The sequence below is a fragment of the Erythrolamprus reginae genome, chromosome 1 (genome assembly GCF_031021105.1).
Source record: "Erythrolamprus reginae isolate rEryReg1 chromosome 1, rEryReg1.hap1, whole genome shotgun sequence".
Taxonomy (NCBI): domain Eukaryota; kingdom Metazoa; phylum Chordata; class Lepidosauria; order Squamata; family Dipsadidae; genus Erythrolamprus; species Erythrolamprus reginae.
Window position 1 is genome coordinate 134232609 of NC_091950.1, and position 72089 is coordinate 134304697.

At 41.8% G+C, this 72089-nt stretch overlaps 1 protein-coding gene across 3 annotated transcripts; it reads left to right on the forward strand.

Moving 5' to 3' along the window:
* Window positions 1-2613: 2613 nt before the first annotated feature.
* On the forward strand, window positions 2614-44125 carry CDHR5 (cadherin related family member 5). 3 transcript variants are annotated; one of them, XM_070765443.1, is made up of 15 exons: window positions 2614-2793; window positions 3805-3992; window positions 12790-12840; window positions 14925-15017; window positions 15911-16006; window positions 18632-18742; window positions 19109-19279; window positions 20386-20476; window positions 22381-22478; window positions 24507-24716; window positions 26897-27013; window positions 32306-32378; window positions 34422-34931; window positions 40820-40953; window positions 42062-44125. In XM_070765443.1, exons 1-15 carry the CDS (start codon window positions 2715-2717, stop codon window positions 42485-42487), a joined length of 2448 nt encoding a protein of 815 aa, XP_070621544.1. In that variant the 5' UTR covers window positions 2614-2714; the 3' UTR covers window positions 42488-44125. The 3 variants fall into 3 exon arrangements, with proteins under 3 accessions (XP_070621544.1, XP_070621553.1, XP_070621563.1); XM_070765452.1 differs by having other exon boundaries at window positions 34422-34919; XM_070765462.1 differs by having other exon boundaries at window positions 34422-34517.
* Window positions 44126-72089: the final 27964 nt, after the last annotated feature.

The window sequence follows — 72089 nt, forward strand, 5'->3', positions numbered from 1 at the left end:
TGCTGGTTTCTTTTTAGTTTTCCTGTTTTTCTTTTTCATAGGGATTGTATTGTGTTGGGCATTTGTGATTGTGTTTTTGAGGGCCTCCCAGGCTTCCTGTGTGGATTTACCCTTTAGAACGTCCTTCCAGGGGATTTTTTCCAGGTTGTCTCTGAGTTTGTTGAAGTCCGCTTTTCTGAAGTCTGGGACTATAGTGGTGTTGGTTTCAGCAGTTAGTGATTGTATTATATTGAATTTTAGAATGATGTGGTCATTCTCACCCAATGTCCCTTCTACTTCAATTCCCTCTATCATTTCTTCCCTGTTTGTTAGTATTAGATCTAGTATTGCAGTCCTTCTGGTTCCTGTTTCCACTTTTTGGGCTAGAAAGTTATCTGCAAGACTTGTGAGAAGTCTATTAGACTTTCCGCTTGGTGCTGAGTTGGTTTTCCAGTTGATGTCAGGGTAGTTAAAAGTCCCCCATTATTGTTGTGTTGTGCTTATTGCATATTTCTGTTAGCTGGCTTGTAAAGAGGTTGTCCATTGTATCAGTTTGGTTTGGTGGCCTGTAGTATACTCCTATTGTAGTGTTGCACTTTTTTCTCTTATGTTAACCAATATGCTAGGGGGTTATCTTCTTCGGTTGAATATAGCTCTGTAAAAGTGTAGTGGTATTTTATGTATAGAGCAACTCCACCTCTTTTCTTGTTTGACCTATTTTTCTTGAAGAGATTGTAACCTCTATCTGTGTGTTCCAGTTGTGTGTTTCATCCCATCAGGTTTCTTTTATTCCAATTAGATCTTATTCACCCTCGTGCATTAGTAATTCCAGTTCATCCTGTTTGTTCCCCAGGCTATTTATAGAAGACCTGATTTGATTTATTCATTTATTTATTCAATTTATTTTTTTTTAATGCTGGCCTTCTCCTTAGACTCAGGGCGGCTTACAACATGTTAGCAATAGCACGTTTTAACAGAGCCAGCCTATTGCCCCCACAATCCGGGTCCTCATTTGACCCACCATGGAAGGATGGAAGGTTGAGTCCACCTTGAGCCAGTGATGAGATTTGAACTGCTGACCTGAAGATCTAACAGTCAGCTTTAGTGGCCTGTGGTACTGCACTCCACCCACTGTGCCACCTCGGCTCATTTTTATGGGAACTAAGGAGGGATGATTTTTAGGTGGGAACAGATGCAATCTGAGTGGGTAGAGTTTGTGGGTGGGGGACAAGAGATGTGAACTTTCGATTGAGTGAAAAACTCAGATCCAGGTTTCCCTGTGTAGGTGTCAGGATGGCTAAATTGGAACTTTGTACTTTGACTTGGACTCTGATTTAGTTCAGATGTTACCTGGACCCTTGGTATTTTCATTGTCAGGATGCTTGCCGTCCAGATATGAATAGAATAGAATAGAATTTTATTGGCCAAGTGTGATTGGATACACAAGGAATTTGTCTTAGTGCATATGCTCTCAACGTACATAACATAAAATATACATTTGTCAAGAATCATGTGGTACAACACTTAATGATTGTCATAGGGGTCAAATAAGCAATGAAGAAGCAATATTAATAAAAATCTTAGGATATACGCAACAAGTTATAGTCATACAGTCAACATGGGAGGAAATGGGTGATAGGAATGATGAGAAAAACTAGTAGAATAGAAGTGCAGATTTAGTAGAAAGTCTGACAGTGTTGAGGGAATTATTTGTTTAGTAGAGTAATGGCGTTCGGGAAAAAACTGTTCTTGTGTCTAGTTGTCTTGGTGTGCAGTGCTCTGTAGCGACGTTTTGAGGGTAGGAGTTGAAACAATTTGTGTCCAGGATGTGAGGGGTCAGTAAATATTTTACCCGCCCTCTTTTTGACTCGTGCAGTATACAGGTCCTCAATGTTGACCCCAGTTAGCCCCAGCCCCAATCCAGATCTGTTAGCCCCGGTATGTAGAAGAGACTGAAGGAAGAAACCCTTAAACTCGCATGTTCAGGGTTGAGACTCTGGAAAAAGTGCAAAGAAGAGCAACTAACATGATTAAGAGCCCAAAGACAAAAACATATGAAGAATGGTTGTGGGAACAGCCAGTCTAGAGAAAATAAGGAGTAGGGTCTGACATGATAGCAGTGTTCCAGTATTTGAAGGCCTGCCACAAAGAAAAGGGGTTCAATTTGTTTTCCAAAGCACCAGAAGGCAAGACAAGAAACAATGGATGGAAACTAACCAAGGAGAGAATCAACCTGGAATTAAGGAGACACTTCCTGACAATTCATCAGTGGAATAGCTTGCCTTCAGAAGTTGGAAGTGCTTGATCACAGGAGGCTTTTAAGAACAGACTGGACAGCTATCTGTTTCAAATGGAATGGAGTCTCCTGCTTGAGCAGGAGGTTAGACTAGAAGATCTCCAAGGTTCCTTTCAGCTCTATTCTGATTGTGATTGTGTAATCGTTGAACTTGGAAGAATTGCCTACTGAGCAGATGGCCAGTGATGGCAGCAATAATCTGCCCTGCAACGCAGGTGAAACTGAGAAATACTTTCAGCAAATGATGGCAGTAAATAAGTCATAAATAAGTGAATCAATAAACTGGGATGCAAAGGTTAAACTACTGTGTCAGTTCACAGTAATTTGCAACATTATTTCCTCCTTGAACAGTGAAAGGAAGATGTATCTTGACAACACATGAAGAAAAGTGGATGGATTGTTTCCCCTGAAATTCTTGAATTTGATTCTTGTCTGCTTGATGGCTTTTCTCAGGCCCTTTTGTTCTTCTGTGCTCTTCCTCTTACTATCCGTAACACAGGTTGAATCCCAGAATGCAGGTAAGTGCTAAGGATGGGCAAAACTTTATCTACAGGATCACATGCTTAAATATGTTGATTGGGAATTACTGACATTAAGCTTTTCCAGCACACACAAAAAATAATTGAGACTGTGCAAATCTGGATATGATATATAATAAGCACAAACATATTATTAATACATGTGCACACTCTGGACTTACTTAAAAGAAATGCCATGAACTCATGTTCATAAGAGTTTACTGTCTTGAAAGAGAGCATAAAAACAGAGCTTTGTTAAGGGAAGAAAATGTTAACTGGTTAGGTTAATAATTTAAACTTTAATAAAAGTTTTCAAGTCTAGACGAAGATTTTAAAACAACACCTTAATTTCAAAGTGGACTATGTTTCATGTTTACTTAATGAGTTATCTAAACAATTAACAAGTTATTAACGAGTTATCTAAACAATTAACTAATTTCATGTAAAATAATTGCATGAAAAAGATGGAAGGAAGCCCACGCTGGTTATTTTCTTAGTTTTAGATTGTCCACGTTGCAAGCTAGTAGATGATTTCAGAAGGAAGTTGACAAGCTAATTGTTTCTTTGACATTATATCAGTTTTGACATGCATGTACTTGGATTTCATGTTGGATAAAATGATTATTAGAAACTATCTTACCAACTTTCCCATTGCAGTGACATTTGGCATAAACTCATCACAAGTGATATTTTATTTTATTTATTTTATTTATTCATTTTTGTCAAGCATATATAAGTAAAAGTATAAACATGTATACATGAGATCTTTTTGAGTACATGGGAATATTGGGGCAGGGTTGGTAGGCATGTTGACACACTTATGAATGCCCCTTACAGACCTCTTAGGAATGGGGTGAGGAATATACTGTATATCCAGTAGATATCAAATTATTTTTGCTGCCATCTCGCTCTAATAGCCCCAATAAAATAGCTATATTCAAAGTGTGGATTCTTATGACTCTATAAATTAATGCTTCTGTCGATATAATCTATTTTCTTCTGTTTTATCAGAATGTTCGGTAAACCACACTTTAGTGGAAATAATGGAGAATAACGATCCAGGGTTGGTGGTGACTGACATTCATACTAATCCTGGCGTTACAGTCACAATTAAACCTTCTACAGAAACAAGTTCTCCCTCTGAATGGTTTGAAATAAAGGACTCACAACTCATCCTGAAAAAGTCTGTGGATTTTGAGGTACTGGAATTGGGGGGCAGAAAGCCTTAAATCCAGCCAGAAATTGATGTCAGGGAAATCTTTCAAACCTAGCCCACTCCAGATGCACTGGATGAATGCAAGCTTGGAGAAAGCTGGTCTAGAATTGGCTGGTCATGATGGGATTGAGGTGTATGTGTATAAAGACTGTGTAACATACAAGTGAATTGACCCTAGGGACACACAGTAAAACTATTCAATAATAAGACATAATTAATATGTAGGTATTAATAAGTACAGTATAGGACATGCTTTGTGCTTATCAGTTGTCCCAGTCCAAAGACCGTAGATAATTGTCAATGTATCTTGGTAAAGTTAGTGGAAAACCTCCAGTGTTTCCTCTTCTCTGTACAGATATACATTCTACCATGTTTAAAGAAAGTGGAGAGGCCCAAGGAAGGCATATGGCAGTCCTGAGCCTCACCTGCCTATAATGCAAAGGTCTTTAAACTTGGCAACTTTAAGACTTGTGGACTTCAACTCCCAGAATTCTTCAGCTGGCTTGTGGATGTGTGGACTTCAACTCCCAGGACCACTTGTGGACTTCATCTTCGAAAATTCTCCAGCTAGCTGGAGAATTCTGGGAGTTGAAGTCCACAAGTCTTAAAGTTGCCATGTTCGGGGACCCCTGCTATAATATGAGAAGACTTCTTCCTTCCTAAGACTTTTCCAATAATTCATATGCAAGGAAATCCCTCCCAACTGAGCTGATTCCACTATTGTAAAGCAGGGGCATTGTGGGATAACCTAATACATTTAGGTGCGGATGGTTAAAAACCTAGAGAGGCTCCATTTTCACACTGTGCTAAATTTGGTTAAGGTTAATTTTGGTTGAGCTTTTGTGACTCCAACCCATATATCGTATTTTGTGAACCTCACGATTTACATTAATTTTGATTGTTTCCTGATTGCTATTTGTACCCTATGACAATCGTTAAGTGTTGTACCTCATGATTCTTGACAAATGTCATATGCACCAAGACAAATTCATTGTGTGTCCAATCACACTTGGCCTATTCTATTCTATTCTATTCTATTCTATATCAATTAATTCTAGTCTACTGAATTAATTCCATAAACATTTTAGTATGCCACCCTGAGTTGGTTGAGAAGAGCGGCCTAGAACTCAAACAAACAAACAAACAAACAAACAAAAAACCGCTCTCTACATGGGGCTACCTTTGAAGAGTGTTCGGAAACATCAGATTGTGCAGAAAGCAGCTGCGAGAGCAATCATGGACTTGCCTAGGTATGCCCATGTTACACCAACACTCCACAATCTGCATTGGTTGCCGATAAGTTTCTGGTCATAAGTCAAAGTGCTGGCATCGGAACAGAATATCTCCGGGACCGCCTTCTGCCGCACGAATCCCAGCAACTAGTTAGGTCCCACAGAGTTGGCCTTCTCCGGGTCCTGTCGACTAAACAATGTCGTCTGGCGGAACCCAGGGGAACAGCCTTCTTTGTGGCGGCCCCGACCCTCTGGAACCAGCTCCCCCCGGAGATTAGGATTGCCCCCACCCTCCTTGCCTTTCGTAAACTGCTTTAAACCCACCTCTGCCGTCAGGCATGGGGGAATTGAGACATCTCCCCCAGGCCTATATAGTTTATGTATGGCATGTTTGTGTGTATGTTTTGCTTTTAAATATTAGATTTGGTACTGTACATTGTTTTTATTATTTCTGTGAGCCGCCCTGAGTCTAAAGAGAGGAGCGGTATACAAATCAAATCAAATCAAATCAAATCAAATCAAATAATAAATAAATAAATAAATAAATAAACAAACAAACAAACAAACAAACAAATAAATAAATAAATAAATAAATAAATAAATAAATACTCTATGAATACAACCTATCAGAAGAAAGGTACCAATACTGGTACTCCTCAACTTACAACAGTTCATTTAGTGACACTTTGAAGTTTTAACAGCTGTGTTACTAATTTAACAACCACAGTGATTCACTTAACGGCTTTAGCAAGAAAGGTCACAAAATGGGGCAAATTCACTTAACAACTGTCTCACTCACTAACAGAAATGTTGGGCTCAATGGTGGTCATAAGTCGAGGACTGCCTGTCCTTCAGGTGAAAGATCTTAAAGGTGTTCACTACCTCTGGTTCTCAATGCTGCCTGAGTTCCAGTGAAAACCGCTTTGCATACCAAAAGTCCCCATGTGCTAGTTAGGTGTAAGTAAGGCCACTGAATTTCCCTAGAAGTAGACTCTATGAAAATTGGAAACTAAGCGGCATGAAAGCTCTTCATCCTCTCTCAGAGTTAAACATTATCTGTTGTATCCTGAAATGGCTACCTTGTAACGCTGTAAATAGTTTGTTCCTCTTTTCCAGCGCTGTCTGAGCCCAAGCAGGAAGTCGCTCCTGATTGGCTCAGACGCGGCCGGCTCTCGCTTTGGCGGGAACCGCAAAAGTATAAAAGAAGCGGCTTCTCCCTGCAGAGCCAGTCGGTACTCGCTGAATCGTCACTTTACCTTGCTGAGCTGTCACTTATTCTCTGAGCTGAATAAAAGTACCGATTGCTCAAACCCTGTCTCTGGGTCTACTTCACTGGCGACGAACGAACGGAAGAACTTCGCGTGCAACATGGACAAAATCCAGATCGGCCAGGCTCCAGAACTTTTCGATGCCGAGAAAATGACTTGGGACGAGTACATGGCCACCTTCGAGATATTCCTCGAGGCGGCGGGAATGCAGGACGCCGGAGCCGATCGCAGACGGGCTATTTTTCTAAACTACTGCGGCGCAGAGATCCGTAGACTTGCCCAAACTCTCACCGAACCAGAACAAGCAAGAGCCACAGCGTGGGACGTCCTTCAACAGAAACTAGCGAGCCATTTTAAACCAACCAGACCAGCCGTGGTTTACCGGCATCAATTTCACATGATGGCTCAGAGAGAAACCGAGTCGATAAGCCAATTCACAACGCGGCTTCGAACGGTACTCGCTCAATGCAAGTTTCAAGATCCGGAAGCTCGCCTCACCGACGCCTTGATTTTCGGCATGAAGAACCACACAGTGAGAAGTAAACTCCTCACCGAAGATGAGCCGACTCTACAAACCGTAATCAAATTAGCGCAAACCGCGGAAGCAGCCGACGCAGCGGCAAGAGAATTAAAAGAGCACGGAAGGCGAGAAACCATTGCCAAGATCGACGCCGAGTCTCCCAGCGCCATGGGAACAGACGTCCGCGGCCAGCTAACTAGCAACGGGGACGACTGCCTCCTCCTGCAAGACCAACCGAGACACCCTAGAGCTACTCATCCAGCCCCCTGCGCGGGCTGCCGGGGAAATCACCAGCGCCATCGATGCCCGTTCCGCGACACCACTTGCCGCCGTTGCAACCGGAGAGGCCACATCGCCATCGCATGCAGGGCAACGGCACCAGAAGAAACTTTTGCCACACAACAATACCAGCGACCCCAAAACCACCCCCCCCAATCGCGAGAAAGGAGACCGTTCCGCAACTCGGGTCAAAGGAATTACCCCACCGCTAACCGAGACTACAATAGAGGTAACTCTCAATATTCCGTGAATAACACGGCAACCAAAAAGGGGGCTAAAATTGTTATCTCGTTGTTGCTAAATAACCAGCCTTGCTCAATGGAGCTAGATACGGGTTCGAGATATACCATCATGCCCTGGGAAAAATTTAAGCTATATATGCCTAATGTGTCTGAGGCTGACCTAATTCAAACCTCTTTGGTGATCAGAGACTTCCAAGGGGGGGTAATCTCGGTCCTGGGAACTGCAAATGTACCTATTGTATTTAAGAATGTCAAATGTACCCTTCCCATGCTTATTGTGACGGGGGCCAAACACTCCCTGCTAGGGCTAGCATGGATGGAACCGTTGGGGATTGAAATTTCGGGTGTGTATAATGTAAACTGTGATATTATGCCTAACTTTGTGAAAGAGTTCCCTGAAGTGTTCAGCCCCACCTTAGGATTGTATAAGGGAACCCCCATATCTTTCTCTATTGACCCCAAGGTCCCACCAGTTAGACTGAAACCTCGCAGGGTTCCCCTCCCGCTTCTCCCCAAGCTAGACTTACAGCTGGACAAACTCATTAGTCAAGGTATCTTGGTCCCTGTGGAACAGGGGCCATGGGAAACTCCCATAGTGACACCCCTGAAGCCAGATGGCTCCTTAAGAGTTTGCGCTGATTACAAATCAACCCTGAATAAGGCACTCCAACACCACCCCTACCCCATTCCGGTTGTGCAACAACTCTTACACTCCCTGGGGGAGGGGAAAAGGTTCGCAAAGATCGACCTGGCGCAGGCTTACCAGCAACTTCCGGTCGATGAACAAACAGCAAACGCTCAAACAATTGTAACGCACAGGGGGGCTTTCAAATGCACGAGGTTACAGTTTGGGGTGAGCATAGCCCCAGGGATATTCCAGAGCATCATGGAACGCCTATTGTCAGGGGTAAATGGGGCCATCCCATATTTTGATGACATCTTAATTGCAGGGGAAAACCAGGAACAAGTGAACAAAAGAATAAGGGAAGTACTTAAGAGGCTACAGGACAAAGGGTTACGAATCAAGCCTGATAAATGTGTCTGGGGAACTAACAGTATTGAATTCCTAGGATATAAAATAGATAAGGAAGGTATCCACCCCACAACTGAGAAGCTGAGAGCAATTAGAGAAGCCCCAGAGCCACGAGATAAGAGTGAGTTGCAAGCATTTTTGGGCCTCCTTAATTTTTATTCCGTTTTTTTAAAGCAGAAGGCAACAGTAGCAGAGCCTCTCCATCGTTTACTCCAGAAGGAAGCCCGCTGGACATGGGGGAAAATTGAACGTGAAGCCTTTGCTCAAATAAAAAATTTACTAACTTCTAAAAGTGTAGTAGTCCAATATAGTGCCTCACTACCCATTAGGCTCACGTGCGACGCTTCGCCGTACGGCATAGGAGGAGTCCTAGCTCACGTTCTACCTAATCAGACAGAGGCCCCAATAGCATTTTTTTCAAGAACCATGACCAGCACGGAGAGAAATTATAGCCAGTTAGACAAGGAGGCTCTGGCATTAGTGGCAGGGGTAAAGAAGTTTCACAATTACATTTTTGGAAGAAATTTTGAGCTAGTCACTGACCACAAACCCCTACTAGGCCTGCTAGCCCCCAACAAGCCCACTCCACCTTTTATGTCTCCAAGACTAATCAGATGGGCCCTTTTCCTCTCTGGGTATCAGTATGAGCTCACCCACAAGGGGGGGAAGGAAATCAATCATGCAGACGGCCTCAGCAGATGCCCCATAGCAGACTTGGTAGAAGACCCTGTTCCAACCACAGACGTGCTAATGATAGAACTCGAGGAAAACCCACTAACCACAGCAAAAGAGGTAGCTGCACACACGCAGCAAGACCAAATCCTGAAACAAGTAGTGAACTGTGTTCTAAAGGGATGGCAAAATGATATTGTTAAACCTGAATTGTGTGATTTTAAGAACAAAAGGCTTGAATTGTCATATGTAAAAGGTTGTTTGCTGTGGGGGGATAGAGTGATCATCCCCAAACGCCTAAGGGAAAAGGTACTCAGAATGTTACACGTGGGCCATCCTGGGATTGTCAGGATGAAGAGCCTAGCAAGGGGGCATTTATGGTGGCCAGGGCTTGATGCTGATATTGAAAGTTGGGTTTCAAAGTGTGACCCGTGCCAAGAGTCTAGGCCCAATCCCCCCAAAACAACTCCGGCTGAGTGGGAACAGCCTGCTGGCCCTTGGTCTAGGATCCACATTGATTTTGCTGGCCCAGTGGGGTCTCAGTATTTCCTAATAGTGGTTGATGCTTTCTCCAAATGGTTGGAAATAATAGCAATGAACAACATAACCACAAGTGCCACTATCAAGGTATTGAGCAGACTGTTTGCATCCCATGGTTGCCCTGATCTATTGGTGTCTGACAATGGACCGCAACTAACAGCCAGGCAATTCGAATTATTCCTAGATGGCCTGGGGGTCAGACATGCCCTCATCTCGCCTTACTCGCCCTGGGCTAACGGGTTGGCAGAACGTTACGTAAGGGTGGCAAAAGAGGCATTGCACAGGTCAGTCCCTGGAGATGTGCAACAGAACTTGGACCAATTCTTATTAACCCAGCACATTACCCCTAACTCGCACACACATGTAAGCCCTGCAGAGTTATTGATGGGGAGAAAGTTGAGGTCACCACTAGACAGGTTAAACCCAAGGTTCTGTTTGAATAATAACCAAATGTGCATAAAACCAGAAAGAGAAATGTATTTGGGTCAAAATGTATATGTAAAATGCTTTGATGGAAATGTAAACTGGATGAAGGGAATTATTGTTAAGCAAAATGCACCCAAGACTTATATTGTTAAACTGGAGGATGGTCGTTTGTGGAAACGACACATAGACCACATTCGGAAACGAACTGAAAACCAATTACAACAACCCGCTGACTCGGACTCTCCCCCCTCAACAGACTTTTATACATTGCCCGAACTAAGAAACACGCAGAGAGACTTATCGGGCCAGGGGGAACCATCCAGCGACGCCGAGCCATCCTCGTCCTCCGAGGCCTTCGTTGGGCCCGCCAGGCCTAGTCCACCGCACCGGGAGAACAGCGGCGAGCCATCCTCCACAGTCAGTGGCGAAGGAGAAAATGGACTGCGCAGGTCAGCGCGAGAGTCTCGAAGGCCTCACCGATTGGACGACTTCGTCACGTGGCTTTCTTGATGGATGGGTCCAACTATGAGGGGAGGGGTGTTGTATCCTGAAATGGCTACCTTGTAACGCTGTAAATAGTTTGTTCCTCTTTTCCAGCGCTGTCTGAGCCCAAGCAGGAAGTCGCTCCTGATTGGCTCAGACGCGGCCGGCTCTCGCTTTGGCGGGAACCGCAAAAGTATAAAAGAAGCGGCTTCTCCCTGCAGAGCCAGTCGGTACTCGCTGAATCGTCACTTTACCTTGCTGAGCTGTCACTTATTCTCTGAGCTGAATAAAAGTACCGATTGCTCAAACCCTGTCTCTGGGTCTACTTCATTATCCACTCTGGATATTGTAAGCCACGATGCTGCCTATTTCTGTACTAGTTCAACCTCTGAGCAGCTGTTTTCAGTGTTCCCAGTGTGCTGGGCGGGCCCAATGGAAATATTTTGTCCTTTCATCAATAGGCCCTGCTTTTCAAAGGTTTCAAATAGGGGCACAGAATAAGGATAGAGATTCCAAGACTGGGAAACCAGAAGTAATTGCTAGATCGACTGCACTTTTCTATGAAAGCGTACAAATCTTTAAAGAACAGTCCAGTAATAGAGAAACCTGAGATATTTTCCTCTCTGCAATAGAGCATTTTTTTGTTTCATTTAACTTTGAAAAGGAAATTCAAATTAAATACAGAAAAAAGAAATAGAGGGTAAGATTAAAAAGTACAAAGAAAGAAAAGAAGAAGAAAGTAAGGCAAAGGAAAAAGAACCCAATATGTAAAAATTGACTTCCTATCTTCATCGTAACAAGTAAAAACACATTTGATAACTCTTCACCCCCATAGGACCGCAAATATCTCTTCTTCCCATAACCTATCCCTTCTATATGCAAAACCATAATTCATCAACTTTGCAGTCCTGCTGTCAGCAAAAAGACTATCAAGGACTACCAAAGTTTTATACATTATATTTTATTTTAACATTCAACTTTATATTATTATTATTATTATTATTATTATTATTATTATTATTATTATTAATTAGATTTTTATGCCGCCCCTCTCCGTAGACTCGGGGCGGCTCACAACAGTGATAAAAACAATACAGGGTAACAAATCTAATAATTAAAATCTAAAATAACAGTTTTACATTACAAAGTCTAAAAAAATTCTTGATTTTTAACAAATGCAAATGTTGTAGGATTTGGCCTCTTCATTTTTTCTTCTTCCCATCACAGAGCCTTCTTCAAAGTTTTAACAAACCTCCTTTGTAAATCTGGTAAAAAATTACCCAGATTATTGTCTTGGTTTACCATTTGTATTTCCCCATTGGTTTTCAAAGCCTTTAATTAGCATTTTTAAAAAATCCAATTAAAAGTTCTTATTAGGGGCGATCTCTTGGCTTGCCATTTGTAGTTCCACTTTAACGTGCATGCACAGAATGCTTTGTGCATGCGCAGAGGGTAAAAGAACCCAAATGGCGGCATCCGGGCAGGTGGGAGGAGCCTTGCACTCACTTCACGACCGGCTCTCAGATGACTGACAAGCACAAGCGAATCGAGACCATTTCAACCCTGCACACATGTCAGGAGTAAGACTGATAATGAACACAAATACATATACAAAGGGCAGTAAAAATAATACTTTGGAAGCTGCTAGTTTGAATGGCAGAGTAGAAATTGGCTTCTTATCCTTTAATCGCTTTAATCTCAAATGCTCAGAATCACCCGTGAATGAACCATCTCCACTCTGAGATATCCAGGTGCATGTTCAATTGTTAAGCAACCTCTCCACTTTGTTGCAGAAACAGCTGGTTCTCCCTAGGAGATAACTTTTACTTATCTTCACAAAAACTAGGGGAGAGAGAGAGATCTGAAACTGCTGGATTTGATGTATGTTTTACAAAACAGGGTGGGAGATATTTTTCCCAAGATCAAGGCCAGCATTTTCCCATTGAAAACTGTGTAGATGTAAAGAATAATGATTCCATCGCAAGGCCCAGCAGAACCACCAGCATTTGCTAGGAATTCTATATCTGAACAATAGCTGTGCTACAAAAAGTTGCTTTAAATTAAAATATTTATTTTTTAATGCAGACTGTAACGACGCTTCAGCTGGAATTGATATGCTGGAAAGCAGATGTGCAAGTGAGTCATATTTCAAAATTTCCTTTGAATCCATTGGAAGAAATGTATTTGCAAAGGATCTTTACTTTTTAATTTATTCATTAATGATATGGATGTAGAAGTAAATAGTGAGGTAGCAAAGTTTGCTGACGACACTAAAGTGAAACTGATTGTCGGGAGCTCCAGAAGGATCTCTCGAAATTGAGTGAGTGGGCAACAAAGTGGCAAATGCATTTTAACCTAAACAAGTGCAAAGTTATGCATATCGTGGCAAAGAACCCCAATTATACCTACCAACTGATGGGGACCAAGCTTTCTGAGACAATTCAAAAAGGGATCTTGGGGTTTTGGTAGACAGCTCAATGAAGATGTCAACCCAGTGCACAGCGGCAGTAAAAAAAAAAAGCAAATTCCATGCTTGGCTTGATTAGGAAGGGAATCGAAAATAAGTCGGTAAGTGTTGTATTACCTCTGTACAAATCGATGGTGAGACCACACTTGGAGTACTGTGTACAGTTCTGGTCACCTCACCTCAAGAAGGATATAATGGAACTGGAAAAGGTGCAAAAAAAGGGCAACTAGTATGATCAAGGAAATGGAGCACCTCCCTTATGAAACCAGGTCGCAACGCAAGTCTTTTCAGCCTTGAAAGATGGCATTTAAGGGGTGACTTGATCGAAGTGTATAAAATCATGCATGGGATAGAAAAGGTGGATAGAGAAAAATTCTTTTCTCTATCACACAATCCTAGGACATAGGGACACTTCCTAAAGCTCATAGGTAAGAAAGTGATGACAAATCCAGAGAAACATTTCTTCACCCAGAGGGTCCTTGGTTTATGGAATTCACTTCCAGAAGAGGTTGTGACAGCTGTCAGCCTTGCTAGCTTCAAGGCAGGATTAGACAGATTCATGGATAACAAGTGTATCGGTGGTTATTGAAACAGATGTCCACCTGCCACCTCTATGCTGGTTGAGGCAGGCAGGATTCCTTTGAGTACCATTTGTTGGGGGTCAGGGGAAAGGGAGGGTTATGCCTTCTCTTTCTGCTCAAGATCCCCATGTACAATTGGTGGGCCACTGTGTGACACAGAATGCTGGACTCGATGGACTTTGGCCTGATTCAGCATGGCTCTTCTTATGTTCTTATATTCTTAAGGTTAATAGTGTTCCTATAGGACAATCTTATAGGGCCACTATCACAGCTATATTGGCTGAGGATTGTTGGAGTTGAAGTCTAGACAAATTGAAGATGGTTTTGTATCAAGAATTTCATGTACAGCAAAACATATCTTACTGTGTCAACAAGTCTATTATAATTTTTTTTCTCTTCAATGACGTTCATCTATGCTTTGTTTTATTGGCACTGGGCTGCTTGAATTTTGTACAGCATTAATGCTGCCTACAAAGAAAAGATCCTCCTCCAGTTTTAGGAAGAATTAGAAATTGTTCAAGGCCATAGCTAATTTAGATGAACTAGGACTCACTTGGATCAGCCTTGATTCCATTGAGTAACAGACGTTTTCAGAGATTCAAGCAGAGGGTTTTTTTAGCCCTAAATGGACAGTGAAACAAGGCATCTCTTCCACCACCAACGCATGATTCTTTTTATTATAATTGCTCATTTTATTAGTCTCTTTCTTTAAGAAAGTGGGGGGATGGATTGTGAAGAAACAGAATTTATTTTTGAGGTATCTAATGATATAATAATATTCATATACATGATACTGGTAATAAGAAAAAAATAAGAAGAAACATTAGATATAATATTCATATGCATGGTACTAGTAAAAACAAAAGAAACATGACGACAAGGGACGGAAGGCACTTATGCATGCCCCTTATATATGCAAGAAATGTAGAAAAAATGATAGTTTGGAGCAGTGTTTCCCAACCTTGGCAACTTGAAGATATCTGGACTTCAACTCCCAGAATTCCCCAGCCAGCATTCGCTGGCTGGAGAATTCTAGGAGTTGAAGTCCAGATATCTTCAAGTTGCCAAGGTTGGGAAACACTGGTTTGGAGAAAGAATGGGTGTTTGCCTTTGTGAGTTCCTTTTGAGCTTGAAATACACTGATAACCATCTTCTGCTTTATTTATCCCTAGATACGAAGTATCATTGTTTTAGTTTTTATTCAAAATGAAAACGATAATGAACCAGTGTTCAAGCAAACTAACATCACCGTGGATGTTCCTGAGGTAAACCATTGTGTTCCTATGCCCACTGAGAATGTAGTAATAAGGAAATAATTATAGTTCCGATGAGCCAATGACATTGAGATAATGATAGTTTTGCGCCAGCAATAAATATCTATGAACTAATGTAGAGATAGATACAAAATTCCACTCACAAAGTTATACTCATCACTGTATAAAGCTTTTTTTTCCTTCCAAGAAAGTTTATTGTATGTGCATTGCTACTAGATATTGGAGCCTCATAGCAAATTAGGGCAATATTTTTTTGGGGGGGGGCATTCAATATACCGTATACATTTATATCCTACATCTTAATCAGTGAATTAGTTGTAACGCAATTCAAATTTATAGGCAGCTGTGATTCTTTCTAAGGATTTTATGCATCTCTTTATTTTAATATGCCTACTTTCTTTTATTTAGCAACATTTCCGAAAGAATGACACATCACAACATTGTATGCTGTTATTCGTAAAATACATACCCTTTGCTGATTAATTTTTGTCTCTGTAAAATATCAGGTTCCATCCCTTTAATAAGTAGTCCTTGACTTACAATAATTCATTTAACAATGGTTCAAAATATTACAATGGCCTCAGCAAAAGTGATTCATATCCTCACACTTATAACCATTGCATCACGTCCACAATCGCATGATCGCAATCAGAGCACTTGGCAACCAGTTTGCATTTATGACTGGTTGCAATGTTCTGCGATCCTGCGATTGCAGTTTGTGAAATCAAACCTAGTTTTGTCCTGAATTCATTGCTCTTTTTTATTTTTCTGGGCTGCATTTTTTTATTTGGGGCTCCTGGGTGTTTAGAGAACGTTGTGTGTATGTATGTGTACTTCTGTGGATCAATTCAATAAACCTCTAAAGAAACATTTTCCCTTTTCAGGATACAAAAGTGAACACCATTGTTGTACCTCTGGCAAACGTGACTGCTACTGATGCTGATCTTGATACAGTGTACTACAGCCTTGAAGGAAGTCCAGTTAGGTTTTTTTTAAAAATTATTTGTTTGTTTGTTTGTCCAATACACAATACATATTGAAGAGAATAGACATGTAGTAATATGTATAAAGAAAAGGATAGAAGAAAAGATATAAAAATAGAGAAGATATATGAAAGGAAGAAAAGATATATGAGATAAAGGAGAGACAATTGGACAAGGGACGAAAGGCACACTGGTGCACTTATGTACGCCCCTTACTGACCTCTTAGGAACCTGGAGGTCAATTGTGGATAGTCTAAGGGAAAAATGTTGGGGGTTAGGGGTTGACACTACTGAGTCCAGTAATGAGTCCCACGCTTCGACAACTTGATTGTTAAAGTCATATTTTTTACAGTCAAGTTTGGAGCGGTTAATATTAAGTGTGAATCTGTTGCGTGCTCTTGTGTTGTTGCGGTTGAAGCTGAAGTAGTCATTGACAGGCAGGACATTGCAGCATATCATCTTCTGGGCAATACTTAGATCGTGTTTTAGGCGTTGTAGTTGTAAGCTTACTAGACCCAGTATTGTTAGTCTATTTTCGTAGGGTATACTGTTTCGAGTGGAGGATATATATATATAGTACATAGTTTATATACTATATATATATAGTTCAACTGAATTCTTGAGATGTAGAATATAAATTCAACTAGACCAAAGGCTAAACCTCTCCATAAGCAGTCTACCAAAGCAGGACACACATTGTTTCTCTCTTTTCTGAAGATTGCCATTTTTTCTGCTTAGACTGGAGAAGTGAAGGATCAGTACCAGGGGTGGATTCAGGGGTGGGCTGCTGCCCGGAAGGGGGGGGGAACGCAGTGGGGTAGCGGAAATGGAGCTCCACCTTAGAGCACCCAATTTGCACTGAAAGATGTTGAAAGAAAATGCAGGGCGTCCTGCATAAGCCCTGCCCACAATGTGGTAGTAAAAATTTTGGTAGCCCTTCACTGGGCGGATTCCTCTTACCTGCTACTACCAGTATGCTGTGCGCACAGCATGGATAGTCTCATGTGCAGGTATGTGCTATGCACACAGACATGTACATTTCCCAGCATGCACAGGAAGAAAAAATGCACCAAAATCGTGAGGGGATGGGCGTGTGTGAGATTTCAGCCATTTTTTGCTCCCGTGCATGCATGGAAGCAAAAAAATCACTGAAATTTCACACACACGGGCATCCCCTCAAAAGATTTTTGCTTCTGCGCATGCACAGGAAGCAAAAAATCCCAAAAATTAAAGAAAAAATGATGGTGGCGCCCAAAGGACTGGCACCAGAGTGGTTGCGCGCAAATTGCACAATCTGGCAGCCGCTACTGGTGTGCAGTGGCCAACTGCACTTCTAGCAACTCAACTCTGAAGTACTGAAAAACTGTCTCATATTAATGGCTCAGTAATGTCATTATCAGATAGAACAGTACCACACGTTCACCTGTGTGTTTCCTTTCTCCACGAAGTGGAAGTAAAAAGGAGCATTTCTCAACTGAAAAAAGGCTTAATCTACAGACAGGTCATGTTAGATAAATCATGAAATGTGTCAATAAGAGCGTCCAGCCATGAAATAAGATTTTAGGGTTTTGGGGAAGAAAGAAGGTTATTTCCTCCTGATAAATTATGAAAAGTCCAATTGTAAAATGGTCAGTTTCTCCCTCCATTGTATTCCCCGCCCAGTATTGTTTTCCTAATCAGTATAATTAATATCTCAGTCAGCAGAAGAAATGTCATTAAAAAGGTTTTTTTTAACCCATCAATATATGGACAATTATATTTCTCTTTGGAGAAGGGCAGCATACAAATCTAATTAATAATAATAATAATAATAATAATAATAATAATAATAATAATAATAAATATTTATTCTGTAGAAGGGAAGAAAAAGTAGGGGAGCTGCTGGGGTTCACAGGGGTTCGAGAGAACCTCTAGTTAAGATTCTGTGCAGTTCGGAGAACCCCCAAATCCCACGCCTGAATGGCCCTGCCCTGCCCACCCCGCCCCTCCCAGGAGTCCCAACACGGCCCATTTTGCATGCAGGTATCTGCAGGGTGCGCAGAGACGCAGGGAAGGCAAAAAACGGGCCTACTGGAAGTTTGGAAAGAGGGCCTTCCTGAATTTTCAGTAGGGCTTCCGGATTCTGGGGAGGCCATTTTTGCCCGCCTGGAGGCTCAAGGGAAGCCTCTGGAATCCACGGAGGGCAAAAACGCCCCCATCGCCATGGTTTCTTTCTCTAGTTCAGGAAGTGGGGTGTTTTTTAATTAAAAAAATACAATGCTGTGGAGTTTATAAGAACGTTTAGGTGGTTTCCAACTTGCAAAGTTGTAATTATGGCAAAACAGCATTGCCAATGAAGAAATAATAATAATAATAATAATAATAATAATAATAATAACAACAACAACAACAACAACAACAATAATAATAATGCACATCTACTCAGCAACCAGGCAGAGATCCCTTGCTAAAATTTTCAAAGCTCATCCCTGAGAAAAACAGCATAGAAACTCCGTGATTCACTTTTCATGAGGTTGGAAATAAGATGACAAACATGTTCTTAGCTCAGAATTGCATGTGTTGTGTATTGTTTCCTATATCTGTAATTAAAATCGGCATTCTCTCTTTCTTGTTAATTGATAGGAAGCAATGGACTATTTCAATATACAAGGAATTAACAACCCACAAATTTACTTGCGTAAAGCCCTGGATTATGAAGCAATTAATTTTATGAGATTTACTTTAAGGGCCATGGTGAGTTTTATTGCAAACAAAATATTTGCATGCTCTGTCATCTGCTTAATTTTCCTTCTGAAGCTGAAACTACCAATTGTGATATCTGCCAGTTTTGAGACGTTTAGCTTAAGTGTTGAAACAGGAAACATCTCCCCATTGAGAGATGGCTATTGCAGAATTGAATCCACACCATAGATCATATGAGGCTCTTCACCATTCAGTGTTGGCTTTTAAAGAATAAGGGGTACAAACCATGCCATTTCCTGGATCATCATCTATCCTACTGGCTTTTGCAAATGTACTAGAAGGATTGATCTAATACTTCAAGATACTTTTTAGCCAATGAACCTTCTCCAATATGTTCTTTATTTTTCTGTTGCACAGGATGGAAGTGCTGATGCGCCAGGGACACACACAGCTACAGCCACAATATCCATATGGATTGTACAATCTGATCTCAAACCTCCCTGGTTTCAACCATGTACTACCATTGGAGGCCGCATAGTGTGTATCAGTCTTGGCTACACCGGCAAAGTCAATCTTTCAGAACAAATGGTAAAAATAAAAATAAAAACCCCAATTACCTCATATGACCCTTTGTCCTGGTAAAAGCCTAAAGGAGGGGTTGTGTTGAAAACATGACATGATTATATACTAAGAAATGTAGTTTGGCATATCCATTTTGCAGTTAACCTTAATCAACCGGATATGTTTACCCTAGGGCAGGGGTAGGCAAAGTTGGCTCTTCTATGACACGTAGACTTCAACTCCCAGAATTCCTGAGCTAGCATGATTGGCTCAGGAATTGTGGGAGTTGAAGTCCACAAGTCATAGAAGAGCCAACGCCCTAGGGGAATATGGTTGATGAAGAATAAGTGGAAGTACGAGGACAAGTTGACCTGATAAGACATAAGTTTGGATCATAAGTATAACCTCCAAAGGCAAGGTGGAGCCCAGTTCTCCTGGTGTCAACGCCCCAAATAGCATCTGAGAAATAAATCAGAATCCACTCCACTTCTCAAGCAAAAGGGTCGATTTAGGTTTGAAGAGCCATGTTGGTTACGATACTAATTTCTCACCAGTACTCCACCCAGGTGAAGGTTCATCTCACATCCCCACACCCACAAGTGCAATAATGTGGACCAGTCCAGTGCAGGGATTCACCGACTTCCTCTTTTGTACAATTGACGCAGAACAAAAGTTGACCTTGAACACTGAGGAAAGGAATTTGTTGTGGCTCTCTTCTACCCCTCCCAATTCCCTTATGCTGTGTTACTGTGGCAGGCCAAAGCTCCATGATGGCTTTCAGCCTGACACCTGGACTTTCAGAAATGTTTTATTTTTATTTTTTTATTTATTGTTAGAGTTGGAAGGGACCATGCGGGTCATCAAGTCCAACCCCATGTCCGAAGACCTGGCATTGCTCTCTTGCTTGGGGCTGGTTAGCATCCTGAAGTCTCTACCTCTGCTTTTTAATTAATTTTTAACATTGGCTTTTAATCTACTTTCCCTCTTCTATAACTTTTATATACAGTTTTGATGTTTTCAATATTTTGCATACTATGCAGAGAAGGGCAAGGGCTAAATTTGATAAATAAATAAAGAAAATGAACAAATTACTGGAACTGTCAGGAAATTATTTCCTTTTATTGCCATTGCAGAGTGGACCACTGATCTTGAAGCCAGGACCACTCTACGCTATTGATGGGGATAAAAGCTTGAATGAGAAAGTAATATATGAAATTGCTGCTGGTGAGTAGATTAAAGGCCCCTTTTAATCTAAATTTAAAATTAATTTAAAAACTAGGTATTGATTTCCTAGACTTGACAATTTCAAGTGTAATCCAGGGATCCAGAGACAATGAAGAAATTATTTAATAATAGTGCCAGATTTCTACACATATTCTCCATACTATATATATCATGAGCCGAGGTGGCGCAGCAGGTAGAGTGCAGTACTGCAGGCCACTAAAGCTGACTGTAGATCTGTAGGTCAGCGGTTCAAATCTCATCAGTGACTCAAGGTTGACTCAGCCTTCCATCCTTCCGAGGTGGGTAAAATGAGGATCCAGATTGTGGGGACAATATGCTGGCTCTGTTAAAAAGTGCTATTGCTAACATATTGTAAATTGCCCCGAGTCTAAGGAGAAAGGAGGCATAAAAATAAAATAAATAAATATCAAGTTTTTCAAATATAAAATGGGGAAAGATTTGTAATCCAACTTCTTGGAGTCAGACAATCCTTATAAAAATTTGTAAATCCTCTCCTCTAAATGCCTCCAAATCGGAGGTGGGTTCCTACCAGTTCTAACCGGTTACTTAGAACTGTTAGTAGTTTGGCCATGATGTCATGGAGCCAGTTCTCTAGGAGTCTCTGTGAGCGCCACCATCTTGGATTTTACTTCTGTGCATGCACAGAAGTTATTATTTGATTACTCCAAGAGCTAGCAAGGGCAAAGTGTGCACATACAGCACAACTCTGAGCAAACTGGCAGCAAAAGGATCCAGAACCCACCCCTTGATTGCTGTTGAACATTATTAACCAGTGACTGAATTCCACAGTGTGATTTCAGGAATATTTTTGGAAGGATTTGAGCTTTAGAGATGGAAAATAGACCCCATTCCCACCCTTATTCTTAATCAAGCCATGCCCACTGAACCGGTGGTAAAAAAAAATGGATTTCACCACTGGTCCATATACAGTGTATACAGTAATTGGTGCCACTTTGATGGAGTGATAAAGGCACCAGGCTAGAATGTGGGAACTGGTGAGTTCAAAGTCCACCTTAGGGTCTAGAACAGTGGCACATGGAGCCATATCTGCTGGCATGCGAGGTATTGCCCTAGCTCAGCTACAACGGTCATGTGTGTGCCGGCCAGCTGATTTTTGGCTCTGGAGGGCATTTTTAGCTTCCAGAGAGCCTCCGGGAGGATGAGAGAGGGTGTTTTTACCCTCCCCCAGCTCCAAGGAAGTCTTTGAGCCTGAGGAGGGTGAAACATGAGCACCGGAAGTTGGGAAACAGGCCATTTCCGGTCTCCAGAGGGCCTTGGGGGGTGGGTGGGGGGTGAAAACTGTTTTTGCCCTCCCAAGGCATTGAATTATACATGTGGGCAATCAGGCATGTGCGATAGCGCGTGCCCACACTCTTTTGGCACCTGGGGGTGGGGGATGTTCACCATTACTGGTCTAGAGTTACTTGCCCCTAAATGCAGCCGTTGATGTAATAGCATCTGAGTCATTTTTTAACAAGGCTGCCTCAATCATTTACAAAGAGAGAAATTGCTGGTCCTATTAAAAATATATCCTTGCAGAGACACATATATTCCAAGTCAGGTTCCAGTAGAAGTAAGATAGGCTTTGAGAAAAAGGAATAATCAAAGAAATAAACAATTGGACATTCTATAATATTAGGTTATTTGTGTAACTTACAATAAAGATAAAATTAAAATAACCTACCAAATAAAATATATAAAACTAACATGAAAAACGGGGATTCTTTGCCTGTCTTGGAACCACACTGGATTTAATGCTAACAAGCAGAAATATCCAATGTACAACTTTACAATCTTGTGCATGACACAGTCAGGAAGCTTCATCCTACTCTTTTTGTAGTAATCATGCATACCAAGTATTTTCTTTTTCCAATTGTACTTAGGAAATGATAACGATACATTCATACTAAACAGAGATTCTGGAAACATAACTATGATCAAGCCTGCAAACACCTTGAAGACATTCATGTTGTATATTGTGGTAAGTCTCCTGGCATTAGTTTGTTCTTAATAAAATGTGACTTTTGAATATTTGTTTGCCAGAAGAACATAATTAGGAAGGCCAGAATTCCAAATATGCTGCCACAGGTTTTGTTGGTTGGGAATAGAGACAATTAAAATCCAAAACATCTAGAGGGCATTTGATTGGGCAAGGCAAAGCTAGGCAGTAAGAAATAGATGTCATACCTATTAGGTAAATGAAATTTAGAACTTGCTGTTTTCTAAAACTGCTGGGAAGATCTTGTCAACTCTGAGATCTTGCCATTTCATACTATAACATACAATGAAATAAATTAATGATCATCCCATTAAGGCCAAAACCTATCCAGGTATCTCTGATGGTTTTTATAATGGACTAATTACTAATTAAATATTGTTGTTATTATTGTTGTTAATCATCGTACAGTCACCCAGATGTTCAGACTGGATTCAGCATTTTTGTCTAGCTACCATATTGAGTCCTTACCAAGGACCTGGGTTAGGCAGATCTGGATGTTTGATGATGTTACAGATATTGTCGCAGGATGGAAATTGTTCCAAGTAAAGCTACCTTCGAACATTATTATTATTATTATTATTATTATTATTATTATTATTATTGTTATTGTTATTGTTATTGTTATTGTTATTATTGTTATTATTGTTATTATTGTTATTATTGTTATTGTTGTTATTGTTATTATTGTTGTTGTTGTTTTGTTGTTGTTCTTCTTCTTGTTGCTATTATTATTATTATTATTATTATTATTATTATTATTATTATTATTAAACAATGCAGCACAGCAAACGAGATCACTATGCTGGATTTTGTATTTCATCACCAGTCGGGCGCTTCCCAAGCATCTAGGACTGCGTGATGTAGCAGTAAATTATGTGTGCCGATCCCAGTAAAGTGGCCTTTTACAATTGACAGATGGAGATTTTGTCAATTCCGATGGTTTTCAAATGTTTGCTGAGATCCTTTGGCACTGCCAATGATAATAATAATGCTGTGGTTGGCTCTGGCCCAGCTCCTGCCCCAGGGATGTGGAGGTAGAGGCAGGGGAAATGTCCACATGTCCTGGGCCTGTTTTGTTGCCGGCAGAGTCAGGGAGTGCAGTTTCCTCAGACGAAGATGAAGGTGGGGGTGACTTGGAAGAGGGGGGCTTGGCACATAGCCCAGGAAGCCAATCACCATTATCTTCGGTTGATTCGGATGACGAAGTGTTAGACCCATGCAGGCGCAGACTTATGCATCAAAGAGACCAATTGAGGAAATATTACAGGAGATAAGAGAGGCCACCTGTGTTTGGGTGGGGCTCCAGTAATTAGAGCTGCTGCTATAAATAGCAGCATGCTAGTTTGGCCATTGTGGAAGATTATCTGATCGCAGTTCTTCAGGATCATGCCTCGCTGTTTCTGAACTTCGTTTGTGGATTTTTCACGCCTTTGACACCAAAGCAGAGTCAAGTGTGTGTGTGTTTCACTTTGTGGGAAGAAGGAGGGCTGTGACGTTTCTTCACAGCTACTAGCTAAGTACTTAAGGACTGATTAAGGGACTTGTACAGCCTACAAGGTTGTTTTGGGGAAGAGTGCTCTTTGCAATACAAAGAGGGTGCTTTGTTTCTTTTGAATTTTGTGATAGAGAACATTGTTTTGAACTTTCAAACGTGTGTGTGTCTGAAATTTGTACCCGTGAATTTTCAGGAGGCTTTTACCAGAGAACCTGGCAGAAATAATAATAATAATAATAATAACAACAACAACAACAACAACAACAACAACAACAATCATCATCATAATCAGTATAAAGGATATAGTGGATGGGCTCCACTGCCTCTCTGAATTGGGGATCCCTAAGACCTTCCTCATAGTCCCTTCTCCTCTACTTTCCCACATCCTTGGGAGGATCCTTTTGATATGCTACATTCACCCATCTTTCTTCAAGAGAACCTCCTCATCTACCTTCCATTAAAGTTTTACATTTTAGCCCTTAAAAGATCTGTGCTCTCACTCTCTCTTTCTCCAGGCTTCCCAAGAAAATAATCCATACAGATACTCTCAGACCACAGTGAAAATTGATGTTGAACGGAAAAATGACAATCGGCCCTTTTTTGAGAAAGCCATTTATCTTGGAAGAATGTCTGAGGCCCAGCCTGCAAAGTCATTGATCATGCAAGCCAACACACCATCAGAACCCCTGCAGATCTTTGCAGCAGATGATGACTTCTTGCCAGATGTTAGTCATTTCAAGATCTGTTGAATATCATAGGGAGCAAAGGCTGTTAAGATAGCAGTTATGGAGTTTCTGTGTGAGATTGATGTGGGAAACCTATATCGGGGTAGAGTGTTGTCTCAGGTCCCTTCCAATTGTGCATTTTTATTCTGGTACATGTCAAACCTTCTTATCTCTGCAGCAGTTTTGTGCTGCCTTTTGAATTTGTCACTTAGGAAGATGAAAAAGATAAGAAGGACATCCTGGTCAGAAACGTAGGCACAGGAAAAAATGGCACCAGTGATCAGCATCACTATTTTCTCATTGGTTCTGCCTTATGAAAGAGAAAGATTAACCTTGGTAACTGAACACAGGGAACACATATGTTGTTCCACCAAATCAGTGATGGGCTACCAATTTTTTACTGTGGGCATGGCTTATGCATTTTGTTTCAACATCTTTCAGTGCAAATTGGGTGCTCTGGGGTGGAGCTCCAAATTTTGCTACCGGAACTGCGTTACTGACCATTCCCATAGGAGCCCATCACTTTAACAAATGTACCTCAAGAAGAGAGAGCTGGTGAAAAAACACTAAGGCCCTTTCAAGAGAGAAGGAAGCATTTCAGTAGCCAAAGGGTAGAACAAAGCAGACATTCGGACAAAACATTACCAGTATATCCCCTGGAGCAGGAGCTGAGCTCGTTGTTAATCATATCAGCTTCTCAAGCAAATTCCACTACACTAATAGGGTCCCAGGAGCATGTACAGTAATACCTCATCTTACGAACTTAATTGGTTCCAGAAGTAGGTTCATAATGTGAAAAGTTCGTAAGACGAAACATTGTTTCCCATAGGAAACAATGTAAAAGCGATTAATGCGTGCAAAAAGAAAAAAATGTCGCAAAATGTCGCTCTGCTGGGCGCCGCCGCCAGGCTGTCACCTTTTAAAATAGCCAGGGGGCTTCTCGGCGTTCTCCCGAACCCCGAACCCGGAAGTTCGGGTTTGGGTTCAGGTTCCGGAGGCCGCCGAGAAGTGCCCGACTGTTTCAGAAGGTTACAGCCGGGCGGCGGCGCTCAGCGGAGTGCCGTTTTTGCAATCAATGGTGGCATTTTCGGCCGATCTGGAGGCTGGAAAGGAAATGGGGACTGGTCGGACGTCTTCGTGACATCAAAGCTCCGCCCATGGAATTCCCTATTGGGATTCCCCACCTTCTTTCCAGCCTCCAGATCAGTCGAAAACGCTGCCGCCAATCGTAAAAACGGCGCTCCGCCGAGCGGCGCTGCCCAGCTGTAACCTTCTGAAACAGCCGGGCGCTTCTCAGCGGCCTCCGTAACCTGAACTTCCGGGTTCAGCGTTCGGGAGAACGCCGAGAAGCCCCCCGGCTGTTTCAGAAGGTGACAGCCAGGCGGCAGCGCCCAGCGGAGTGCCATTTTGCAATCTGCAGTGGGTTCATAAGCCGAAAAAAGTTCGTAAGAAGAGGCAAAAAATTTCCGAACCCCGGGTTCGTATCACGAGGGGTTCGTATCACGAGGGATTCGTATCACGAGGGGTTCGAATCATGAGGTACCACTGTATTACTAATCATAGTTCCACTGGAACATCTTTTTGTGAAAGAGATAACATGATAGCAGTCTTCTAATACTCGAGGGGCTGCCACAAGGAAGATGGAGTCAACTTATTCTCCAGAGCACCTGAAGGTAGGACGAGAAGCAATGAATGAAAACTAATCAAGGAGAAAAGCATCTTAGAACTAAGGAGAAATTTCTTGACAGATAGAACAATTAATAAGTGAAATGACTTACCTCCAGAAATTGTGAATGCTGCAACACTGAAAGCTTTTAAGAAGAGTTTGGACAACCGTTTCTCTGAAATGGTGTAAGGTTTTCTGCCTGAGCAGGGATTTGGATTAGAAGATCTTTAAGGTCCTTTCTAATTGTGTTGTCCTGTTATTCAGTTATCAGATGATCAAAAAGGTGGCAATTATCTAAACCAAGCTGGTGAATGCTGTCTGGGGAATCGTGAGAATCAAATTTCTTTATTTCTGGGCAAACCAGGTGGCAGGAAAGTCAGAAAAATAACCCAGATCATATCTAGGATATTATTTAGAATGCTCACTACATAATCAATTCTTAGAAACAGAATTTACTTAGTAAAGCCATTTGATTGATTAAGTCCTGATGTAGATTTTTGTTCACTGCTTTTAGAAAATCAATCCAGATATCAAATACAAAATACAAAACAGTTCAGATTTCAGAGTTACTGCAGAAGGATTTATCCAAACCACTAAGATTCTGAATGTATCATCTCATATTACCCTTCTGGTAAGTAATTTTTCCTAAAATTATTGTACATTTCTGTTTAGTTTTAGGCTTCCAGATGACACTGTTGTCTTGAGTTGCTATCTTTACTGTCTTTCTCATTATCATCTGTCACTTCAAAATAATTGATTTAAAATAGATGAAAGACTATAACTTGACAGAGGAAAATAATTTGACAGCCGTTAACCTAATGCACTAAATCAAAACTGAACTAACCACTTTAAAGTGAAGTGGAATTTATACACCAGGTACTTTTGTTTATTTTTCAAAAACCTAATAATCTAACATTGTTCAATGTAAGTTTCTGACTGAAATTAAACTTTGATCATATTATAGGTAAATAATATGATTCTATTGAATGCAGATGTATTTGAAATAACAAAGACTTTGCAGGAAACATTCACGTCTAACATTATACTACCTTTAAGTTTTTTACTATGATGTTAATCATTAGCAGTTAAAATGTTTTTCAAAAGGCTGAAATCCCTTTGTCATTGACTAAAAACACACATGGTACAATTCTAAACAGTTTAGTAAGGATTTAGATGCTGTTAAATAATCAATTAAAACAAAACAGAACAAACAAAAAGTCTAAACAATCAATCAATCAATCAATAAACAAACAAACAAACAAGCAAACAAACAAACAAAAAATCCACCCTGTTTTGCCTCAGAGAATTTCAAAATAAAATACTGTACTGTGTGTCTATAACAGTGAGCTCATAGTAGGGCAACTCTATCAATATCAAAATGCCACTTAAATAGTTGAGCTAGTTTCAAACTAGATTTTGGTTTTCTTTCTCTTTTCCTTCCTCTCTTTTTTCTATCTGTTTCTCTCTCTTCCTCTCTTCCTCTCTCTCTCCTTCCCTCTCACTCTTTCCCTCTTGGCTTCTGGGCAGGTTTGGAAAACTCTGAGTTGATGATGATTTTTAAGTGAGCGATTGCTCACTGCTCAGCTTAGAGGGAACTATGACCAAACCTATAGAGGGGATATAAGGAGATATTTGAAGAGTTTTCTGGACTACTCAACATATGATTGACTAACCCTGGGATATAAAAGAACTGTGACTAAAGTATTCTTTGAGGAGCAACATTAGGCCTGAACATATGGTTGTTGAACTATTGAGAAAAGGTGGACCTTATTAAAATATTAAATAAGACAAGATGGTCCATATGGTGGAAATAAGTGGAAGTTCAAAAGAAATATTGCCGATGTTCAAAAGCATCAAGGGCTCTGTGACAAAGAAATTCAGGGAAATAAACAATTTAATGCAAAGCATAGATGGCAAAATAGAAAATATTCTACAAGGGACAATGAATAAAGACCAAGATGCCCAGGAGAGGGAGGAGAGGAGACAACAGAAAGAATGGAGGAAAAGACAGAACAGATAAATCAACAAGAAAAACAAGAAGAGAAGATACAAAGACCATAATGATTAATGAAACAAATCAGGGGGAAAGTATTTTAAGATATTTAAAAACGGAATGGGAAGGTACCATTGAAAAAGACATAGGGGTTTGGGCAGATATACTGGATGCTCAGCAGCATAAGAGGATAGAGATGGGAGAAATACTTAGACCAGTGCTGGCGAACCTATTGTACACGTGCTACAGGTGGCACATGGAGTCATATCTGAGGGCATATGAGGTGTTGCCCTATATCAGCTCCAGCAAAACCTCCTGAAACCTGGAGATGGCGAGAAATGGCCAAACGGGCCAAACGGAAGTCCGCATCCGAATTTCCAGTTGGCCAGCTGGGCCATTTTTGCCCTCCCTAGGTTTTAGGAAAACCTCCTGAAACCTAGAGATGGCGAGAAATGGCCAAACGGGCCAAATAGAAATCCAGAGACTTCAGTGAAGCCTGTGCACATGTGCAGTGGGCAGCATGTAGGGTTGTGTGCATGTGTGGGGAGCAGCATGTGAGCTTTGCACATGCATGGGGAGAAGGCATTGCATTATGGGTGTGGGCACGCACCCTTTTGGTACCCGAGCCAAAAAACATTCAGCATCACTGACTTAGACTAAACAGCAAAAATGCAGAAGTAGATGGCGACAAAGATCCAAGAGAAGAGTATGGGAGGTATGCAAAACAACAACAACAACCCACCCCACAATTAAGAATTGAAGTATTAAAATGGACAAGAGATTATGGATAAAAAGGAAATGTTTTTTCTTGTTTTTCCCCCTTCTTTCTTTAATAAAATGAGGGACCTGATTAAAAGTTAGAATAGAAGTAGAAATAAAGATACACATATTATAAAAGTAATAAATAGACGGAAGATTAGAGGTTGAAAGATGAAGTTAATATGTATATTTAAATAATAGGGTGATTGTTGTCAGGATGGAGTAAGGGGATTTGATTTTATTACAATATGGGTACTATACTAGGATTAGTAAGGATGGTCTGATTAAATAGAATAATTTAATAAATAAATATCTAAATGGAAAGATTAGAGGTTGAAAGATATTTATTTATTTATTTATTTTATTATTTAGATTTGTATGCCGCCCCTCTCCGCAGACTCTGGGCGGCTCACAGCAAGACACAACAATTCATAACAAATCCAAATATAATTTAAAATATTTAAAAAAGAACCCCATTTTACTAACAAACACACACACAAACATACCATGCATAAATTGTACATGCCCGGGGGAGGTGTTTCAGTTCCCCCATGCCTGACGACAAAGGTGGGTTTTAAGGAGTTTACGAAAGGCAAGGAGGGTGGGGGCAGTTCTAATCTCTGGGGGGAGTTGGTTCCAGAGAGTCGGGGCTGCCACAGAGAAGGCTCTTCCCCTGGGGCCCGCCAACCGACATTGTTTAGTTGACGGGACCCGGAGAAGGCCCACTCTGTGGGACCTAATCGGTCGCTGGGATTCGTGCGGCAGAAGGCGGTCTCGGAGATATTCTGGTCCGGTGCCATGAAGGGCTTTAAAGGTCATAACCAACACTTTGAATTGTGACCGGAAATTGATCGGCAGCCAATGCAGACTGCGGAGTGATGGTGAAACATGGGCATACCTAGGTAAGCCCATGACTGCTCTCGCAGCTGCATTCTGCACGATCTGAAGTTTCCGAACACTTTTCAAAGGTAGCCCCATGTAGAGAGCATTACAGTAGTCGAACCTCGAGGTGATGAGGGCATGAGTGACTGTGAGCAATGAGTCCCGGTCCAGATATGGCCGCAACTGGTGCACCAGGCGAACCTGGGCAAACGCCCCCCTCGCCACAGCTGAAAGATGGTTCTCTAATGTGAGCTGTGGATTGAGGAGGACGCCCAAGTTGCGGACCCTCTCCGAGGGGGTCAATGATCCCCCCCCCAGGGTAATGGACGGACAGATGGAATTGTCCTTGGGAGGCAAAACCCACAGTCACTCCGTCTTATCCGGGTTGAGTTTGAGTCTGTTGACACCCATCCAGACCCCAACAGCCTCCAGACACCGGCACATCACTTCCACTATTATTATGCATGCTTAAACAATGTTGTCATTAATCATTATGTTGTATGTTTTATTTTATTTATTTATTTATTTTATACAATACATATTGAAGAGAATAGACATGAAGTATTATATATAAAGAAAAGATATAAAAATAGAGAAGATATATGAAGGAAGAAAAGATATATGATATATGAGATAAGGAGAACAATTGTTGTAATTGTCATTAGAATGATACATTGAGATATTGAATTATTAAATAATGAAGGTTCATATCTTAATACAAATAGGAGTATTAATATTAGGAGTATATAAGCTTAATACAACAAATATTACTGATATTAGTATCGTTACTTGTATCAAGATGAATGATACCCAGATGCCACACTGTTTGTGTATTAATGTTGATGTATATATAAAAATTATATGAAAGAAATCTTTTTTATTTGATCTGACACTTCAGTTATATCAATTTCTGAAGTAATTTGAAAGGAGCAGCATTGGTTTGTGTTGAGACTGAGGCTCCAAATTAAAGCTTTGCATTGCTCTAATAAATAGTGCCACTACTGAGTTCAAAAAGCATTGTAAAAATATGTCATTGTAAAAAAAAAACGCAACCCCCCCCTCCCCCAGAACTATTGTTTTTTTCAAGTTTTTGTAGAATCACCTTTGGTTTTAAAAATCTACCGTATCTTCTCCAGAGATTGAATTGTGAAATGAACATTATGGTACATCACTGCATAGGTCAGTGATGGTGAACCTTTTTTCCCTGGGGTACCAAAAGAGCGTGCCTGTGCATTATTGCGCATTTCATTATTGTGAATTATGGGTGCAAGTGTCCACAACCATAATTCAACGCCTGAAGAGGGTGAAAACAGCTTCCTCATCCCCCGGAGGCCGTCTGGAGGCTGGAAATGGCCTGTTTCCCAACTTCTGGTGGGCCCAGTAGGCTCGTGTTTTGCCCTCCCCAGACTCCAAAGTCTTCCCTGCAGGCAGGGTGGGGGGTTTAAAAATGCCGTCTCCCATCCCTTAGAGGCTCTCTGGAAGCCAAAAATGCCCTCCCAGAGCCTATGGGAAAGCCAAAAAGCCCTTCATGGCACCGGACCAGACTATCTCAGGGACCGCCTTCTGCTGCACGAATCCCAGCGACCAGTTAGGTCCCACAGAGTGGGTCTTTTCCGGGTCCCGTCAACTAAATAATGTCACTTGGCGGGACCCAGGGGAAGAGCCTTCTCTATGGCGGCCCCCGGCCCTCTGGAACCAACTCCCCCCAGAGATTAGAATTGCTCCCACCCTCCTCGCCTTTCGTAAGCTCCTTAAAACCCACCTCTGCCGCCAGGAATGCGGGAACTGAGATATTCTTTCCCCCTAGGCCTTTACAATTTTATGCATGGTATGTCTGTCTGTATGTATGTTTGGTTTTACAATAAGGGTTTTTAACTGTTTTAATATTGGATTGTTATATGCTGTTTTACTACTGTTGTTAGCCGCCCCGAGTCTATGGAGAGGGGCGGCATACAAATCCAATCCAATCAAATCAAATCAAAAATCAGCTGGCCAGCACACACATATATGTTGGAGCTGGGCAATAGCTTGCATGCCAGCAGATATGGCTCCCTGTGCCATAGGTTCGCCATCACCAGCATAGATTGTATAAAACAGAGGTAAATAGGGGAAGCATTGGTCTCCATATTCATAAACATGCTTTTAGCAAGTCTCCTTTGTAATGCCCAGGTCTTGGACATAAATGGAGTGGGGGGGCAGCAATACTACAGTTTCTGCCAGATGTAACTAGATCCAAATGAATATGTAACCTTTTTAAATGGACTGACATCTCTTTTCCTGTTTGCACAGGCCATCGCTACCGACACCAGCACTCTGGAAGAAGCAAGCACCCTGATCTCAATAGATGTCACACCTTTGACAAGTACGTTGGGAATGCTCTCTTCATGTCTTATATGATGCGGATAAAATTTACAGATGTAGGAGCCTCAGAAATTGCTGAATCACATTAAACATTAAATTATGTCTTCAAGATATTTTCTCTCTCATACCCTAATTACACTTGAGGCAGCTGGAAGTTGCATCTAGTTGTTCTTTTCTACAGGAATAGGCCAGGTGTGATTACTTCTCTTTTGCTGTTGTTTATTTATTAATTAATAATATAAAGATACAAAAATACAAAAGAAGATAGTAGGAAAGATAGGGGAGGAAAAAAGGGGAAAGAGAAAGAGTAAGAGAAGCAGGAGAAAGAAAGAAAAGGCATTGATTTTCAACTCCCTTTGATGCAGTAGAATAAGACAATAACATCAGATATTGACATCTTACTTTTACATAATAATATAAACTGGCCAGGTATATCAGTATTTCCCAACCTTGGCAACTTGAAGATATTTGGACTTCAACTCCCAGAATTCCCCAGCCAGCGAATGCTGGCTGGGGAATTCTGGGAGTGGAAGTCTAGATATCTTCAAGTTGCCAAGGTTGGGAAACACTGAGTTATATAACAAGAAAGCTATCTAATCTGTAAAACTAAAAACTAGTTTCATTCCCCCCCCCCGCCTCAACTTGAGCACAAAGTCCAGAAACAGGCACAATTATTTCTCAAAAGATAATCTAACATATAAATATAGTGGGGGAGTTAGAGAGAGAGACTGGCTTCCAATTTTATTCAATTCATAGGTGGTTTGTGAGAGAGCAATCCAGCCCTTACACTAAATTGACTCCTTTTGTCTTAGAGTGATGAGGTACCACCTGGGATAAAGATTCTGCTGACACAATTCAGTTTACGTAGGGCAGTGATGGCGAACCTATGGCACGGGTGCCACAACAATCAAGTTGTCGAAGCGTGGAACTCATTACTGGACTCAATAGGGTCAACCCCTAACTCCCAACATATCTCCCTTAGACTATCCACGACTGACCTCTCTAGGTTCCTAAGAGGTCAGTAAGGGGCGTACATAAGTGCACTAGTGTGCCTTTCGTCCCCTGTCCAATTGTCTTTCCTTTATCTCATATATCATATATATTTTCTTCCTTCCATATATCTTCTCCTCTATTTTTACATATTATCTTTATATAGATTACTTCATGTCTATTCTCTTCCATATGTATTGTGTATTGGACAAATGAATAAATAAAATAAAAATAAATAAAAATATCTGCTGGCACAGCTCCAATGTGCATGTGTTTGCTGGCTATCTGATTTTTGGTTCACACCTAGGCTCTGGGAGAGCGTTTTTGGCTTCCAGAGGGCCTCTAGGGGGATGGGAGAGGCCATTTTTACCCTCCCCCGGCTCCAGGGAAGCTTTTGGAGCCTGAAGAAGGTGAAAAATGAGCCTACTGGGCCCATCAGAAGTTGGGAAACAGGCCATTTCCAGACTCCAAAGGGCCTCCAAGGGGCGGGGAAAGCTGTTTTCACCTTCCCCGGGCATTGAATTATGGGTGTGGGCACTCAGCACTTAGCACCCAAGGGAAAAAAGGTTTGCCATCACTGACATAGGGCATGAGTAGCTTCTTCCATTGTAAAACTCTTTCGATGCTGTTATTTCTGCATAATGATTGCCCTGCTTAAGTCTTGGTGCCTTGAAAGTATGAAGGATCTGACTGTTAGATATAGAAGCATCGTATTAAGCAGTCCCTTTGCCTATTACATTTACAGCTACAACTCCAACTGTAACTACCACTACCTTCCATGAAACCTCTTCTATCAGCCCAGGGAACGGGACCACTAGTCAAAAGCCATCCACTTTGCCATCTGGAATAAGTAGTCCTAAACCTTCTGGATCCACAAAATCAATGCCACCTCTTTCAAGTACAACTGGGAAGGATAACCTTACAAAGAGTACAAGAAATCCTGTGACTGTTTCTGTATCTGGCTCAGTTATTCCACCTTTTGTAACTACGCTAAAACCTCCTGTCATCTCAGGTAATTCTACACAGTTTCTGACCAGTAGTTCTCCTGTAACAGAGAGAAGCCAACAGACAGTGGAATCCATCAAGAACTCAAGCTCCACCACCATTCAAACATCTCCTCGGTCTGAAGCTTCCAAGCCTACTCCACCAGGTAATTTTATAACAAGTGGTGGGAGTGTCCAGTCATCAACTTCTTCCAAAATTGTAACCACGAAGACTCCCGTTATAAGTGCAGCACCAGATGGTAATAGACAGTCTACTACTCCTTCACCTGGAAACCTTAAGCCTTCCACAGCAGGTATTTCTACGACAAGAAGTAACCATGTTTCTTCTGCTTCATTATCTTCCACAACTGTAACAAGCACACTTTCTGCAGCAAATATTTCTGCAACAAGCCTTACATCTAAGTTTAGTAGATCAACTCCTAGTACTTCAACTGCTATGTTTTCTACAAAGTCTATTGTCGAAAATACAACAGCTTCCTCAGTAAATGAACCTGACAGTCCTTCAATGTCCTCAGTAAATGAACCTGACAGTCCTTCCACAACTACCGGTAATTCAGAAGGTAGAGTCTATGTTATTAAGTTTGCACTGAAGGGTCATGGTAAATCATGCATATAGGAATAAGTATACCCTTCACCTTCTCCACAGTTCATAAGAAGAAAATGTGTCCTAATCTAGGGCTAAAAATATCCCTACAATCATTAGATGGCAGCCAAGAGATGTTAGAAAACATCTAACATGTTTAGATGTTTTCTAAAACATCTGTGGTCATCTAGTATTAATCTCAAACATTGCAATCATCTGCATATAGTATGCCTGTATAAATTGTGGTTACTGTGATATTTATTAATTTATTATTTATTAATTACTTAGATTTCTATGCCGCCCTTCTCCACAAACTCAGGGCGGCTTACAACAGGAACAATACAAAAACATATAAGAATGTTTTTTATGATATGATGCTGAATGCCAACCTAACAGTTTGAAAACATGCAAATGCAAGTAGATTAATAGGTACCACTTTGGTGGGAAGGTAACAGCATTCCATGCAGTGCACTTCAGCATATAACTATGCTGGCTGCATGACCATGGAAATGTCTTTTGGATAATACTGACTCCCTCAGCTAAGAAATGGAGATGACCACTTCCCCCTAGAGGCAAACACAATTGGACAAGGGAAAACTCTTACCTTTTATAATGATGAATGAAGCCAATTTCATTGAGTTGTTTGGTGAAGAGAGTTCTAAGATTCTTCCTCAAAATATGAAAATGCTTTAAAGGAGAGCTACACTAACAATTTCTAAAACATTTCTTTTCACTCATTTTAACATCTGTATAGTCTTAATCATTCCTTCCTGAAATGCCATCTTTTAAACAAAGTTTATTTCTACTACACAGAGTAAGGATGAATACTGTATATCCTTCTAGCCTATCTTTCCATAGCACATAGATAATCTATAAAAGCTAGGGCTTTTGTAGATTAAAAAACTTAGCTTTTAATATATAAACATCTAGACATGAATAAATTCATACAACTTTATACAAGATTGCAAGGGAGCAATGTTAGAATGCTTGCAAATTTGCGAATTAGGGAAATTTTAAATGTGAAAAAGGCACACAGTTACAATGATCATTAAAAAAATTAAATGGTTCTAGAGCGGGGGTGGACAATTAATTTTGCCATGGGGCCACATGAAAAATTGGGATGGTTTTAGAGGGCCGGACTAATATAAGTAACTCAGTTCTGCCCAATACTGTATATATGCTATTGCTATAAAAGAAAAAAAGAAAAAAGTAAGAGAGAGAGAGAGAGAGGAAGGAAGGAAGGAAGGAAAGAGAGACAGAAAGGAAGGAAGGAAAGAGAAAGGGAAGAGGGAGAGAGAGAGAGAGAAAGAAAGAAAGGGAGGGAGGAAAGAAGGAGAAAGGAAGGAAGGAAGGGAGGGAGGGAGGGGAGATAAAGGAAGGAAGGAAGAAAGGAAGGAAGGAGAGAGACAAAGGAAAGAGGGAGGGAGGGAGGGAGGGAGAGAGAGAGAGAAAGAAAGAAAGAAAGAAAGAAAGAAAGAAAGATAGCACCTTTGGGGCAACCATGACCTTGAATAACTGAGTCTACAGAACCTTAGGGTTAAGCAACCCAACCCTTGCGTGAGCGTCACCTGCAAAAAGTCCTCCCGCTCTTGGCCACCTTTTCACCTCTCCATCTGGTTTCTCCCCGCAGCTTCCCGCTTTGAAGGGAAGGGACCGGCCAGCGATTAAGTCTGCCCATGGGGAGAGGGGGATCGACGCCGTGGCAGAGCCGGCCGCTCCTCCCCTCCCCCCCCCCTCCCCACCCCAAAGCAGCGACGCTTCTCTCTCTTGGTGGCTCCGCGCCATGCCTTAAACGGGCTTCACACTTCAGGAGAGAAGCTTCAGCTGTTCAAAGGGCCTGGGGATGTGGGGCAAGCATTGCAGAAGGGGTGATGCAGCTCTGCCCCCCAGGGCCACAGCAGGCCGAGGGGAGGTGGTAATGGCGAGGTGGGCAGGGGCTGGGAAACAGAGAGGAAAAGTTGTCCGGAGAAAAGTTCTCCCAGCCTTAAATCGCCCCCGAGGGGTCCCTGTGATGCCCGAGTGTCACAGTGGGCCAGTCACAGACAGCTGGTGGGCCGGATGCGGCCCGTGGGCTGCCCCTTGCCCAGGTCTGTTCTAGGGTAACATCAATGAAAGTGTTGCTTCATGCAGAACCTTTGTATCTTTTAAGATGTTGTAATTATACACATATAGATTCTTTTCTTATACAGCATGGTGTTAAAATATAGGAAAAAGTAGGATATTGTCTTAGTGATGCAAGTAGTACAGTGGACAGAATGTTTAATGATTGGCACTCTAACAGAGCCACGAGTCACAGTGATTATATATAATCTTCAGATACATCATTTAGGAAAACAAGGATTGCAAAGAGATATTATTGTTGTGAGCCGCTCCGAGTCTCCGGAGAGGGGCGGCATACAAATCTAATTAATAATAATAATAATGATTATTATTATTATTATTATTGTTATTGTTGTTGTTTTGTTGTTGTTGTTGTTGTTGTTGTTATTATTATTATTATTATTATTATTATTATTATTATTATTATTATTAAATGGAGGCAAGGGGCGATCAACCTATCCAGTGGCATGATGGAGCTAAGGAATAGCACATGGTGCTAGTCTCCCGTCACCACGGGGAGAGAGACAGATGCCAAGAGAGGAAATTAGTGACAGCCAAAACAGGCCACAAACCAGTGGCGAAATCCAATTTTTTTTACTACCGGTTCTGTGGGCATGGCTTGGTGGGCATAGTGTGCCTTGGTGGGCATGGCTTGGTATGTCTGGCAGGGCGAGGATACTGCAAAATCCCCATTCCCACCCCACTCTGAGGCCAGCCAGAGGTGGCATTTGCCGGTTCTCCAAGCTACCCAAAATTTCCACAAACGGTTCTCCGAACTACTCAAAGTTTCCACTACTGGTTCTCCAGAACCTGCCAGAACCTGCTGGATTTCACCCCTGCCCCAAATCATTTTAGTCTACTGAAAAAACACAATCCACCCAGCTCTTTTTTATATCTTTATAGCGATGTTCTTTAGCTGCTTTACTAAGAAATTTCAGCTAATGTACAATACTGATAGACCTTGACTTAAAACAGTTCATTTAGTAATCATTGGAAGTTACGACATTGAAAGAAATGACTTATGACTGTTTTTCAAATTTATGACCATTGCAACATCTCCACAGTCACATGATCAAAATCCAGACGCTTGGCAATGGATTCATATTTATGACAGTTGCAATGTCCTGGAGTCATGTCATCACTTTTTGCAACTTTCTGATAAGCAAAGTTCATGGGGACGCCAAATTGACTTAACCACCATGTTGTTATCTTGACAACTGCAGTGATTTATTTAAAAACTATGGCAAGAAAGGTCATCCAACAGAGTAAAACTCATTTAACAACTGTCTCACTTAGCAACAGAAATTTTGGGGCTCAGTTGTGGCTGTCAATCAAGGACGACTGTACTTTGGGAAGCAAGGCTATGTAATAATTAATGCAATATATCACATTTTTTAATCAAATTGGGCTGTTATTTGTTGCTAATACAGTACTTCTGCAGCAGAGAATCGTTTTATGATACGATGGCACTGATGTTATTTCGGGAATGAATATGACTCCATGAACTAATTATTTCAGTTCATGTTAATGATAAACTCTTAGGAGTAATTGAAACTTCCACTTATTTCAGAGTTCACTTTGCAAGGTATTATAGTCATATTGTTATTAATACCATAAAACTTTCAAGAAAATTGCTTTGTAATTATCCTGTAGAGATGTGAACTGTGATATGGGAAAGTGCAAATCTCTCTGAAAAAACAGGACTGACCTTTGCTTCCAGCAAGACGAAAACTTGGAGCACAGCCATTTGGTGACGCGTTCAGCATTCAGCCTCTTAATTCAGCCTCCCAAAACAGTGTTCTTAAGGCTTGTTAATATTTTAGCTTCCAAAACCACTTGACAGTGTTACCTATTGGCTGTGCTAATGGGGAATTACAATGATTGTGGAAAGCTATCTTAATGCAAAGACTTTTAGGTTTATTATAGGGACAAAAGGACCACGGAAGCCAAAAATAAATCTTCATTTCTCCATTTTCTACAATGCCTTTAACAGTAACCTGATAGAGAAATGATGTATCCGTATGTTTTCCATAAAGTTTTATTTCCCTATCAGGAAAATGTCGCTCCATTTATTCTTTTTAATTTGTCATGCTGAAATTTAAGAGGCACAGGAAATTCTATCCAATCAAGGGGTCGAAGGCTCCACTGAGATTCACCTTTGAATGATTACAGGTAGCCCTCAAATTACAACCACAATTGAGCCCAATATTTTTGTTACCAAGTGGAAACGTTTGTTCACTGAAATTTTGTCTCATTTTACGACCTTTTGTGCCACAGTGGTTAAGCGAATCACTGGAGTTGTTAAGCTAGTCACATGCTCATTAAGAGAATTTGTTTTCCCCTTTGACTTATTTATTTATTTATTTTATTTTATTTTTATGCCGCTCTTCTCCTTAGACTCAGGGCAGCTTACAACATGTTGTCAATAACACTTTTTAACAGAGCCAGCATATTGCCCCCACAATCTGGGTCCTCATTTTACCCACCTCGGAAGGATGGAAGGCTGAGTCAACCTTGAGCCGGTGTCGAGATTTGAACCGCTGATCTACAGTCAGCTTTAGTGGCCTGCGGTACTGCACCCACTGCGCCACCTCGGCTCATGGACTTGGCCCATAAGACAGTCACAAATGGTGATCACATTACCCTGGGCCACTGCAACCATGATAAATATGAGTTGGTTGCCAAGCATTCGAATTTTGATCACTTGGTTGTGGGGATATTGCAATGAACAGGAACAGGAACGATGAAAAACAGCTGTAAGTCACTTTTCTTCAGTGCTGTTGTAACTTTGGTGATTAAATGAACTGTTGTAAGTGGAGGACAACCTGCATGTAGCATCAAATTGGTGTCGACCACATAGATTTTCTCCATGATGTTCTGACCCTAATCTAGTCCTTCGGCTTTTCCAATGGTGCAACCACTACCATATCAGAGCTGCACTTTCAGAAGCTAGCCAGCCCAAGTAGCAAACCAGCCCAACCAGCTAAACAACCCAACCAGCCAGCCAGCCACAGACCAATAGATATGGAGTTTGAAGTCTTCAATGAAACACAGCAGCAGTAGGGAGTCTTGAAAAAATATATTTACTTCTTATTTACACTACTACTGTATACTATCTTTACTCTATATACATCACACTAGTATCTCACTAGTATCTCACTACAACTATCTCAGTTACAATAACTCACAGGAACCAACAGATCAATACAGCAACTTCAGAGTACACTTCACACAGAGCAGGAACAGATATCAGAGACAGAGTGAACAAGCGAGCAGAGACTAAAGCTCTTGCATGTTTAAATACTTTTCACTTGATGAGGTTGCTGCATAGTTAATGGCCTCAGAATGACTCAGCATTCTTAATGTAGGCCTTCCTTCCGCATTGAAATATTACCTCAGAGTATGCTTAATCCTGACACACCAGTGTAACTGAGTCCACTGTTGATCATTCTTTTCCCATTCCTGCCACCTTTCCTGGCATTAGAAATTTCCCAAGAGGACTCAGCCGTCACACAATGGGTCTGAAGTAAGTTAATTTGAGCTGGTGGCTGGTGGCCTCGAGTAAGCACTCTGGGTTGCTTTGTTTGATGACCGATTGGTTTGTTTGTCCATGACATTCTCAGGAGACCTCTATGGCTGCCCCACCAACATTTAATCATTTTCCACTCTGCTCCTTCAGAATCAAAGGCTTCGTTGTTTAGCTGTTGTGAAATAACCGTGTGAGATGCTTGAGGATATAAGGAAGTTTGTTTGTTTTCTTGACAGGATATAGTGTAGCAGACATGGCTGCTTTGGGAGCCACCCTGGGGATCTTATTGGCGATTGCAGTAGCTTTGCTTGCACTGATCTCCTACAAGTACTGCAAATTAAGAAAAGGACATGAAGAAGAGAATTCACAAGTAAGTTAGACTTCTTTCTCTAGTTCAGGGAGTGGGGTGTTTTTTAATTAAAAAAATACAATGCTGTGGAGTTTATAAGAACGTTTAGGTGGTTTCCAACTTGCAAAGTTGTAATTATGGCAAAACAGCATTGCCAATGAACAAATAATAATAATAATAATAATAATTATTATTATTATTATTATTATTATTATTATTATTATTATTTCTTCATTGGCAATGCTGTTTTGCCATCTGCCAATAATAATAATAATAATAATAATAATAATAATTATTATTATTATTATTTAGACTTGTATGCTACCCTTCTCCAAAAAATGAGCTGAGAATTGCAGATAGTATGATTCCAATGTACGAGGGTCGCCCAGAAAGTAACGCACCACATTTTTTGTCTTTAACAATTATTTATTGAACACGATGAAACTTGTACACAAGAAAGAATGATGTTTCTTCTACACTCCCTATTTTTCCACGTAATCTCCATCCCGTTCTGTGGCCTTCCTCTAGCGAGACACAAGGGTGTGTATGCCCTGTTGGTACCACTCGTTCTGTACATGAAGCCATTTCTGCACTGTGTAAATCACCTCTAATGGCCTCACCCTCTGTGCCCAGTGACTAACTGTACTTCTGTCGATTGCAGATTCTCCATAAACTGCACACAAACATTTGTGAATGTTCCCAACAGTTTCTTTCTCCCCAATGAGAAATTCAATGAGGACACGCTGCTTGTAACATACATCACTTACAGGCGCCATTTTGAAACACTGCTGCAGCTACGCTATCTGTTTAAAGAAAAGCAAAATTTACACACACACTGCTGACAATTCAAATAATGCATATCTATAGTTTTGCATTCGTACCCTTACTGTAGGCTGAGAAAAAAGATGTGGTGCATTACTTTCTGGGCGAAAGATACTTTTCCTTTCAAGATACTTTCTTGTATCTTGAAAGGGAAAAGAACACTGGCAATTCCCTTACCTTAGAAATAACCCAACTAAGGGGAACAGATCTAATAAAGGTAATTTCTAAGGTGATCCATTGTCTTGCCTGATCATCAGTTTCCCTTTACCTTGGCAGTATTGTACAGACATTTGTCTCTCTTTTGCAGCTTACGGAAAGCGTTTCCAACACCAACTTCCAGGATGACGAAAACTCTAACTCAGACGGAAACGATAACGAATCTCCCGCAAGCACATCTGCCAGCCTTATGCCCAAGAGTTATGCAGAGCAGGAACCAAAAAACAGGAAAACCCAGTCAGCTCCTAAAACTATCCAGGAAGGAACTGACATAAGCAGTGGAAAGGAAGTGCGATCCATCCTGACAAAAGACAGGAAAACGGAAGACGATGGCTACAAGGCAGTGTGGTTTAAAGAAGACGTTACAGAGGCCAAGGATGATGATGGGGTGATTGACGACGAGAATGACCGTGAACAGAACAGGCTTGAAAGTGACAGTGCTGCTGAGGTCTTTGATACTAATCCTTCTGCCAGCCAATCTCTTGGAGAAGCAGAAGAGCAGGAAGATGTTTTGTAAAAGAAAGAAAGAAAGAAAGAAAGAAAGAAAGAAAGAAAGAAAGAAAGAAAGAAAGAAAGAAAGAAAGGGGTTTTTCAAAGATATCATTAAGAGGATCGGATTGGGAGAAGGATTTGCCAGTGAAGAAGGATTCTATGCCCATTTGCTTAACTGAAGGATTATTGCAGGATCCAATCTGGAACGGTTGCTGGGACCAGAGGTTTGGTCTGGTCTGAGGAAGGGCTCCAGAATGAGTCCAAAAGCTCAAGAAGACAGAACCTCTGGTCCCAGTGACTGACCCAGGTTGGATCCTGCAACATTATCCTGGAACAACTACGTTTGCCTTCTTTCAAAGCATTATTGTAAAGCAATAAAAGCATAATTAATAATAATAATAACAACAACTAAGTTGGAAGGAACCCTGGAAGTCTTCTAGTCTAACCCTCTGCTTAGGCAGGAAACCCTACACTACCTCAGAAAAAAGGAAGAGTCTTCTCTGTGGCGGCCCCGGCCCTCTGGAACCAACTCTCCCTGAAGATTAGAATTGCCCCCACCCTCCCTGTCTTTCGTAAACTACTCAAGACTCATTTATACCGCCAGGCATGGGGGAGTTGAGATATTTCTTCCCCCTAGGCCATTACAAGTTATGCATGGTATGTCTGTGTGTATGTTTGGTTTTATAATAAGGGTTTTTAGTTGTTTTATTATTAGATTGTCACATGCTGTTTTTATCATTGCTGTTAGCTGCCCCGAGTCTACGGAGAGGGGCGGCATACAAATCCAATAAATTATTATTATTATTATTATCCAACATCTTCTTTAAAATTTCCAGTGTTGGAGCATTCACAACTTCTAGAGGTAAGCTGTTCCACTGATTAATTGTTCTAACTTTCAGGAAATTTCTCCTTAGTTCTAAATTACCTCTCTCCTTGTTTAGTTTCCACCCATTGCTTCTTGATCCACCTTCAAGTACTTTGGAGAATAGTTTGAAAATGTTTGAAATGTTCAAAACATTCTTAAAGATCCATCTCATCCTAGGCATCCTTTTATTTGAACTATTACCAATTGGCAGACAGTACAGGACAGCAAAAAAACCAAGGACAAATAGGCTGGAAAGCAACTTCTACACCAGAACAGTAACTATATATTGTATAGTGCAATATTAATGCAATATTCTGGGGTTTTCAGTACAATTGTTTAGAATATTAGTTGTCACCTATAGCCCTACATGGCTTAGGGCTAGACTATCTTTGGGACTGCCTTCTGTTGCATAGCTCCCAGCAACTAATAAGGGCCCACAGAGTTGGCCTTCTCCGGATCCCATCAGCCAAACAATGTCGCCTGGTGGTGTTGCAGGGAAGGGCCTTTTCTGTGGCGGCTCCAGCTCTCTGGAACCAGTTCCCTCCGGAGATCTGTACCCTCCCCAACCTATTGACCTTCCACAAAGCTGTTAAGACTTGGCTTTTCCAGCAGGCCTGAGGCCGTTGATACTATCTAGATCCGGACATGAGTGATAGTGCAAGATATGTGTGGTTTCATCAGGGTTTTAATTAAGTATTTATATTGTTTTTAATGTTGTGTTTTGCTGGAAGCTGCCCAGAGTCCTTTGGGAGTTGGGCAGCATATAAGTCCGATTAAAGAAACAAACAAAAAACCAAAGTGAAGAATGTGTGTGTTTTTATTTTTTATGTATAATACACACTGAAGATGGCATTTAATTTTGTTCTATGAGGTGCAATGACAATAAACTAAACTAAACTAGACTAGACTAGACCAGACCAGACCAGACCAGACCAGACCAGACCAGACCAGACCAGACCAGACCAAACCAAACCAAACCAAACCAAACCAAACTAAATCTTGCATTAGAACAGCCACTGGGGTATATGCAGTCTCTCCCAGACTGGGCTGGAGTCCATCTTCAGTCAGCATCAGGAAGCTTGGCCAATGGGATCCAGTCTCAGAAAAATAAAGGATTTGTAAGATTATGATTCTAAGTGTATTCATCTGGCGGGAGGGCAAAAACTCTCTAGGATTCAGATTTATTTTTGAACAGCCAAAATTGCTGTAGAGTTACTTTTTAAATTAATGCTGTTCTTTTTTCTTTTTGAATTCCTGCATAATTTGTGTTGCTGTTGAAAAGATTATACAAAACCTTCCCAATTTTACAAAGAGCCAAAGCCAGATCCTATTAATATCAACACTAAATTGTTCTCAATTCCGACATTAAAAAAGCATGGTGAGAAAAAAATAATATGATGTTACCATTTCAATAGGTACAGTTTAGGATAATAACTTTTCAAGGGTGATGTGATGATACGCTGTGATATGCCTGTATGTATTAAACCAAAAACATTATTTATTTATTTAATGCAGTGTTTCCCAACCTTGGCAACTTGAAGATATTTGGACTTCAACTCCCAGAATTCCCCAGCCAGCGAATGCTTAAGTTATTAATAAAAGGAAATGTGTTTTTTTTTAAGTAGATGAATAATCATAGGTGCTGATGACCTTCCTGGCTTGAAGGGTGTTTTCATTTGCTAGTCTGAAGTTTTTTCCCCAGCCCTAAGACTTTGCAGGCTTGTTTTCATTGCTATTCCCTCTGGAAAAGGTTTTTTTTTCAGCCCTAACCAGGACATAAAATAATGTGCTCAAGCTGAACAGACTAAGGATGCTAGCCCCGAGTCTACGGAGAGGGGCGGCATACAAATCCAACAAATAAATAAATAAATAAAATAAAGGACTGCCGTCATTGGCACTACCGGCGCGCCCTCCCAAGCCATTGCGGGCACGCATGCATCCGGAGGGCGTGCAGGTGCCTGTCAGCATGAGATTTGGCTTCTGCACATGCGCAGCAAGCTAAATTTTATGTGAGGACACATGCATGAAATTTTGGCGATTTTTGGTGGTATTTTTGCTTCTGCACATGTGCAGAAGCAAAAAACTGTCAAAAATCACCAAAATCTCGCTCCCGTGAAGTTCTTCGCACACGATTTCACTTGCTGTGCATGCGCAGCAGCCAAATCTCACATAGGGGCACGCGTGTGCACATGTGCGAATCATGGGTGCGCACATGTAAAGCGCATCCTGAGCATAGCACCTGACTGCTCCGGTAGCAGGTCATCTGTGATGCTGGCCAAATGAATACCTGGTAGGTAGATTTTCCCTCCTAATTTCCTCCTCCAAAACTAAGATGCATTTTATACTCCAGTGCATCTTATCCTCCCAAAAATATGGCGGTTTTTCCCCATTTTAGGACCTTTCTTATCAAAGTTGTTGAACACCACAGCTGATTAATGAGTAACATGGTTATTAAGTGAATTCATTGATTTTCCTTGTCAAAAAGTTGGAAAAGATGATCACACGAACCTGGGACACAGCAATGGTCTTAAGTGTGAGTCAGTTGCCAAGCCGTGAAGGTTGATCCTATGATCATATGGGGATCCTTATCATAAGTCCCTTTTTCAATGCCATTGTAACTTTGAATGGTCACTCAATGAACTGTTGCAGGACACGGGCTGTCTGTGCAATCTCATGGGTCAGCAGGATAGGAATCATGCAAATGAAATGAACATTTTAGGGCCACAGTGCTCCCTATAAGCATGCCTTTCATCGGATTATTATTGCATTAATTGAAGTCCCACAGAATAGTGAAAAAAGTTAAATTAATAGGTGAGACATGCCAAAACAGTGTCATGATTTTTAGCTTTTATCTGCCTTAATGATATTTCTGAACAGTACTGTGGGTTTTTTTAATCTGAGGTATGTTATCTTGTTTGTTCTATGCTACAACTAACATATAAGTAGGAATCAAACAAACAGATCTTGATGGATGCACAGCAATGAGGAGAGAATTGATGTCATTGTTTGAAGAGATTGTAGCTGCCTGAACAAAAAAGAATATCTCACAATCAGATTAAATTTTGCTTTACACATTATAGAAGTTTATCCAATTTTACATTTAGGTGTGAACATGTTGGTATTTCAGTTTTCTGGAGGTACTATTAACTGTAACATTGTCACAAAATATTTCAATGCACCATATAATACTCAAGCTGTGTAGTTCATTGGGATTCTCTCCCCTCCCCCCCCCCATGTAACTTTTGGGTTGCTTGTGGAGCATTTAGTGATAGTAAAAGAGTTCAAGATTGAAACTTTTGAATGCTTTACTTCAGAGGTCTTCAAACTTGGCAACTTTAAGACTTGTGGACTTCAACTCCCCTTAGATTATCTACGGTTGACCTATCCAGATTCCTAAGAGGTCAGTAAGGGGCGAGTACAAGTGCACTAGAGTGCCTTCCGTCCCCTGTCCTATTGCTCTCCTATATCTCCTTTACCTTTCCTCTATTCCTATATCTCTTCTTCTATTCTTTCATTGATATATTCTATTCCTATATCTTCTTTTCTATTATTTCTTAGATATATTTTACTATGAGTATCTCCTCTATAACCTTCATCATGTATTTTACTATGTGTATATTGATATATACCCACTAAAACCCTCATTGTGTATTGGACAAAATAAATAAATAAATAGAATACTGGGAGTTGAAGTCCACAAGTCTTAAAGTTGCCAAGTTTGGGGATCCCTCTTTATTTGGTCTCTTGTTAGTAACCTTATATTATTCATTCCAAAGTACCCTGGACTGTCAGCTATATGTCATGTAAGAGAAGGCAATTACTTGAAGATATTCTTTTCTTAGGAACAGACTGTTGCTCTCATTTACCTTAACCAATGTCAATCAATACCCAGGTTCCTAAGCAAAGGCAGAAAGCAAACTAATTGGAAATTGATGAAGCTTGAAATACTACAGTTGCAAGAAAGAATGTATGTTTCTAGTGGGGTCATAAACACAGTGGAACAGGTAGTTATAACAATAGTTCCAATATTATTGCCTCTGTGAAAACATCAAAGTGCACATATTGGATCATTTTAGCCTTGTACACTGCCAACAGATCTTAGATGTCAACAGTGTAAGTGTAATAAATACTGTACATAATAATACTGATTTATTCTTTGTGAGTTTGCTTGACAGTTGACAATTTGATGATCATTTGGAAACCTTCGCTAAAGCAATACTGGAAGTTAATGAACGTGCTGTTGCTCCCAACCTGGGGAACTTATATAAAAATACATTACAGTTTTGAATGCTGTCATAGTCTATATCTTTCAGTGAAGAGGATTTAATCCCGTCATAGATTAATTTGAGCTGGGAGTAGTGTGGTGGTCTAGAGATGGAGCTCTCAATTCACACAGCTATGAGGCTGTGAGCTCAATCCTGGGTAGAGTCAGATATTTCTCTCCTTGGGCATATATTGAGCATATATCTGCTGAACAAACCTTCACATTGGTGACAGGAAGGGCACCCGGCCATTAAAATAGTCTGCTAGCTCCATCCAGTTGCCCAGACTCTACTCCTCAAGGGAGTCTACGGAAAGGGGCGGCATACAAATCTAATAAATAATAATAAGTTTAAGTTTAAGTTTAAGTTTAAGTTTAAGTTTAAGTTTAAGTTTAAGTTTAATCAGATTTGTATGCCGCCCCTCTCCGCAGACTCGGGGCGGCTCACAGCAATAACAATACAATGTAAAACAAATCTAATATTTAAGTTAATTTAAAAAACACCACAAATTAAAACCAATCATACACACTAGCGTACCATGCATAAATTTTATAAGCCTAGGGGGAGGGAACATGTCAATTCCCCCATGCCTGACGACAGAGGTGGGTTTTAAGGAGCTTACGAAAGGCTAGGAGGGTGGGGACAACTCTGATATCTGGGGGGAGTTGGTTCCAAAGGGTCGGGGTCACCACAGAGAAGGCTCTTCCCCTGGGTCCCGCCAAACGACATTGTTTAGTTGACGGGACCCGGAGAAGGCCAACTCTGTGGGACCTAACTGGTCGCTGGGATTCGTGCGGCAGAAGGCGGTCCCGGAGATATTCTGGTCCAGTGCCATGAAGGGCTTTATAGGTCATAACCAACACTTTGAATTGTGACCAGAAACTGATCGGCAACCAATGCAGACTGCGGAGTGTTGGTGTGACATGGGCATATTTAGGAAAGCCCATGATAGCTCTCGCAGCTGCATTCTGCACGATCTGAAGTTTCCGAACACTTTTCAAAGGTAGCCCCATGTAGAGAGCATTACAGTAGTCGAGCCTCGAGGTGATGAGGGCATGAGTGACTGTGAGCAGTGACTCCTGGTCCAAATAGGGCCGCAACTGGTGCCCCAGGCGAACCTGGGCAAACGCCCCCCTCGCCACAGCTGAAAGATGTGATAATAATAATAATAATAATAATAATAATAATAATAATAATAATAATAATGGGATTGTTAAATGAAGATGGTGATGATAGATTGATTTGAGCTGATAATAACTCTCCCTCTCCCCCCCCCCCTCTCTCTCACACACACACAAATGGGGAGGTTAATTTGCTCCTAACTTTAAAGTTTGGAAGATACTGTACTCACCTTCTTTCTAAAAGGAAATGGGCTCACCCATCAGTGATAGTTAACTGTACATCCAGCATGGTTATTGAAAATGTGAATTTGGTTCTGTCCAAGAAACAGAACTCATAACAACAAGAAGATGGATTTGAGAAAAATTTGTCTCCTTTTATTTCATTTTATTTCCAATAGGAAATTATGCTTATTTATTTTTGGTTCATTAAGATAACTTTTTAACATCTTAGCCAACACTTTGGAGAGTTGGGGTTTTGTTTGTTTGTTTGTTTCATTTTTGGATGAAAAACTTTCAGAAATATTATATTTGCTTTGTGTATTTTAATGTTTAATTAATAATTTTATATCTCATTTTTTAAAAATAACAAATTAATAGTTCATAAAAGAGCACTGGGGTTTTAATTAATTTTTTTAATGAAACATGCTCTCAATTTATATAGGATAAGCTACTGAGTAATTTTCTATCTACGGTAATTTACAAAGAGCTGAGCTGAAAGATCACCCAAAGAATGTTTCAACCTTATTCTGTGTAAATAATTTTGACACTTAAGGAGAAGAGAGGCATCTGCTGGTTGAAAGAGGGATTTCCTTTTGCTGTAATAGAGATAGTAGAGTTACCGTATTTAAACCAGGTTTCTCTAACCTCCTAATACATCTGAAAGATGCCACGCTGCAATAAAAACCCAGCTGCCTTGAAACTACATGTCCCAGAATTGCAAGTGATCAGTGCTAATAGTCATATTCCTACAACTCAAAAGTGCAACATGGGGAAGGCTGCTTATGCTACTATCAGAATTATATTTCTGAAGTACAATTGAATTCTTAATTTTATACTCAGAACCACTAAAAACACTGCATCTTTTATGGAGTTACAGACTGAGCCAAAGATTCCTCTGTCTCTACTTTCTGTTTGAAAATAACAGGATAATTATCTGAACTCACAAGTTAGACTTGGGGAGATGAGCACGTTGGTTTATATGATATTTATTGATCACATAAGGATCAAAAACAGATGCCAAACCAACACCAGGAATAGATACATCCCAGTATTTTATGAAATACTCTATATGACTGCATCAGGAAACTGGGAGAGATAATCAGGCTCTATAAAGAGTTACAGCAGAGATTTTTATCTAGTATTAAAATAATTACGCAAAATAACATCCATTATCAGATTAAGATTTTTATTTGCATCAAGCTATATCTCTGTCAGTTGCAGTCAGACAGAAATGAAAGAACAATTTCAATATACAGAATATTTGTTTTTCCATTTTACTGGAAATAAATATTGTGTTTCAAGGAAAATAGTTCAACAGGATTTTTAAAATAATGCCACAAGTCATACACAAATATGACATTCATCAAATCTTGAGAAAATTAGTATTACTACTTTGCATTGATAGTTTAACTGCATTAATTCCACTCCTTAGCTTAGTGTTTGAATATTTGGCATGTTACTTCAGGAGAATATTGCCAGTAGATGGGGCTCTTCAGTTGTCTGTCTCTTACAAAGGTTTAAATTCTAACTTCCTGGTTTGTAAACTTTTAGAGTTGCAAAGAAAGAATTCACAAAGGGGCTGAAGGTAAAAGACAAAGAATTTATTTTTCCAATCCTCCCACACAGGGTTGGGTTCTAAGTCACCTTGCCAACGGTTCGCTTCCTCACATGCTGCATGGCTAAAATTCTCATTTAAAAAAAACAACACCCAAAATAAGATGGCAGCTCTCGCTGGCTTCCCACACCGGCCACGCAAGCCATGTTGGGCACACCTAGATATTGTACATCCAGCAGCGGGCCACCATCCCCGGCCCTACTGGAACAGGCCGGGAACGTGGGCGTCCCAGTATGCAGTTCAGCTTCTGCGCATGTGCAGAAGCCAAATCTCATGTGAGGACGCGTGCGTGCAAGATTTCAAGTTTTTTCGCTTCTGCGCATGCGCAGAGGCGAAAAAACCCGGAAGCAGGCAAAAATAAGGTAAGTGGCCACCTGCGCTGCTGCGGTTCGCCTCTCGCTCTTGGGGTGATCGGCGGTAGTCCGAGCGGTGTGGGGGGTGAGCCGGCACGACTGTGGCCGGTGGGGGAAGCCAGCAAGATCACTGGCAGCAGGGCAAACGGCAGTAGCGCAGGCGGTGGGGGGGAGCTGGCACAAGCACGGGCAGACCCGGTGCGAGTGCACACGGCAGGGCGAATGGCAGCAGCACAGGCGGTGGGGGGGAGCTGGCACAAGAGCGGGCAGCAAGGCGAACGGTGGTAGCCTGGGCAGTGATAGGTGAGTCGGCGCGAGAGGCGAGCAAGGGGCGAGGGGCTTGCAGCGGGGGAAGGCAGCACTCACAGCAGGGCAGGCCAGGCGGAGTCCGGGGAAGCACCGATTGGCGTGCACGCCCGGCAGCATTACCGGAGCTAGACTATGCTGTACCTTGCCACTACCGGAACTGTGTTTCCCTCCCGGTCCGGGTCTGGCTCACCCCTGGGTACCCCTATATAAGTCCAGCACTCCGCAACCTGCACTGATTACCGATTGGTCTCCAAATGCAATTCAGGGTGTTGGTTATCACCTATAAAGCCCTGTATGGCATTGGACCAGATTATTTACGTGACCGTCTTCTTCCTCACACATCAGCCTTCTCCGGGTCCCATCGGCCAAACAATGTCGACTGGCAGGACCACGGGGAAGGGCCTTCTCTTTGGCAGCCCCAGTCCTCTGGAACCAACTCCCCAGAGAGATCGTCCCGCCCCCACTCACCTTGCCTTTCTAAAGGCATTGAAAGCTCATCTATACTGGCAGGCCTGGGACTGTGAACGATGGTTCTCACTCTTCCCAGTAGTGTGAATGATGGACGATTCATTGTGTTATATTGTGTTTTTATCTTTTTAACTTTTCTAATTATTTCTAATTATTTTTATTATTAGATTGAATTTTACTCTTGCAAGCTGCCCTGAGTTGGTGAGGAGAAGTGCGGCCTATAAACCCAATAAATACATAAATAAAATAAATGGTAGCTTTAATTGTGCTCTGCATGAAGAAGTGCTTCCTCTTATGTGTCCCGAAAGCCCTTGTTTCTCTTGCTTGGTATTGTGCATCTGCAAAATAGAATTGAAGAAGATCGTTGAAACTGGCATGGTGATGAAGTTGCTTGCTTCTGCATTTTGTTACAGAAGGAAAAGAGAAGCATTACATCCAGAGTCTCAGACTATCATTTTATGATAGTCAACAACTTTATGTTTAGGTCAACGGGAATCTGAGTTTGAAACAAATTTATCCTATCGTAAGAAAGAAGCATAGCAGGGACTTTCCATCAAGTGTCCCCCTGGGGTCACTCTTTTAGGACTAGCAGAGGAACACACTGAACAGTGAATGTCACTTCTGTTCATTTACTTTTGCTGACAAGTTGCTCTATTCAAGATACGCTGAGTGTGCCATTTACAGGTAGTCCTTGACTATCTAACAGTTCATATAGTGACTGTTTAAAATTACAATGGCATTGAAAAAAGTGACTTATGAACATTTTTGCACACTAACAAACTTTGTAGCAGCTCCACGACCGTGTGATCAAAATTCAAATGCTTGGCAACTGGTTCATACTGATGACCATTGCTATGTGCCAAGGTCATGTGATTGCCTTTTGCAACTTTTTGACAAGCAAAATCAATGGGGAAGCCAGACTCACTTAAAAGCCATCCACTGCAGGGATTCACCAAACAACAATGGCAAAAAAGGTCGTAAAATGGGGCAAAACTCATGTAACTAATATTTCACTTAACAACAGAAATTTTGGGCTCAATTGTGGTAGTAAATTGAGGACTGTCCCATTTTTTGGTTTTTATTGATCATTATATGACTATAGTTTTAACTTTGCTTTGGATTTATTTTACAGCAATTTTTTCGCCACCCAAATCTACATATCTACATATCTAATTATACAACTAATCTGCTCATGTACTGTACAATTATAGATCTGAATTGGGGGAAGGGGCAATTGGTTAGGTCTCTGTTTTAGAAGAGTGCAGAATGGGCAACTAAATACTGATTAATTGAGGGACTATGACGCCAAGAATTCAGAATTAAAGCTATTACAAAGAACCACAACAGTATTCAAATCATTTTGAAATGATGACAAGAAAGTTTACATTCAATTGGAATAGTGTTATGGCCTATTCCTTTGTCAATAAATATTTGGATACCTGAAATGGGCCTTTTGGTTATCTTCATGCATTGAACAACTAGATAATCCTTTGGGCACTGGAATCATAGCTCATATTTTATGAGTTGTTTAACTGTGACCTCTCTAAAGCACAATTGGCTGGATTTGCACTATGCAAAGCAGTGCTTCTCAAATTGTGGAGTGGGGACCCCTGGGGGGGGGCTCAGAGCAATGCCAGGGGGCACATGACCCTGGAGGGGGGGTTGCCGCAGGGAGTAGGGGGTTTTTGCGCTGAACAATAGCACACAGCACAGACAAGGAGGTATGAAGTACAGATAACAAATCCCTAAGAGACACCATGGAAAATATTTAACAGGGATGAAAAGAAAGGAGGAGAGAGACGGAGATAATGAGACAAATGTAAGTCTCCCAAAAGCTAAGACGAGGAAATATGACAAAGCGTATGTAGCATTTGGCTTCACGGTGACTATGGTGGGAGACAAGGAAAGACCGGTATGTTTTCTATGTCTAAAAATGTTGGCAGCGGACAGCATGAAGTGAAATAAATTAAGGGATCATTTAAACACATTACATTTGTGTTTATGAAAAAACTTGCCAAATATTGTAAACAATCATTCCAGCGGAGAGTTGGGGGCACACAAAATAATAATAATAATAATAATAATAATAATAATAATTATTATTATTATTATTATTATTATTATTATTATTATTATTTATTAGATTTGTATGCCGCCCCGCTCCGAAGACTCGGGGCAGCTCACAACAATAATAAAACAATATTACAACGAAACAAATCTAATATTAAAAACATATAAAACCCCATCATTTAAAACCATGCAGCACACACATACCAAACATGTAATATAAAAGCCTGGGGGAAAGGTGTCTCAATTCCCCTATGCCTGGTGATACAGGCGGCTCTTAAGTAATTTGTGAAAGACAAGGAGGGTGGGGGCCATTCTAATTTCCGGGGGGAGTTGATTCCAGAGGGCCGGGGCCGCCACAGAGAAGGCTCTTCCCCTGGGGCCCGCCAAATGACATTGTTTAGTCAATGGGACCCGGAGAAGGCCGACTCTGTGGGACCTTATTGGCCACTGGGATTCATGCGGTAGAAGGTGGTTCTGGAGGTATTCTGGTCTGATGCCATGTAGGGCTTTAATGTTTATTTCTTCCTGGGGGGAATTATTTTCCTAGAAAAAAATTGAGGAGCACTACACTAAAGAAAACAGCACAGTATACAAATTAAAGTGGTGTGGTTCATATAGCATGCTAAGATGAGACCAAGTAAACAGCATTCATGGCTTAACGCGATGTATGGACCAAATCTATTTTTTGACATTTTCCTATTCCCTATTGACAATATCCTTACCTTGACTCCGAAGGATAGAGGAATCCTTCTGCATCCTTTATAGCTTGCAAGGATGCAAGGGCGCATCTCCATTGGCTGAATGCAGACAATATTGATTTCAATTTATCCGCATCACGTGGTAACTGTAGCTCATCAAATGTCTCTTAAATGTAGAAGAGCAATCTGTGTTTTAGGTCCTCTGGCAACTCTAATATCATTAAAACTGTCCATAACGTATGGTAACAAAACTATGTGTAGAGTAAAATAGGTGTGCTATGACTGAGCTGTAAAAATCCAAAATTCTATTGGGTTGCAGTAAAAAAAATATTTATTTATTTGTTTGTTTGTTTGTTTATTTATTTGTTTATTTATTAAATTTGTATGCTGCCGTAGACTCCGTAGACTCGGGGCAGCTCACAACAGTAATAGAAAAACCCCCCAATGTAGAATACAAATCTAATAATTAAAACTAAAAACCCATAATTTAAAAAACATGCACACAACATACCATACATAAACAATATAGGCCTGGGGAAGTTATCTCAGTTCCCCTATGCCTGACGATATAGGTGGGTTTTAAGGAGTTTACGAAAGGCAAGGTGGGTGGGGGCAGTTCTAATCTCAGGGGTTAGCTGGTTCCAGAGGGTTGGGACCGCCACAGAGAAGGCTCTTCCCCTGGGACCTGCCAAATGACATTGTTTAGTCGACGGGACTCGGCCAACTCTGTGGGACCTAATCGGTCGCTGGGATTCGTGTGGCAGAAGGTGGTCCCGGAAATATAGGAAGCTCTAAATCTGCTGTCAGCAAATAGTCATCTGATTTTTTGCAACCTTGAGATAGCACACCTAGTTAAAAAGCAATATCTTGAACCTTTAAGGGTATGTATATTTAGCACGAAACCTGTTAATGCTTCTGACAGGGCTTTGACCCAATAATACATTATATAGCGCATATAATTTTGCCACGTCACTGCACAGACTGTTTTGAACGCATAAAATAAATCTTATTGAAAACTTTGCCAACAGCTAATTCTTTACATAATGTATGAAGTAAAATATATATATTTTAAATGCAATGCAAGCTATACAATGCAATGCAATGCAATGCAAATGGGCACTATGTAACAAAATGAAATTCAATGGTGAAAATAGTAAGGCTCTACATTTAGGCAAGAAAAACAGAATGCACAGGTACTGTATATGCGGTACATTTGTTCAACAGTAGTAACCGTGAGAGGGATCTTGGAGTCCTAGTGGACAACCATCTAAGTATGAGCCAGCAGTGTGCAGCAGCTGCCAAAAAAGCCAACACAGTTCTTGGCTGCAACAGAGGGATAGAATCAAGTGTTAATACCATTTTATAAGGCCTTGGTAAGGCCACACTTGGAATACTGCATTCAGTTCTGGTCACCATGAAGCAGAAAGGATGTTGAGACTCTAGAAAGAGTAGAGAAGAGCAACAAAGATGATTAGGGGACTGGAAGCTAAAATATATGAAGAATGGTTGCAGGAACTGGGCATAGCTAGTTTAATTAAAAGAAGGATTAGGGGAGACATGATAGCAGTGTTCCAGTATCTCAGGGGTTGCCACAAAGAAGAAGGAGTCAACCTATTCTCCAAAGCATCTGAGGATAGAACAAGAAGCAATGGGTGGAAGCTGAAGAAGAGAAGTAACTTAGAACTAAGGAGAAATTTCCTGACAGTCAGAACAGTCAATCAGTGGAACAGCTTGCCTCCAGAAGTTGTGAATGCTCCAACACTGGAAGTTTTTAAGCAGATGTTGGATAGCCACCTGTCTGAAGTAGTGTAGGGTTTCCTGCCTAAGCAGGGGTTTGGACTAGAAGACCTCCAAGGTCCCTTCCAACTCTGTTGTTGTTGTTGTTGTTGTCGTCGCTGTTATATACATTCAGAAACAAAGGCTACAATTCACTACTCAGTTCACCGCTACAAACATTGTACAAGCAATGCTTAATTTAAACTGCTGTTAAAGGCACAGGGACAAAAGCTGAGAAGCCTAATGGCTATGGCTATGTTCCAAAGCAAAAAAAATCTGAATACTGTATACACCTGCTATTGAATAAGGGAAAATTAAAGCTACTTTGCATGTATATTAACATATTTATACTTTCAGTTTCTTTTTTACACAACTATTGGGATCTCAACAGAATAAAAATCTCCCCACAGAGTTTCCTCCGAGGGCAAAAGCAGTGGACTTTCATTAGGAAAGCAGGTGGGCGGAAGAGTCAAACTCATATTGCTCTTTCTGTGTAGGTTAGGGCCACTGAAACTGCTTTAAAAAGATACATAAGTATAATCCTGTCTTTAACATATCATCTAATTTTATCCTAAAACCATAGAACACAGGAAGCCAAAATTCTGAGCAAACCTATAAAGGATTGTGTTTCTATTATCATTCCCCATATACGGGTAACAAGTACGCCATGAGGTCATCTCTCAGGGCTGAAACTAGCAAGTCTGGAAAATTTGTTTGTTTGTTTGTTTGTCAAACATGTATAGGATAGTAGTTTGTATAAACATAAGTAAAAAGTAATGATAAAAAAGGACAATAAGACAGTAGGACAGGGATGGTAGGCACAATGGTGCGCTTATGCACGCCCCTTACAGACCTCTTAGAAATGGGGAAAGGTCAACTGTAGATAATCTAAGGTTGAAGGTTTTGGGGTTTGGGGAAGAAACCACAGAGTCAGGTAGTGCATTCCAGGCATAGATCACTCTATTGCTGAAGTCTTATTTTCTTCAGAGCAGTTTACATTTAGTTTGAATCTATTACTGTACGTGCTTGTGTATTGCTGTGGTTGAAGGTAAAGTAGTCATTAACAGGAAAGACATTTAATACCTCGTCTTACGAACCTAATTGGTTCCTGGGGGAGGTTCATAAGGCGAAAAGTTCGTAAGGCGAAACATTGTTTCCCATAGGAAACAATGAAAAATGAATTAATGCGTGCAATGAAAAAAAACCACAAAAAAACGCCGCCGCCTGGCTGTTTCAATTGAAACAGCCGGGCGCTTCTCAGCGGCCTCCCGAACGCCGAACCCGGAGGTTCAGCAAAATTTCGGGTTTGGGTGGCTACTGAGAAGCCCCGCCGCCTGGCTGTCACCTTTTGAAACAGCCGGGGGGCTTCCCAGCATCCTCCTGAACCCGAACGCCAAACCCGAACTTCCGGGTTCGGCGTTCGGGAGGCCGCCGAGAAGCCCCGCCGTCTGGCTGTGGTCTTTTGAAACAGACGGGGGGATTCTTGGCGGCCTCCCAAACGCTGAACCCGGAAGTTTGGGTTTGACGTTCGGGTTCAGGAGGACACTGGGAAGCCCCCCGGCTGTTTCAAAAAGCAACAGCTGGGCAGCGGGGCTTCTCGGTGGCCTCCTGAACCCGAACCTTTGCCGAACTTCCGGGTTCGGCATTAAGGAGGCCGCCGAGAAGCCCCGCCACCCGGCTGTCACCTTTTGAAACAGCCGGGGGGCTTCTTGGCGGCCTCCCGAACGCCGAACCCGGAAGTTCGGGTTTGGCATTTGGGTTCAGGAGGACACTGGGAAGCCCCCCGGCTGTTTCAAAAAGCGACAGCCAGGCGGCAGGGGCGGGTTCGTAAGACGGAAAACGTTCATAAGAAGAGGCAAAAAATATCCGAACCCCGGGTTCGTATCTCTGGTTGTTCGTATGGCGAGGGGTTCGTATCATGAGGTACCACTGTATATGATTTTATGAACTACGTTTAGATCAGACCGGAGGCAACATACAGTAGTTGTAAATTGTCTAATTGCAGTATTAGACAAGTCTGGTGGAATAAAGTATTCTGTTGGGAGCAGAGGAGTGAAAGACTCTTCTTGTGAAATAAGGAATTGGAGACCAGAATTGGACATTATCAATGTCCTGTGAAGATGCCTTCAACAACCAAGATCAAGAAATACTTGCATTTGTTGTTTATCTGTCAAACATGTATAGGATAGTACTTTGTATAAACATAAGTAAAAAGTAATAATAAAAAAGGAGAAAGACGATATGAATTCTAGGTCTCTTATAACTATGACTTGGAAGATCCTACAATAGTTATTTCCTTAATTGTTACAGTTTCTAAGCTAAAAACGTATCTATCCAGGCTCTGTCTGTGAGTCTTCAATTCCAGGGTCCTGCATATGTAAGTTTAAGCTTCTAATCTACAGGAGGATTCCGGTCCATGCCCAGGGTGAAATGCTGATTCATCTCTGTGTAAAGAGTTTGATATCATAGGCACGCCTAATACTTTTTAAATAAATAAAAAAAACAAGTATTTATTGAGCTTAGGAAGTAACCACCCTACATGGTTTCTTATTAAAAGATATTTGGCAAAGGTTAAAATTTCAGGCAAGTTTCACTTCCTAACAGGGGTGGGTTGCTGTTGTTTTGGACTGGTTCTTTAGAACTTGTAGCAGACATTTATTGTTGCATGCCAAACTGGCAGTGATGACCCACGGTCCACACTCACAAACCAGTCGTCTGTTCGCCGCAACTTGCAAACAAACAATTCTGCGCATGCCCCAAGCCTTCTGTGCATGCACAGAGATTCATTTTTGAGTGTTTTGCGCAATGTAATGTGATGGGAACTGGTAGGAAAGGTAAGTGCTTCCTGACCAAGTAAATTTCATTATAGCCGGTCAGATGGCTATCCCATAAACTAAAAAAGGAAAAAGAGAAAAATACTACTTTATTGTCCATATATTAACTGCTGCAAGATTTGCATATGCTCAAAACTGGAAAGATCAAACCCTCCAGTCAGATAACACGATAATTAATAAAATAATGAATTGTGCTGAGATGACCAGGCTTACTTATGAATTGCAAAACAAAAAAGAAAGAGATTTTTTCTACAGTATGGGAAAACTTTTACAAGTGGCTAGAAATTAGAAGAGATAATACAAACAAACACGTTAAATAGAGAAAATTTGTTAAAATGTGATCAACAAATGTAATGAAAATAGTAAATAATATAGATGTAGGATAAGAAGTATGGATATATGTGTACGTATATATATATATATGTGTGTAAAGCTAGAAGAAGTAATATTGTGAACTGTAAATATATCTGGAAATGAAATAGTTACAAAAGTGGTTAGTATTTACTTTATCTGTTTATATTTCATGTATTTTTGTATGTCTTGTTTATATGTGGTTTGTTTATAACTAAAAACACTCAATAAAGATCAAGTTTTTTTAAAAAAAAAGAACATATTTTATTTTTCAGTTCCACATCCAAGCTTAAAATATCATTGATTGATTGATTGATTGATTGATTGATTGATTGATTGATTGTTAGAATTGAAAGGGACCATGAAGGCCATCGAGTTCAACCCCCTGCCCAAGCAGGAACCCTATAGTACACCAGTCAAGTGGCAGTTCAATCTTCTCTTAAAAATGTCCAGAGTGTTGGAATTCACAATGTCTGCTGGTAGGTTGTTCCATTGGTTCATTGCTCTGACCGTCAGGAAGTTCCTCCTTATCTCCATGTTGAATCTCTCCTTGGTCAGCTTCCAGCCGTTGTTCCTCGTCCGGCCCTGTAGTGCCCTAAAGAATAAAGTGATCCCCTCCTCTCTGTCACATCCCCTTGTATACTTGTAGACTGCTATCATGTCCACTCTGGCCCTCCTTTTCTCTAGGCTATCCATGCCCAGTTCCCTCAGTCTCTCTTCGTAAGTCTTGGTTTCCAATCCCTTAATCATCTTAGTTGCTCTTTTTTGCACCTTCTCCAGAGTTTCAATGTCTCTTTTGAAGTGTGGTGACCAGAACTGAATACAGTACTCCAGGTGTGGTTGGACCAGGGTGTAATAGAGTGGTAGACTTCCCTGGTCTTGGAGTGTATTCCCCTGTTGATGCAGCTTAGGATTGTGTTGGCTTTTTTAGCTGCTGCTGCACATTGCTGGCTCATGTTTAGTTGATTGTCCACCAAAACTCCGAGGTCTCTTTCGCAGTCTCTACTGCTAAGAGGGGTTTCTTCAGTGTTCCTCAACAGCCAATGAAAACTAGTTAATACTTCCATGTATTTTTGTAATCCTGTGTATTTTGATAACAAAACTGAAAAGAAACAAATTATTAATTCATCAAGGGAGTGGAGGCAAAATTCACATATATCCATGAGAAAATGGTTCATACCAAGAGCAGAATCTCCAATAAAACAAAAATACAGGTACATGCCAAATGGCCTTGGGCACAGTTACTGAAGTAGACCCAGAGACAGGGTTTGAGCAATCGGTACTTTTATTCAGCTCAGAGAATAAGTGACAGCTCAGCAAGGTAAAGTGACGATTCAGCGAGTACCGACTGGCTCTGCCGGGAGAAACCGCTTCTTTTATACTTTTGCGGTTCCCGCCAAAGCGAGAGCCGGCCGCGTCTGAGCCAATCAGGAGCGACTTCCTGCTTGGGCTCAGACAGCGCTGGAAAAGAGGAACAAACTATTTACAGCGTTACAAGGTAGCCATTTCAGGATACAACACCCCTCCCCTCATAGTTGGACCCATCCATCAAGAAAGCCACGTGACGAAGTCGTCCAATCGGTGAGGCCTTCGAGACTCTCGCGCTGACCTGCGCAGTCCATTTTCTCCTTCGCCACTGACTGTGGAGGATGGCTCGCCGCTGTTCTCCCGGTGCGGCGGACTAGGCCTGGCGGGCCCAACGAAGGCCTCGGAGGACGAGGATGGCTCGGCGTCGCTGGATGGTTCCCCCTGGCCCGATAAGTCTCTCTGCGTGTTTCTTAGTTCGGGCAATGTATAAAAGTCTGTTGAGGGGGGAGAGTCCGAGTCAGCGGGTTGTTGTAATTGGTTTTCAGTTCGTTTCCGAATGTGGTCTATGTGTCGTTTCCACAAACGACCATCCTCCAGTTTAACAATATAAGTCTTGGGTGCATTTTGCTTAACAATAATTCCCTTCATCCAGTTTACATTTCCATCAAAGCATTTTACATATACATTTTGACCCAAATACATTTCTCTTTCTGGTTTTATGCACATTTGGTTATTATTCAAACAGAACCTTGGGTTTAACCTGTCTAGTGGTGACCTCAACTTTCTCCCCATCAATAACTCTGCAGGGCTTACATGTGTGTGCGAGTTAGGGGTAATGTGCTGGGTTAATAAGAATTGGTCCAAGTTCTGTTGCACATCTCCAGGGCCTGACCTGTGCAATGCCTCTTTTGCCACCCTTACGTAACGTTCTGCCAACCCGTTAGCCCAGGGCGAGTAAGGCGAGATGAGGGCATGTCTGACCCCCAGGCCATCTAGGAATAATTCGAATTGCCTGGCTGTTAGTTGTGGTCCATTGTCAGACACCAATAGATCAGGGCAACCATGGGATGCAAACAGCCTGCTCAATACCTTGATAGTGGCACTTGTGGTTATGTTGTTCATTGCTATTATTTCCAACCATTTGGAGAAAGCATCAACCACTATTAGGAAATACTGAGACCCCACTGGGCCAGCAAAATCAATGTGGATCCTAGACCAAGGGCCAGCAGGCTGTTCCCACTCAGCCGGAGTTGTTTTGGGGGGATTGGGCCTAGACTCTTGGCACGGGTCACACTTTGAAACCCAACTTTCAATATCAGCATCAAGCCCTGGCCACCATAAATGCCCCCTTGCTAGGCTCTTCATCCTGACAATCCCAGGATGGCCCACGTGTAACATTCTGAGTACCTTTTCCCTTAGGCGTTTGGGGATGATCACTCTATCCCCCCACAGCAAACAACCTTTTACATATGACAATTCAAGCCTTTTGTTCTTAAAATCACACAATTCAGGTTTAACAATATCATTTTGCCATCCCTTTAGAACACAGTTCACTACTTGTTTCAGGATTTGGTCTTGCTGCGTGTGTGCAGCTACCTCTTTTGCTGTGGTTAGTGGGTTTTCCTCGAGTTCTATCATTAGCACGTCTGTGGTTGGAACAGGGTCTTCTACCAAGTCTGCTATGGGGCATCTGCTGAGGCCGTCTGCATGATTGATTTCCTTCCCCCCCTTGTGGGTGAGCTCATACTGATACCCAGAGAGGAAAAGGGCCCATCTGATTAGTCTTGGAGACATAAAAGGTGGAGTGGGCTTGTTGGGGGCTAGCAGGCCTAGTAGGGGTTTGTGGTCAGTGACTAGCTCAAAATTTCTTCCAAAAATGTAATTGTGAAACTTCTTTACCCCTGCCACTAATGCCAGAGCCTCCTTGTCTAACTGGCTATAATTTCTCTCCGTGCTGGTCATGGTTCTTGAAAAAAATGCTATTGGGGCCTCTGTCTGATTAGGTAGAACGTGAGCTAGGACTCCTCCTATGCCGTACGGCGAAGCGTCGCACGTGAGCCTAATGGGTAGTGAGGCACTATATTGGACTACTACACTTTTAGAAGTTAGTAAATTTTTTATTTGAGCAAAGGCTTCACGTTCAATTTTCCCCCATGTCCAGCGGGCTTCCTTCTGGAGTAAACGATGGAGAGGCTCTGCTACTGTTGCCTTCTGCTTTAAAAAAACGGAATAAAAATTAAGGAGGCCCAAAAATGCTTGCAACTCACTCTTATCTCGTGGCTCTGGGGCTTCTCTAATTGCTCTCAGCTTCTCAGTTGTGGGGTGGATACCTTCCTTATCTATTTTATATCCTAGGAATTCAATACTGTTAGTTCCCCAGACACATTTATCAGGCTTGATTCGTAACCCTTTGTCCTGTAGCCTCTTAAGTACTTCTCTTATTCTTTTGTTCACTTGTTCCTGGTTTTCCCCTGCAATTAAGATGTCATCAAAATATGGGATGGCCCCATTTACCCCTGACAATAGGCGTTCCATGATGCTCTGGAATATCCCTGGGGCTATGCTCACCCCAAACTGTAACCTCGTGCATTTGAAAGCCCCCCTGTGCGTTACAATTGTTTGAGCGTTTGCTGTTTGTTCATCGACCGGAAGTTGCTGGTAAGCCTGCGCCAGGTCGATCTTTGCGAACCTTTTCCCCTCCCCCAGGGAGTGTAAGAGTTGTTGCACAACCGGAATGGGGTAGGGGTGGTGTTGGAGTGCCTTATTCAGGGTTGATTTGTAATCAGCGCAAACTCTTAAGGAGCCATCTGGCTTCAGGGGTGTCACTATGGGAGTTTCCCATGGCCCCTGTTCCACAGGGACCAAGATACCTTGACTAATGAGTTTGTCCAGCTGTAAGTCTAGCTTGGGGAGAAGCGGGAGGGGAACCCTGCGAGGTTTCAGTCTAACTGGTGGGACCTTGGGGTCAATAGAGAAAGATATGGGGGTTCCCTTATACAATCCTAAGGTGGGGCTGAACACTTCAGGGAACTCTTTCACAAAGTTAGGCATAATATCACAGTTTACATTACACACACCCGAAATTTCAATCCCCAACGGTTCCATCCATGCTAGCCCTAGCAGGGAGTGTTTGGCCCCCGTCACAATAAGCATGGGAAGGGTACATTTGACATTCTTAAATACAATAGGTACATTTGCCGTTCCCAGGACCGAGATTACCCCCCCTTGGAAGTCTCTGATCACCAAAGAGGTTTGAATTAGGTCAGCCTCAGACACATTAGGCATATATAGCTTAAATTTTTCCCAGGGCATGATGGTATATCTCGAACCCGTATCTAGCTCCATTGAGCAAGGCTGGTTATTTAGCAACAACGAGATAACAATTTTAGCCCCCTTTTTGGTTGCCGTGTTATTCACGGAATATTGAGAGTTACCTCTATTGTAGTCTCGGTTAGCGGTGGGGTAATTCCTTTGACCCGAGTTGCGGAACGGTCTCCTTTCTCGCGATTGGGGGGGGTGGTTTTGGGGTCGCTGGTATTGTTGTGTGGCAAAAGTTTCTTCTGGTGCCGTTGCCCTGCATGCGATGGCGATGTGGCCTCTCCGGTTGCAACGGCGGCAAGTGGTGTCGCGGAACGGGCATCGATGGCGCTGGTGATTTCCCCGGCAGCCCGCGCAGGGGGCTGGATGAGTAGCTCTAGGGTGTCTCGGTTGGTCTTGCAGGAGGAGGCAGTCGTCCCCGTTGCTAGTTAGCTGGCCGCGGACGTCTGTTCCCATGGCGCTGGGAGACTCGGCGTCGATTTTGGCAATGGTTTCTCGCCTTCCGTGCTCTTTTAATTCTCTTGCCGCTGCGTCGGCTGCTTCCGCGGTTTGCGCTAATTTGATTACGGTTTGTAGAGTCGGCTCGTCTTCGGTGAGGAGTTTACTTCTCACTGTGTGGTTCTTCATGCCGAAAATCAAGGCGTCGGTGAGGCGAGCTTCCGGATCTTGAAACTTGCATTGAGCGAGTACCGTTCGAAGCCGCGTTGTGAATTGGCTTATCGACTCGGTTTCTCTCTGAGCCATCATGTGAAATTGATGCCGGTAAACCACGGCTGGTCTGGTTGGTTTAAAATGGCTCGCTAGTTTCTGTTGAAGGACGTCCCACGCTGTGGCTCTTGCTTGTTCTGGTTCGGTGAGAGTTTGGGCAAGTCTACGGATCTCTGCGCCGCAGTAGTTTAGAAAAATAGCCCGTCTGCGATCGGCTCCGGCGTCCTGCATTCCCGCCGCCTCGAGGAATATCTCGAAGGTGGCCATGTACTCGTCCCAAGTCATTTTCTCGGCATCGAAAAGTTCTGGAGCCTGGCCGATCTGGATTTTGTCCATGTTGCACGCGAAGTTCTTCCGTTCGTTCGTCGCCAGTGAAGTAGACCCAGAGACAGGGTTTGAGCAATCGGTACTTTTATTCAGCTCAGAGAATAAGTGACAGCTCAGCAAGGTAAAGTGACGATTCAGCGAGTACCGACTGGCTCTGCCGGGAGAAACCGCTTCTTTTATACTTTTGCGGTTCCCGCCAAAGCGAGAGCCGGCCGCGTCTGAGCCAATCAGGAGCGACTTCCTGCTTGGGCTCAGACAGCGCTGGAAAAGAGGAACAAACTATTTACAGCGTTACAAGGTAGCCATTTCAGGATACAACAGTTACATTTTAGATCTTTCCAAGATGATTTGGGGCTACAATATCTCTCCGTATATGTGATTACTAAAAATTGACACTGACTTAATAGTGTATAATTTAATTAAAACAGCTAATTTCAAAAATATTCTCTTCATTCACATACACTGGCTAGATTTACACATTGGCCTACAGTGATTGGATTAGGTGGCTTTTGTATATTACATAAATCTAGCTTTGATGATTTAGGAATCCCAGTTTAGGATTAATACAATCTCAGTCACAACATTTAAATTAGCATCTGTGCAAGATCAGCAAATGTTGAGGAAGTAGGATTACTGCTTTTTAAGAAAAGAGGATTTTGCAAGTAGCGGTTTCTTTTCCTCAGAGGGCAACCTGGGCCTGTCACAACTACTCTTTCTCTAGGTCACTATTAAAAATTAAAAGCCTGGGGTTTCTTTGAGCCCGATCACAAAACCAATTATAATTTTTTTTTTTTAATGGTCATGGGGTGAACCAACCCTGATGCATTCTGGGAGTCCTCTGTTCATTTTGCTGAATGACATCTTAGTTTTCAGCCCCCCAATAAAAGCCATAGTGGCACAGTGGTTAGAGTGCACTACTGCAGGCTACTTCTGCTGATTACCAGCTGCCTGCAGTTTGGCAGATCGAATCTCACCAGGCTCAAGGCTGACTCAGCCTTCCATCCTTCTGAGGTGGGTAAAATGAGGACCCAGGTTGTTGGGGGCAATATAGGCTGGCTCTGAAAACCACTTAGAGAGGGCTATAAAAGCACTGTGAAGCAGTATATAAGTCTAAATGATCACTTCTCAAAAGTTGTGAACCTCAATTGTCTCTTATATCTGAATGACATATAGATTTGCTCCGAGATGGCTCTGAGATGCCCAAGCTTAATTCCCCCCCCAAAAAAATATGTTCCTCAGTACCAACATTAATAAAGGAGCTTTTAGGGCCATTTTCAGGATGCCTGCATTGTATTTTGCAAATTTGAAAAAATTAAGCAAAATTTTCTTTTTTTAGATTGGAGGTGTGGGACCACTTTTCAGAAATTACTTTTCTATATTTTAGAAGAGTTTCCTTTATCTAATGGTCTCACATGTTCCGTCAAAAAAAAGCAAGTTACAATAGTCACAAATGTCCCTCCTTCCTATAACCTTTTTCCCCCTTTAAGTCTGAATACAAAAAGAGGAAATTGGGTTTGCTTCTTGTTCCTTTCTGCAACATCTGTGGCCAAATCATATGCCACCTATCCATTCTAATTTTCTTCTGCCATAAAAATCTGCTTGAACAATCCAGTTTAGACTTATGGGGTAAGATATCTAAAGGTACAGATAGTCCTTGTCTTACAACAGTTCATTTAGTGACCGTTCAAAGTTACAAAGGCACTGAAAAAGGGACTTACGACCGTTTTTCACACTTGCAACTTTTTTTAGCAGTTGATCATGTGATCAACATTCAGACGATGGGCAACTGGCTTGTATTTATGATGGTTGCAGCGTGTGGGGTCACATGATCAACTTTTGCAACCTTCTGACAAGCAAAGGGGAAGCCGGATTTACTTAACAACCATGTTACTAACTTAACAAATGCAATGATTCACTTAACAACTGTGGGAAGAAACTGTTGTGGTTGGCTCCGGCCCTGCTCCTGCCCCAAGAACTGTGGATGTGGGGGAGACATCCACATGCTGCAGGCCTGTTTTGCTATGAACAGATGTTTATTGAATCTGATGATGAAGGCTCCTCTGACCAAGAAAACATGAGTGACAGGGAGGAAGAGAGTGGGGCAGACAGCTCAGAAGGAGATCAATTATCTAGCTCCTCCTTGGATTCAGAACAAGAGTTAATGATACAGCCACGCATGCGGAGAGCGATGCATAGGCAACAACAACTGAGAGATTATTATCAAAGAAAATGAGGCCACCTGTGGTTGGGTGGGGCTGTGGTAATTAGTGAGGCTGCTATAAATAGCAGCCTGTGGGTTTGGCCATTGTGGAGGATTATCTGATCCTTGTATTTCGTGACTGCTTTGCTGACTTTGACTTTTTGGTGTGCTGATTTTCCCCCGCTTTGAAACTAAAGCAGAGCAAAGTGTGTTTCACTTTGTGAAAGAAGAAGGACTGTGAATTACCTCACAGCTGCAAACTAAATATCACAGAACTGATAAGGGACTTGTACAAATTACCAGTTTGTTTGGAGACAAGTGCTCTTTGCTATACAAAAAGAGGGCTTAGTTTATTTGCATTTTTTGGTATAAAGAGCATTATTTTGAATTTTCAAACGTGTGCATGTCTGAAATGGTATCTGTGCATTTTTGGGAGGATTCTACCAGAGAGCTCGACAGAACAGAAGCACTGTAAAATGGGACAAAGCCACTCAACAAATGTTTTGCTTAGGAAAATAACTTTTGGGCTCAATTTTGGTCATAACTCGAGGACTACTTGTAGTCCTCAACTTATAATCATTCATTTAGCAACCATTGAAAGTTACAATGGCATTGAAAAAAGCAACTTATGGCTGGTCCCTGTACTTATGACCATCGCATCCCCATCATCACATGTTCAAAATTCAGGTGCTTTGGAACAGGAATGTATTTTACTGAGTGTATGAACCATAATGAATTTTCTTTAATTTGCCCAGAGAATGCCAATAGAAGCATTTTGAGAGTCCTGTCAAATTCTTTTGAAAAAGGAGCAAATCTGAGAAAGGCATATTTGTCTGCTAAACAATAAGAAGGAATTGAATACTTTTCAAAATAAACTCTGAAGTTTTTCACGCATACAGTAAAAGGATCTACAAGTTCATTCATCATCAGAGAGGGGTAGCATATAAATCCAATAAATAGTAAATAATAATAGTTGGGGTCATCCACAGCTAATTGATTGCAACTAATATCTGCATTCAGTAGCATTGATAATTCCTTCAATCAAGGCAGAGATGGAACAGCTTCTATAAACAAAAAACTTAGTGTGGGTGGTTATTGCTAAACTTTTCAAAATTGTCACACTATCATCTGATTTGACCACTAATCACAGAAAGGAAAGAATGAAGTCAGTATAGCAGAGGGATGGATAGTCCCATTTATGTAAAAACAGAACTCATCCAAAACACAGAATAATCTGTCGCCTTGCACCTGAGAATGATCAAATGCCTTTTTAAAATGTTCTTGCTGCAGTGACTTAACAGTTACTTACCATGCAGGCATAAAATAGGTGGAGATTTTCCTGCATTGTAATAAAATGGAAGCTTTAAGTCACAATTTGGTGTGTGATGATGAAAACCCATTGTTGCTTTTTTGTTAGCTTAATAGGATGTGTGAACGTAGCCACTGTCGTTGGTAACATATGATTAATATTTTAGTACTGGGTTTCAAACACCAGTTATAATTTAATAGATTACCAACCTTAGCTAACAATATTAAGTGAACTGAATTGCAGAAACAAAATCAACATAAAATAAAATAACTAGGTTGTTGTGATTCAGCCTGAGGCTCCTCAGGGACCGGCTGCGTCTCTGCTGGATCCAGGCCCGGAGGAGGAGGACAGTGAACAGGAGGGGGAGGACCAGGCAGACGGGGGAGAGGAAAGTCAGGAAGAGGATGAGGGGGAGCAGCCTGAGAGCCCTGGGGGGGGGGGCTCTCCCCAGCCAGTAGCCTGGCCTCATTGGATGAGGAAGCACAGGCTATAATTGACATGAGACAGCGACGTACAGCTCAGAGATGGGACCAATTAGAAAGGTATTGGCATCACTGAATTGGCAACAGCTGGGTTTGGGTGTGGTTCTCCTCAGCAGGGTTTAAAAGGCAGGCAAGCCTTTTCAGCCATGTGGAGCGTTATCAACTGGAAGTTCTGTGACCCTGCTTTGCTTCTCGGCATCTCTGATCTTGGCTTGTGGCCTAGAAGACTGGAAGACTTGGGGGAGGCGTATGTTTGTTATCTCCAGCGTTGTTTTTGACAGCAAGAATCCTGTTTTACTTCATGGCCTTTGTGAAACATCTTTGAAGTTTCAGCGTGTTCCTGTTTGTAAGGACATTTTCTGTTACCTGTGTTTGCTTTGAATTCTATAAACTGCCTTTGATTTTTACCAGTGTGTCTGGCTTCTCTTTTTGGGTTGGTGTTTGCCTCTGGAGGGACCCAGACAGAACACTAGGTTATACATTTATGCAGGAAAAATCAAAGGTAAGTACAGACTAGGCGAGACCTGGCTCAAAAACAGTAACTGTGAGAGGGGCCTTGGAGTCCTAATGGATGATCATTTGAATATGAAGCAGCAGTGTGCAGGAGCCGTCAAAAAAAAAAGCTAATATAATCCTGGGTTGTATAAACAAGCATAGAATCAAGACCACGTGAACTACTTCTAGCCCTTTAAAAAAAACTTAGTAAGACCACACCTGGAATACTGCAAACGATTTTCGTGGCTATACTACGAAAAAGATGTTGAGATTCTGGAAAAAGTTCAGAGAAGAGCAACCAATATGATCAATGGTTTGGAGACTAAAACATATGAAGAACGACTGCTTGGCTAGTCTAAAGAAAAGAAGAATTAAGAGTGACATGATAGCATTCCAGTATGTGACGGGCTGCCAGAAAGAAGTGGGGGTCAAATTATTCTCCAAAACACTGGAGGGCAGGACAAGAAACAATGGTTAGAAACTACTCAAGAGAGAAGAAATCTGGAATTAAGGAGAAGCTTCCTAACAGTGGAACAGCTCGCCTCCAGAAATTGTAGGAACTCCATTACTAGATAGAAACATAGAAACATAGAAGACTGACGGCAGAAAAAGACCTCATGGGCCATCTAGTCTGCCCTTATACTATTTCCTGTGTTTTATCTTAGGATGGATATATGTTTATCCCAGGCATGTTTAAATTCAGTTACTGTGGATTTACCAACCATGTCTGCTGGAAGTTTGTTCAAAGGATCTACCACTCTTTCAGTTCTTAATAAAGGACTAGATCAGTGATGGCGAACCTATGGCATGGGTCCCACAGGTGGCACACGGAGCCATATCTGCTGGCAAGCGAACTGTTGCCCTAGCTCAGCTCCAACATGCATGTGTGTGCCAGTCTTTTGATTTTTCGCTTGCACAAAGGCCCTGGGAGGGTGTTTTTGGCTTCCAGAGAGTCTCCGGGGGATGGGGGAGGGTGTTTTTACCCTGGCTCCAGGGAGCCTGGGGAGGGTGAAAAATGAGCCTATTGGGCCCACCAGAAGTTGGGAAACAGGCCATTTCCAGTCTCCAGAGGGCCTCCGGGGGATGGAGGAACTGGTTTTTGCCTTCCCCAGGCATTGTGGGTGTGGACACTCACATAGGCATGATAGCGTGTGCCCATGCTCCTTCGGTACCCGAGGGAAAAAAGGTTTGCCATCACCGGACTAGACAGTCACTTATCTGAAATAGTATAGGTTCTCCTGCTTAAGCAGGCGGTTGGACTAGAAGATCTTCAAGATCTATTGTATGCTATTGCCTATTTCCCATTTCTTTCGATAGCAGTCACTACTGGATGCTTTCTTAAAAGTCACCAGTCGCAATTGATGTTTTCAAATGTAGCTGGTCAGCCATTATGGGATCTTCCACACTTGCCCCTAACCGCAGCACAGAGACATCCACCAGAGTTGTGTGTGTCAAAATCAGCAAGATGATGGATCTTTGTCACACTGCAAGACCAGCCCTTTTTACATATGTGCATATATAATAATAATTAATAATTAATAATAATTTATTTGATTTATATGCTGCCCCCTCCGCAGACTTGGGGCGGCTAACAACAATAATAAATACAACATGTACAATCCAATAATAAAAACAACTAAAAACCCCTATTATAAAACCAAACATACACACAAACATACCATGCATAACTTGTAATGGCCTAGGAGGAAGAGCTATCTCAACTCCCCCATGCCTGGCAGTATAAATGAGTCTTGAGTAGTTTACGAAAGACAGGGAGGGTGGGGGCAGTTCTAATCTCCGGGGGGAGTTGGTTCCAGAGGGCCTGGGCCGCCACAGGGAAGGCTCTTCCCCTGGGGCCCGCCAAACAACATTGTTTAGTCGACGGGACCTGGAGAAGGCCAACTCTGTGGGACCTTATCAGTCACTGGGATTCGTGCGGTAGCAGGCGGTTCCGGAGGTAATCTGGTCCATTGCCATGTAAGGTGAAGTAGACCCAGAGGCAGGGTTCAAGCAATCGGTACTTTTATTCAGCTCAGAGAACAAGTGACAGCTCAGCAAGGCAAAGTGACAATTCAGCGAGTACCGACTGACTCTGCCTGGAGAAACCGCTCCTTTTATACATTTGCAGTTCCCGCCAAAGCTAGAGCCGGCCGCGTCTGAGCCAATCAGGAGCGACTTCCTGCTTCGGCTCAGACAGCGCTGGAAAGAGGAACAAACTATTTACAGGAGTTACAAGGTAGCCATTTCAGGATACAACACCCCTCCCCTCATAGTTGGACACCTCCATCATGAAAGCCATGTGACAAAGTCGTCCAATCGGTGGGGCCTCCGAGGAGCTCGCGCTGACCTGCGCAGTTCAATTTCTCCTTCGACACTGACTGTGGAGGATGGCTCGCCGCTGTTCTCCCGGCGCGGCGGACTTGGCCTGGCGGGCCCAACGAAGGCTTCGGAGGACGAGGATGGCTCGGCGTCGCTGGATGGTTCCCCCTAGCCCGATAAGTCTCTTTGCGTGTTTCTTAACTCGGGCAATGTACTAAAG

Bases quoted from the DNA above. Each gene is read 5' to 3' on its own strand.
- CDHR5 (XM_070765443.1), top strand. From the start codon at position 2,715: ATGGCTTTTCTCAGGCCCTTTTGTTCTTCTGTGCTCTTCCTCTTACTA. The intron at 2,794-3,804 runs GTAAGTGCTAAG...CTGTTTTATCAG, and splicing joins GGTTGAATCCCAGAATGCAG to AATGTTCGGTAAACCACACT. The intron at 34,932-40,819 runs GTAGAGTCTATG...TTTTCTTGACAG, and splicing joins AACTACCGGTAATTCAGAAG to GATATAGTGTAGCAGACATG.